Raw genomic sequence first — 72089 nt, 5'->3', positions numbered from 1 at the left:
AGCATATTCGGATTTAACAATTATGGCAGCAACCATTATAAACCAACCCGAAACCACAGAAACTATAGTTGGTTCTTCATAGATTAGAGATCAAAAATCTTGTATTAAGCCTTTGTTAAGTCTAATCGAAGAATTCTTTACAGATCAAACTTCACAAAAGGATTTTGTCTAACTTCTTAGAGTACACGACAGTAAAACAGCAACCCTAGCTCTGATACCAACTGTAGTGACCACCCTTCTTACTACTACTACTCTCTAAGAGTGACCATTACTTATCTACTAACTCTACTTAACCGATTTATTAAAAATCTCTAGGAAAACCCTACCGAAAAATTTCGGCAGAATCCCCACTGTACCGGTGACCAAATCAATAATACAAGCAGTGTATACTCAACCACAGGCGGCTGGAACATATAATCACTCAACCACGCAGTATAATAACTCAATAAGAAAAATGAAACTACTCTAGCAATAGTAAACAGATAATACTCCAACAATAAAACATAACAAAGTGCGGAATAGACTCAATTACAATCTCAACTTCTTCATAGCATTAAGGAGAAAAGAAAAGGAAACTCTAATCAGGTAAGTTTTAACAACTCCATAGCAAACTCTTGATCTCTCCATAGTCCAGCCATCACACACCTTCATCACCACCACCTTGTCGCCTTCCTTGCTAAATCTTTTCCTTTCCTTTATCTGCAGTAGGAGGAAGTGCAGTCTATAAGCATAAAGCTTAGTGAGCGCTATCTACTCACAAAAACTCGATATGCATGTATACAAATAAAAACATGCTAAAACTGAATGCTAACATGTAAAGCTACTCATGCTCATAAATAGCAAAGAAATCAACTAACATAAAAGCTAACATGTATAACTACTCATGCTCATAAATAGCAAAGACAGCATACTAACTGATCTACTAAACATGTATAGCTAATCATGCTCATAAACTAATAAAGAAAGCAAACTAACTGAAATGCTAACATATAAAGCTAAACATGCTCATCAACTAGCAAATAAATAACATGTAAGAAACTAAACATGTAAAAGCTGCTAGTATAAAAGAAAGCTAAACTTGCTGATCTTTAAAACAAAGTGAAACTTACTTCATTTACTCTAAATTTATTCTTTTATTTCACTTGTTTAAAATTTATACTTTAATACTTGAAAATAATAATCAACTTCTCTTGGGCCCGGCATTGTACCACTTAGCGCGCATTCTTAATAAGAATCGAGGTAGCTAATCCCGAAACTACTAAGATACTTCTAGGCCTTGTGCCTAGGGGCAACTTGGAGCCCATCCCTTGGACCTTGTGTCCGGTACATGCTCTTTAAAAGTAAAATACTTTTTATCTTTAGATACTTCTTATAATAAAATGCCTTGGCATTTATTTAAGCACCTTGTGTGCCAAAATCCCTAAAGTCTTGACTTTAGGATCTACTTAAGGACTTGGCCTTTTCTTTCTTTTCTTTAACTTTCTTATACTTGTTAATACTTCTAAAAGAATACTTCTTTTAAAAGAAACTGAAATGTTTACGCAAATTCTAACTTTGAAATGCTTAAACCAAAAATCTGCATACTATGCTAATAAAATTCTGCAATATTAATGCTCAACAGAAATCTGCACTAATACTTAATAAAAATCTGCACACTAATGATTAATAAAATCTGCACACTAATGCATAATAAAAATCTGCACACTAATGCTTAATAAAATTCTGCATATTAAGCTTAATAAAAATCTGTTCTAAGATTGAGGTTCTGCATGCAATACTTATCAAAATCTGCAAGCAGTACTTATGAAAATCTGCTTATTAAAATCTGCATACTATACTTATAAAAATCTGCACATGCTCACATTACAGCAATTAAAAAAAAACTGCTCGTGCTTATAAAATAAACAAGAAAACTAAATTTTCAATGCTACTAAACAGGGCTGATCATGTTTATTAAATAGCAAGAAAGCTAATACTATGTTCCTAGATTTAGGGCTGTTCGTGCCCACTAAATAGCACAATTCAAGCTAAAACATGCTGGAATTCAAAAGCTTATGTAAAACTTGTTACATTTCTTCAAAACTAACACGTGATATACTAAACACATGCTAAATCCATTTAAATCCCTTCTCCTCTTCTTAATCAAACTCACGGCAGAAGAAGGGAAATTAACCCAAGCTAAGGCAGCAAAAAGGGAAATTAACCAGCAAAGTAGCATTTTACAGCAAAGAGGTAAAGTCTAAACAACATGCTAAACCCATTCAAATTCCTTCTCCTCTTCTTTAACAAACTCATGATAGCAAAGGTAGATTAACCAAGCTAGGGCAGTAAAAAGGAAATTAACCAACAAAAGAGAATTATCATTGATAACCTAGATTCGAATCTGTTCTTCATGCTTACTGCCTAGCAAATGAAAGTTAAAAGATCTACTCCTGTATATCTATATAAACTAAAATTTGCATATCATACAAGATTAAACTAAATCTAAAACTTGTTGGAATATTTAGGCACTTAATTGGTTTACAAAGTACAGATCTTAATCTTATCTGACTTGTGGTATACTTTGTAGACCTATACGTGGTTTACAAATCTGCACTTTGTAAATGGGTTTACAAATAAAACAACACACAGATTGTTATTATTTATTGCCCATCAGATTTTAAATATTCTGTATTGTATTTTGTTCCAAAAGTCTGCCCCGTTTCATACTCCCTGCCCAGTACAAAACTTCAAAACTAAAGGCTAACTGAAAACCGAACAAACCCATCAAGGTAGCAAGGACGTCTAAATTGAAATCCTAACTAATAGGGGCTGTTCTAAGCTCTAGTAAAGCTGTTCGTGGTTACAAAAATGCAAATAAAACTGATCATGCTTAATTATTAGCAAAGGGAAAACCGAAATGCTCAATATAACAACCGACGAATCTAGGGCTGTTCCTGCTCGGCGAGAAAGCAAAGAAGAACAACGAAATCGCGGAACTACTCCTACTGCAGGTGAGTAGCAACTCACCTTGGGTTCTTGAACTTACAACCGAAGAGATAGGGCTGCTAGGGTTCGGAGAAGTTGTTTTCCTCAACGATCTCTTGGTATCTACTTGTTCTTCTCGACGAGGGGATCACGAAGGTGTGGAGATCTCGTCGGAAGAAGTCCTCGCCGGCCGCCGAAGACAAGCCCTAGATTCGGCTCTGTTTCCGCCTGAAAGAGTCGGCGCCGTCGCGAGAGAGAAGAGGAGTTTAGGTTTTTGTCCGAAAATCACTAAAGTCCTCTCTTTATAACCTAGGTAATTTGTTCTCTGTTAACCCTTAAATATTGTCCGTTCTCTCCTTAAATAACAATAGCCGCTGGCACAGTTGGTTAGCTGCGTTCTGCTTAATACGCGGCTCGCGGGTTCGAGTCTCAGCTGCAACTATTTTTCTTCCTATTTATTCTCTATTCATTTACTACTGCTTAGATATTATTCGCTCCATATAAGGTTAACAAAAATCGTGTAGCTCAGTTGGTTGGTTGGGCCGATTACAGCTTGGGCCCGAGAAGCTGGGTTCGAATCCTAGCTCTTGCACTTTGTTTTTTTTTTTTTTTTTTTTTAAACTTTCTCCACTCGGTAATAATACCAAACGGACTCAAAAAATTGCATAAAAATACTCTAAAAATTTCTAAAAATCTCTAGAATATTTTAAAAGTATTTTCAAATATTTTTAAAGATATTTAGAATTCAAAATAGGGAAAATTGGGTCGTTACAATATACCATTAGTGCGAGGTAGTTGGTGTGCTTCGATTTGTCGCTATTCGATTCCTCCACAGATATATTCGTTTCAAGTCGCCTTGAGGGCTTTCTTCTTCTTGAGATTCGGGCAGTCATTCTTGTAATGCCCTTCTTGTTGCATCCAAATCACATGACGTTTGTCTTGTTGTTATTGGGAGTCGACTTGATCCTATGTAGATCCCTTTTGGTGAAGTCTTTCTTTCTCCTAGTAAACATCTTTCTTATCAGGTCCACTAGGTGCTTTCATCGTTTGAGTCTGGTTAGACTCATCTCCTAGTTCTGGTTTAGGTCTGGATTTTTCTTTTGAAGATCTTGCAACAAGAGCAATATCTTTCTTGGGTTTTGCATTAGTCTATTCGTGTAGCTCTAATTCACAGAAAAGTTTATCTAAATTTAATTTATATAGATTCCTCGAGATTTTGTAGGCATCCACAATGGATGCCTATAGTGTTGGGTTTTTCGGGCCGCGAAAACCGCGTTTTCGCGTCGCGGAAACCCCGAAAGCCCCAAAGCCAACGGATCCGTACAAAGAAAAATTTTGAAAACTACGAATACGAGTTTTTACCGAGATCTACTCCTAGATCTACATGAAAAAGGGTTATACCTTTGAAGCGAAGCCCTTCGCGTTCCCGCTCGTCCAAACGGTGCCGGATCTCAAGAGTATCAAAATAGATACTCCTCTAGAAGTATCCACACGAACTAATTAGGTGGAGAAGACCTAAGCGAAGGTGTGCTAGCACCTTGATAGGTCACGGCAAGAGAGGAGAAGAGGGAGAGGGAGAGCTTGAGAGGAAGAAGAGAGAGTGAATGCACACATGAATGAAAAATTCATTCCACTCCACACAATAGTGGCCGGCCACATTCAAAAGAATGTAACTCCCATTTTGCATTAAGTGCAATTAATGTGTAGCCATTAAAGTGAAGAATTGTAACCTCCATGAGGTGGAATCTCACTTAATTAATCATGATGATGTGGAGCATCATCATTGGTTCACATCTTGCCAACTCACTAATGATGTGGCAAAAAGTCAAGTCAAACTTGACTCTTTCTCTTCCTCTCAAGTCAAGTTAAACTTGACTTAATCTCTCTCATGGTTGATCTAATCCAACCATTTAATTCAAGCCAATTTAATATAATGAATCTAATTCATTTAATTAAATTGATTCAATGAGTCATAATCTAAATTAGACTCACATGAACACATGAATCAACTTGAGTCCAACTCAAGTTAGCCCAATTAGGATTACTCTTAATCCAATTTGATTCATCAAATGAATCTAATGCTCTTGGTTCATCATATGAACCTAATCTCCATCTAATTGTCCTTAGTGTGTGACCCTATAGGTTCTTGTAACGTTGGCAATGCCCCTAAACCCATTTAGGAGCATAAGTAATGAGCGGTATCTAGCAACACATCATTACTACCCAATGTTACAAGAATGTTGAGATCCAACATCACCTTGTGACTACTAATTGTGACTCCTCACAATATATGGCAAGTGTCCTTCTATCCTAGACATCTAGATTAATCAATGTGAGGCATAGACCGTGTCATCCTCTGATCAAACTAAATCTTGAACTCCAAGTAGACTCACTAAATCAAATGAGCTCAATATCTCATATTGACTCATTTGGGCATGGTCATGCACTTCGTGGTCTCACTCTATCAAGAATACCGATGTCTCTCCCGTCATATAGGAGGGATAGATCCCATCTACATCACTCACATCCCTATACATAATTCGTTACATACCCAGTAATCGCCTTTATAGTCCATCCAGTTACGGGTGACGTTTGACGAAACCAAAGTACATAACTCCTTATGTAGGGAACCATGGTGACTTCAGGTCTAAGGACTAGTAGTCATACTAATAGCCACATGAGAAAGTATATGACACTCATATAACGATCCATGATACATTCTCATGGCGGGTCATTCAGTATACATTCTCTAATGCATACCCATGTGTCAACTTGATATCTCTATATCCATGACTTGTGAGATCAAGTCATCGAGTTGACCTACATACTAGTCTTATTACATTAACATTGTCCCTGAATGTTAATACTCGACTAGGAATGATTAAGAGTAGTGTTCCCTATATCATCTCACTATCGGTTCAACTAACCGATTGATATAGGTGAGAACCGTCTACTCAAGGACGTTATTATACTTAGTTTATTTGGCACCAATATAAGTAAGTATAATAACCAAAAACTAAATGCCTTTATTTATATAGAATATGATACAACAAGTCCATAATACAATCACCAAATGATTGGCTCTAGGGCTCTAGCTAACAATCTCCCACTAGCACTAGTGTCAATCAGTGTAGGCTCTAAGGCCAAATGACCTAGTGTGACCATCATGCTTCCTCTGTGCCAAAGCCTTGGTCAAGGGATCTGCGATGTTAGCCTCTGTAGGTACTCTGCAAATCTTCACATCTCCTCTCTCGATGATCTCTCGAATGAGATGGAAGCGCCGTAGTATGTGTTTGGTCCGCTGGTGTGAGCGAGGTTCCTTCGCCTGTTCTATAGCTCCATTGTTGTCACAATAGAGCTCAATAGGGTCAGCAATGCTAGGAACCACCCCAAGTTCAGTGATGAACTTGCGAATCTAAACTACCTCCTTTGCTGCCTCTGATGCAGCAATATACTCGGCCTCTGTCGTAGAATCAGCTACTGTGTCCTGCTTCGAACTCTTCCAGCTCACAGCACCACCATTAATGCAAAATACGAACCCCGACTGCAATCTATAGTCATCCTGGTTGGTCTGGAAGCTAGCATCACTGTAACCCTTTACAGCTAGCTCATCATTGCCTCCATATATCAAGAAATATTCTTTAGTCCTTCTTAAGTACTTAAGAATATTCTTCACCGCTATCCAGTGACTTTCACCTGGATCTGACTGATATCTGCTCGTCATGCTCAAAGCATACGAGACATCAGGACGAGTACATAACATGGCGTACATGATAGACCCTATGGCTGAGGCATAAGGGATTTGATCCATGCGGTCTCTCTCCTCTCTAGAAGAGGGACCTTGAGTCTTCGAAAGACTCACGCCATGTGACATCGGCAGAAATCCCTTCTTGGAGTTCTGCATGGCAAACCGAAGGAGTACCTTGTTAATATATGTACTCTGACTTAGGCCAAGCAATCTCTTAGATCTATCTCTATAGATCTGTATCCCTAGAAAGCGGGATGCCTCATCTAAGTCCTTCATTGAGAAGCAACTCCCTAGCCATGTCTTGACAGATTGAAGCAAAGGGATGTCCTTCCCAATGAGTAGTATGTCATCCACATACAATATGAGTAAGACAACTATGTCCCCTACAACCTTCTTGTAGACACAAGGTTCATCTTCGTTCTTGATGAAATCAAACTGTTTGATTGCATCATCGAATCGAAGATTCCAGCTCCGAGAAGCTTGCTTTAGTTCATAAATGTACCTATGCAGCTTGCATACTCTGCTAGTATGTTGTGGATCTACAAAACCCTCAGGTTGTGTCATGTACACATCCTCAAGTAGGTTTCCATTCAGAAACGCGATTTTGACATCCATCTGCCATATCTCATAGTCATGGTAGGCTGCAATAGCAAGCATGATCCGAATGGACTTAAACATCGCTACTGGAGAAAAGGTTTCATCATAGTCAATACCATGAATCTGATTGAAACCTTTAGCTACCAAGCGACCCTTATAGATAAGTCCATCCATGTCAGTCTTTCTCTTAAAGACCCACTTACACCCAATGGGTTTTACCCCTTCAGGTGGATCAACCAAAGTCCATACTTGGTTGGTGTACATGGATTCCATTTCGGATCTCATGGCCTCTAGCCATTTCTTGGAATCTGGTCTCATCACAACTTCCTGATAGGTGGTAGGCTCATCCTCTATGAGCACAACGTCATCATGGTCAGACAAGAGAAATGAATATCTCTCAGGCTGACGACGTACCCTATCAGACCTGCGAAGAGGTATGTCTACTTGAACTGGTTGTTGTTCCTCAACTCCTTGTGGAACAACATCATCCACAACACTTTATGGTTCCAGTTCAACTTCCATCGAGGCATCAGTGCTATTGTTCACATCTTGACTTCTTCAAGATCGAACGTGCTCCCACTAGTTTTTCTAGAAACAAAGTCTCTTTCTAGAAAGACCCCAGTCTTTGCCACAACTATCTTGTGCTGACTAGGAATGTAGAAGTAATATCCCTTAGTTTCCTTGGGATATCCAATAAAGTAGCACTTGTTGGATTTGTGTCCTAACTTGTCTGAGACTTGATGTCGAACGTAAGCCTCACAGCCCCAAATCCTCATGAAAGACACCTGGGCATCTCTCCCAATCCATATCCTATATGGTGTCTTTATCACGGCCTTGGATGGAACTCGGTTGAGTATAAAAGCTACCGTGTCTAGAGCATAGCCCCAAAGGTATGTCGAAAGATCTGTGTGACTCATCATAGATCGTACCATATCTAATAAGGTACGATTCCTCCTTTCGGATACACCATTCCACTGTGGTGTTTCAGGAGGAGTGAGTTGGGATAGAATCCCACACTCAGCTAGATAGTCACGGAACTCGTGGCTAAGGTATTCTCCACCTCGATCAGATCGAAGTATCTTAATACTCTTGCCAAGCTGGTTCTGTACTTCATTCTTCAATTCTTTGAACTTTTCAAAGGATTCTGACTTATGTGTCATCAAGTACACATAACCATATCTACTGAAGTCATCAGTAAATGTGATGAAGTACCTATAACCGCCTCTAGCAGCGACATTGAAAGGGTCACATACATCACTAAGTATAAGTCCTAACAAATCAGTCGCTCTTTCGCTGTGCCTACTAAAAGGAGTCTTGGTCATCTTGCCTAGTAGGCATGACTCGCACATCTCATAAGATTCAAAATCAAATGAGTCCAGCAAACCATCCTTATGGAGCTGGGATAAGCGCTTGTCATTTATATGACCTAAGCGACAGTGCCAGAGGTAGGTTTGGTTCATGTCATTTGACTTGAACCTCTTGGTATTTATGTTATAGATAGGGTTCTCAAGGTCTAGAATATAGAGTCCGTTTATCAGAGGTGCACTACAATAGAACATATCGTTTAAATAGACGGAACGACATTTGTTCTTTATTGTAAACGAAAATCCTTTCTTGTCCAAACAAGAAACTGAAATTATCTTCTTAGTCAAGGCAGACACATAACAACAATCATCTAATTCTAGTACAAGCCCAGAGGGTAGAGATAGATAGTAAGTTCCTATAGCAATAGCAGCAACCCGTGCTCCATTGCCTACTCGTAGGTCTACCTCACCCTTCGTCAATGCCCTGCTATTTCTCAGCGCTTGTACATTAGTACAAATGTGCGAAGCACATCCGGTATCTAATACCCACGATGAAGAAATAGAGAGGTTGACTTCTATAACATGTATACCTAAAGTAGAAATCTTATTTCTCTTCTTCTTAAGATCTTCCAGGTATTCTTTGGAGTTCCTCTTCCAGTGCCTTGCTTGTCCTTGATATAGGTGACAAAGATGTTCTACCATATCGTAAGCACCTATCAACTCATGTTGCTTCTGAAGCTCAGTGTTCATGGTCGCGAGCATAAGACAGGACACATCTAATGCGTCATCTTGATGCTTCTTGTAAGCATCTCGGTCTGTTCGCGTGGCAGTGGCAGGAGGAGCCTCCGGAATGGGCTGCTCCAGAACGTACAGTTTACGTTCTTGGGTGAGAACTATTCTCAGATTCCTGTACCAGTCCAGGAAATTTGCTCCGTTGAGCTTGTCCTTCTTAAGGACAGAACGCAGAGAGAAGATGTTTGTGTTTGACGTCATGACAATTCTACAACAGAAAAATACAGAAAATAAATATCATATTCTTTTTAAATCATTTAATTAGGTCTTTAACTAAATGATGCTCCCACTGAATTCTATAATTCATGTGGGACAAGATCCACATCATACTAACCCTTGAGTTAGCTTTGGCTAATACGCCCAAGATTTAGTATGATCGGTAGGTAACGATTTACCAATTACATCTCTATGAAACTCTTGTTTATAGGATCATTATCGGCAGTTATATTAAAACTTGAGTTAGCTTTGGCTAATACGCCCAAGAATTAATATAAATGTGATTTATGTCCTATCTTTCCAACCGTTGGAAGAATACCTATAGTTGTACTCGATCCAACCGAGTTAACTAGTTACTCAATCTAATTGAGTTGTACTCACCCATGCGTTGATAGGCGGGACCAAGATTGTCCCTCCGTACCCTACCAAGATAATATGTGTTGCTCTGCTTTGGCAGATTCAACAACACATGTGATCGAGGTAGTGATAGGTATCACGGCACGGTAGGCATTAGAGTTGACGTGATTTAGATCTAATCTAAACGTCGATGTTGTATCATATACACGATATAGATCTAATCTAATCGATAGGGTGCATCTTGTACATGATGTAGATCTAATCTAATCGTAAGGGTGCAACTTGTGCACGATTTAGATCTAATCTTAATCGTTAGGCACTAATTAATTACTTAATTAAACATGCATCACATACACAAGTAATTAACTAAATTTTGTGATTATGTCATGGCCCTACTACGATCTTCTCAAGACAATGAGAAGATCGGATGGTCAACCTAAGGTCAACAGCTTCTCAAGCTCCTTCCTTTGACCACCTCGTGTTGCTCGCGCCCTTCTCGTAACTCCGTCTCGAGTGGACCTTCCACCGCTTCAAAATTTACATTACATTTTGAAACTCGAGTTACATTTGAGTCTAAATCTAATTTACAACAAGAATAAAAGAAAGGCATGACGCGCAGGTCACGAAAAATAAAATAAAATACAACACGCACATCACATCACGACACGTAGGCCGTATTATGAATTACAACACAAATTATCCAATCAAATTGGGTCTTTGGGCCATGACTATCAAAAAAAATAATATATAATTCAAAATTATATATTTCTATAATTATCTGTAATTTTTCTATAATTTTTACAATTTTTATGAGTACAATTTCCCGGCGGTTCCGTTTAGCGGTTTTCGGGCGCAATCGCGGAACGAATCCCCTTGCGGGGCCAGGGGCAGCGCCCCTACCCACGATCTAACCATCGCGAGGGTTCCATTGTGATCTAACAGCGCCTTATCCCGCTGTCCCAAAAAGTTTTGGGGCGAAACTTGGTCGTTTTGGAAAATTCTTCTCGGTAGTCGAAGCCTACAAGTGTCGAAACACTTGTGCTTCGCTTCTACGAGAAAAATACCCATAAAAACTATAAAAATCCTAAATTTACAGAATATTACAAAACTGAAAAGTTTTCATAAAACATAAAATAAACTCGTATTCGTCTTTTCACGTGGCTCTGATACCACTGTTGGGTTTTTCGGGCCGCGAAAACCGCGTTTTTACGTCGCGGAAACCCCGAAAGCCCCAAAGCCAATAGATCTGTGCAAAGAAAAATTTTGAAAACTATGAATACGAGTTTTTACCGAGATCTACTCCTAGATCTACATGAAAAAGGGTTATACCTTTGAAGCGAAGCCCTTCGCGTTCCCGCTCGTCCAAACGGTGCCGGATCTCAAGAGTATCAAAATAGATACTCCTCTAGAAGTATCCACACGAACTAATTAGGTGGAGAAGACCTAAGCGAAGGTGTGCTAGCACCTTGATAGGTCACGGCAAGAGAGGAGAAGAGGGAGAGGGAGAGCTTGAGAGGAAGAAGAGAGAGTGAATGCACACATGAATGAAAAATTCATTCCACTCCACACAATAGTGGCCGGCCACATTCAAAAGAATGCAACTCCCATTTTGCATTAAGTGCAATTAATGTGTAGCCATTAAAGTGAAGAATTATAACCTCCATGAGGTGGAATCTCACTTAATTAATCATGATGATGTGGAGCATCATCATTGGTTCACATCTTGCCAACTCACTAATGATGTGGCAAAAAGTCAAGTCAAACTTGACTCTTTCTCTTCCTCTCAAGTCAAGTCAAACTTGACTTAATCTCTCTCATGGTTGATCTAATCCAACCATTTAATTCAAGCCAATTTAATATAATGAATCTAATTCATTTAATTAAATTGATTCAATGAGTCATAATCTAAATTAGACTCATTGAACACATGAATCAACTTGAGTCCAACTCAAGTTAGCCCAATTAGGATTACTCTTAATCCAATTTGATTCATCAAATGAATCTAATGCTCTTGGTTCATCATATGAACATAATCTCCATTTAATTGTTCTTAGTGTGTGACCCTATAGGTTCTTGTAACATTGGCAATGCCCCTAAACCCATTTAGGAGCATAAGTAATGAGCGGTATCTAGCAACACATCATTACTACCCAATGTTACAAGAATGTTGAGATCCAACATCACCTTGTGACTACTAATTGTGACTCCTCACAATATATGACAAGTGTCCTTCTATCCTAGACATCTAGATTGATCAATGTGAGGCATAGACCGTGTCATCCTCTGATCAAACTAAATCTTGAACTCCAAGTAGACTCACTAAATCAAATGAGCTCAATATCTCATATTGACTCATTTGGGCATGGCCATGCACTTCGTGGTCTCACTCTATCAAGAATACCGATGTCTCTCCCGTCATATAGGAGGGATAGATCCCATCTACATCACTCACATCCCTCTACATAATTCGTTACATACCCAGTAATCGCCTTTATAGTCCACCCAGTTACGGGTGACGTTTGACGAAACCAAAGTACATAACTCCTTATGTAGGGAACCATGATGACTTCAGGTCTAAGGACTAGTAGTCATACTAATAGCCACATGAGAAAGTATATGACACTCATATAACGATCCATGATACATTCTCATGGCGGGTCATTCAGTATACATTCTCTAATGCATACCCATGTGTCAACTTGATATCTCTATATCCATGACTTGTGAGATCAAGTCATCGAGTTGACCTACATGCTAGTCTTATTGCATTAACATTGTCCCTGAATGTTAATACTCGACTAGGAATGATTAAGAGTAGTGCTCCCTATATCATCTCACTATCGGTTCAACTAACCGATTGATATAGGTGAAAACCGTCTACTCAAGGACGTTATTATACTTAGTTTATCTGGCACCAATACAAGTAAGTATAATAACCAAAAACCAAATGCCTTTATTTATATAGAATATGATACAACAAGTCCATAATACAATCATCAAATGATTGGCTCTAGGGCTCTAGCTAACATATAGTGCATTTTTAGGAAATGAATTTAGATCATACCTTATTAGATCTCGGTTCTCCATCTAATGGCCGATTGTGTGGAGCCCGTTGAGGATGCCCTTTATCCTCGCATGCTATCTACAGATTCTCCTTCCTGCATTTTGATGTTAAATAATCTATTTAAAAATAGTTCCCTTTTAGTTATCTTTACGTCGTTGGTTCCCTCTTGTAGTTCTATGAACTTGTCCCATATCTCCTTTGCGTTTTTGTGTCGGCCGATGAGTTTTAGTTCTTCTTTTGTTAGTCTGCACTGGATTGTGTTGAGGGCCTTGAAGTCAATATGGGTCTTCTTCTTCATCTCCGAATTCTAATTTTTCAGTCAATTGGAATTTCGGTGTTATGGTCGACTGACGCCTTGTATCCTTTGGTGACGTTGAGCCACTGATCGAAGTTGGTCTTCAGGTATACTTTCATTCATTTCTTCCTGTAGGGGAAGTCATCTCCTTTGAAGAGAGCAAGACGATCATTGAAATAGAGAACTATGAGGAGGTACCAACACTTGGTCTTAGATTAGTAGAGTTTGAAAAAAAAAATCAAAGAACTCAAGTGGTGTTATACCTACTTCGAGTTAAAATCGAACGAGAAATAATTATCCAAAGAGGTAAGTTTTACCAATTCAGATAAGATATGAAAGACTGAAAAAAATGATTCCCTCAGTTTAATTGGTGGTTTGCCCTAATTCAGAGCTGAACCTACTCTGATACCACTTGTTAGATTGAGACGCACGTAAGAGGGGGGTGGTGGATCGCGTGCTTTTCAAAAAAATTTCTTTTAATTCTTTTTTAAAAAACAAAGTATGTGCAGCGGAAAAGAAAGAAACAAAATAGCACAAGAACACAAGCGATTTTACTTGGTTTGAAGCATTCGACGACTCCTACTCCAAGATCCAGATCCCACGGATCTATCGATGGATAATTCACTAAAAATCTCTTCTAAAACTGCTAGAAGAAGGGATCAAGTACAAAAGAGTCGGAGAAGTGTAACATGCTACACTTCCCATTTGCAGAAATTAATAACAGAAAATAACTTTTGTTACCCTGTTTGTAGTCGGTCCACTTGAGTTTGATGTTTGGGTAGCTTTCCAACGTTGATGAGGCATAGCAGAGTCGTAGCATGGCAGCAGCAGGAAGCTGGAGCAATCGAAACCTTAATCGAACATGTAGAAACTCGTATAGAAGTTCTATATTGAAGTTTGGTTGAGCACTTCTTTTATAAGTCGTGGAAGGCACCTTCCATAGGGCTGAAGGTGCCTCCAGCATGTAAAATATGATCCCAACAAGTGCTAATCCTTATCTCCGAAGAAGTCAGATTCTATCCATTGAAAGACGCCTTCTATAATACCAAAGACACCTTCCATGAACATTACAAAGGCACCTTCCAATACTTGAAGGTGCCTCAGGCATTGTTCACCCGATACCTTTTTTGCTCCTTTCGCTCTTCAAGTTAGGTTAGTTCAACATGATAATATCTAACCTGCAAAATAAGTTTTAGTACAATCATAATAAAGAGTATCGATTAGTTCCTATCCTTTCGAGATTAGGAACTAGTCAAGGTCTCAATTTAGGGATAAAAAATGGATCTAAACTGAATCGACGCCTACTGTCTCCTCAATTGGGACGCATCCTCACTTAGTCACTATCCTCCAATGACTTACCTTCACTTACCCTTTACAGTCTATCGACTAGCCTCTCGACCTATTAGGTCTTCATGCCAATTGTCAGGTCCACATACCCAACTAGACTTCGTTCAACTGTCAAGCCCCGCAAATCCAGCTGGACTTCCTGCCAGATATCAGGTCAGCCTTTTGACCTATCTGGCTTCGTACCAACCATCGGGTCCTCAGACCTAGTTGAGTTTCATCCTGATGTCAGGTCCTCTAGATACGTCAATATATGCACGCTCGGTAAATGCATTAGATCATAATAACACTCTAACATTAATCCCCTTATCATTCATCACAACCCGAGTTAGATTATTAGTGCAAATTGCACCAACATGACCGTTCAGAGTCACTTCTTCTAGCTTGGAGTTTTCACATAGTCATCACCAAAGTCACCTATCCAGCACGTCATCTCCACCAATTTCAGACAGGATCATTAGTCATATTGAATGTTTGAAATAAGGGTAAAAATTAAAAGGGCGCCTATCATTTGTAAATTCATTATATGGATGCCTCATTTTCAATTAAAGTCAGACAAATGATCCATTTAACACAAACTGCCCAAAATACTCTTACGTTATAAGCTAGTAATTAGATGCTACAATTGTAGAAGCTAGCCACTAACTTCTACAACCTATAAAAGCTAACAACTAGCTTCTACAATAATGACTCTATATTTTGATTTTGCTTCTCCGAGTGATAACCTAATTAAAATAACATTTCAACGAGTAAAATAAATAATGAAGACTCCATGATACTCACTACATTTCAAATAAATATTATTTGATCATGATCAACCATGTAGAAGTTAATATGTAGTTACTATAACGTGTAAAAGCTAGTTACTAGATTCTACAACGACAACTTTATATCATTTTAATTTTGCTTGTCTGAGTGATAATCTAATTAAAATAATATTTAAATAAGTAAAATAAACGTGTAGACTTCATAACACTTATTATATTTTAAATAAACATAATTTAATTACGATCGAATGTGTAAAAACTACATGCTAACTTTTACAATATGTAGCAACTATCTACTAACTTTTACAGGTTATAACTTTTATACGTTGTAAAATCTATTTGGTAGATTTTACAATAATGCTGAACTCACGAGTATTTTTAGGATAAAATCATAAGAGGATGTCTATTTGACTTTTTTTTTTGGAAAAGAACAGTGCTAATATGATGTTTATCTTACTTTGGGATGTCCCTTTAATTTTTTGCACTTGAAATAGTTTCCTCCTAGTCCAATTATGCATCATACAAACTAAAAATAATATCCCAAACACGATAAGTTTGTATTATTCTTTCGATATTGTCTCTTTGAGTAACTACACATGTCCTGAACTTGAAGCATTAAACATCGTCAACAGATCTAGGTCTCGATCTAGATTTGTAATATTGTTGAAATTTTCATCCCACGTGATTATCACTTGCTACTCTCTCAGTGATGTATTAGTTGCTTTTGTTTCCACCTATATAATTATGAACCACTTTTGTTGATATCTAATGATTAGTCATTGTCTTTGTCAAGTATGATGCGCCACGACTCTTTTATAGAAGAAAATATGAACATGCTAAATTACGATAAAGAGAATCTAGAGGGGACCTCGACTAAATTAACCTTTGAACAAAAAAAATCTTTTGATACTTACCAAATCTAAACCCTAAATCCTAAAACATCCATGTGTAACTTATCATGACTACTCATGACAACTTGAACTCCAATGCCACTTGACTATTGGCTTGTAGTTAGAAATATTATTGGAGAAGGAATTTATCCATCTATCTGAGCAAGGGCGGAACCAAGTTATGGCTTACCTGGACTGTAGCCCGGAGGTCGCCGCCGACGAATCTCGAATTTACAGTGAAAAACAAATGAAAAATATGAGAGAAAGAGGAATTAGCCTGGGACGACGACGTCAAAATCGGTGGTCATTGCTCACAACTTGGAATCAGCCCGGGTAGATCACCTGGGCTGGCTCCGCCATTGTATTTGAGGGTGGTGGAGATAAACCAACTTGATGAGAAATCAACCCATGTTGAACTAGACACCTATATCATGACCTCGAGATTAAAAGAAAGATGACTTTCAAGGTAGATACAAGGATCACATACCTTTTGAAACCTCTTGAAGAAAAGTGTCAATTGATTGAAATTTCAACTTAAACTCATTCGATTGAAGGCATCCATTCAATCATACACCCTAATTTGGTTCGCCCATGTCAAAGGCCAAATAAATGGACTCATAGAAATCAAACCACATTTTGAAGAAAGCATCCACTCTTCCTACCTATGACACCTCGTTCATTCATTCAATCTACTCTCACTTGATCATTGATGTCCATTGAATTGGATCTAAATTGGATTATTTGTAAATCTCAAATATTAATTGATATGGAGAATACTAGAAGGCTCCAGGTATACCAAGAAGGTCAATCCATTCTAAGAGGGAGGTCAAAGTTCTTCGATTGGTTAACCCAAAATGAGAGGATTCGTCATTCAACTCAGTTAACTCCAGAGGAGAAGCTTTTTCGTCTAATTCAACTAACCTGAGACAAGTGGCCCCGTCGACCGAGCACTCTTGTTCATTTCTGCTTGGCCCTTCCATCTGGATACTCCTCATTTTCGCTTGGCCCCGCCGATCGGACACTCCCGCTCATTTCTGCTCAGTCTTGTCGATCCAACGCTCCTCCACTTAACATGTCAAGCTTTTCGGCTCAACTATCTCAATATCATATGGGCTAACAGAAAACGTGGAACAACACTTGAGTTGTCAGTGCACGTGGAATGCTATGGTTGATATAGCGTGATTACTCCACACGATCTTCTATCGTACAAGACGAGAGTGATATCACTATGATTTTAGTAAAGAATTTTACAATGAATATTTTTTCGTCAAAAATAGGTCATCATAAAATTTTGCGATGAAAAAATAAAAATTAGCTGTGAAATTTGTAGAGAAAATTATTTTCAGCGATGAAAATAATTTTCATTACAAATTTGTAACAAAAAAGATTTCATCGGTGATTTATGTCAAAAATTGTTTTCCTCACTGATTTGTGACGAAAAAGATTTTCGTCACAAATTATTGACAAAGTTTGCAACTAAATTTATATGCGTTGCAAAAATTTTCACAAACTTGACATCTGAAATAGCCAGGAAATCACGACAATATCGCAATTTGCACCTTCCTGCCAAGAGTTTAGAGTCTGATGCAAGTACGTGCTAAAACATATTTCATAAATATGCACATCAAAAAACATAAATAGTAATAATAAAAATCTAATTATTATATCACACACCACAGGCATACATGATACAACTTACCAGACATGATCATGAAATAAACTTTACAAAATTAAATTTATACTAGGAATACTTTATAGATGATGCGAAGTAGAGAGGAATCAACCAAGCGACACTCTCAGATTCTCACCTCTATTTGTATCTACGCCAAGCTTTTGTCAAAACGGCTTTCAAAGCTTGAGTCGAGTCTTCACTTCGGTACTAGCCAAAGTGGGGAGACAGAACGATTCGGGAGAGGGATCATGGTCCGATTTATACCTAACGGCAATTGCAACAAGACAACACAAATCAACCGGCGACTACAACCCTTGTAGCCCCTAGAACTACAAACTCGCTAGCCAACAGTGAGTTCGGCAACACCTCAGTTTCGGCAGCAACTATCGCTGGCCGGAACAGTGAAGCCGGTACCGAAACAGTGTTTCCAGCAGTGGCTGAAAACAGCAACTTCCTCCCTTTCCGGGGATGGTCCAGCAGCTTCCAAAGCTGCTGGAAGATGCTCGGTCGGCTGTGGCCGGCAGCTGGAGCTCCGGGACTAGCGGCAGCTAGGAGGCGGCGGTGCTTTTGGTGGGCGGCAACAACGATTGCTGGAGCAGCCCCTTGGCACTTCTTCTGTCCACCGGCAACCAGGAAGCACAGCATCTTTGTGGGGTGCTGTCCGGAAGCAAGGAGGGTCGCCGGAGGTTAGCCGACGGCTGGGTGCTGGCCGGCAGTGGCTGGAAGCGGCTCAAGAAGGTGCAGCACCTTCTTTGGACGGAGACAGCAAGAAGATCCAGCCAATGAAAGGGCAAGCTTCACAAGGAGAAAGCCCGAGGAACAAGCTCCGGCCAAGAAAATGGCCGGCCAAGAAATATGGCCGGCTGTCCTTCCTTGATGGGCGGCGGCAGCAAGAATTTATCGGCCCTGAGGAAAGGAAAGGGAAAACCTTTTTCCCTTTTGTTTTTCCCGCTCGTTTTTTGGAACGAGAAGCCAGAACAAATAAAAAGGAAACGGAAAATAAGAAGAAGGAAACAAGTAAAAGAAAAAAAGTAATTTAAAATTAAATTTAATTCTAAAATTAAATTTATTTCCATTTCCATCTCTATCTGATGTAAATCTTCCATCCGATTTGGATAAATCCAAACACATGTCCACTGACCCGCAATCCATACCATTTATTTTATGTTTAGTTTAAAATCAAATCTTGGTTCAATAGTCAAACCGTTTGGTTCAATAATCAAATCTTGTTAATTTAAATTAAATCAATTTGATTTATAATTAAATCAAAGAGGATTCATCTGGTCTATGTGGTCCATTTGTGCTTTTATTCTACTAATATTTTCATTTTTACCCTTTATCTGGTCAATTAGTCTCAATTTTTCTCGATTTGAAAATTCAATTCTTAAACTTGTTTTAAGTCTTTCAGATATACTTATTGTACGTGTGACCTAATAGGTTCCTAATTACGTTGGTTGTCCATAAATAATTATTAATTATGAATCGATAATTAGTGACACATAGTAATACATCGTGATTCCTAATTGATCAGAAAATTAAACGGTTGATTCCAGAACCACTTCTAAACTTTTCAGCAGCTACAGTAAATTGTGTCTCCTTCCTTTCACTCGTTTTATACCCACTTAGTTGATGACATGATCTATGTGTCAATCCCTAGTAGAATGACTACATCATCCCTAACTCAAGTAATATTTCTTCGTCTTGATTGAAATTACTTGTACATGTGTCCAATAGTACAATATTTTTAACATATGATATTTTAACTAAAGACTTTGAGTAACAATCATGACAAGTGGTCATAGGATATACATCTCCTTATAAGGAGTGATAAATCCTTTGTTGGTTATTCAAAAACCTTCGAACACTTTCGACTTATACCTAATCATCTCGGGTTCATACCTCCACGGAGATATTTGCTTAAAATGTTAATGTATAAGTCTCCATGATCAAGGTAACTTGAATATCTCAAGTCGAAGGAAACTCACACTTAAACTGCAATAAAAGTTTCATTGACATATCCATATATATAGAGAATCATATGAAGTCTTACAACATGTCACTCCAATGAACTATTTACCATATATAACTAGTATCCACGTTTAAATCTCGACATCACAATGTTTCTAGCTAGTGAGGAACAACTGTTTAGATAAATCAAAGAGATGTTCAAACTCATCAATTCAACAACTAGAAATTATTTCAATATATTCATAATTGTACACACATAGAGATGTTCATTAGTTATCATCTAATAATAAATTCTCTCATGTTATGAATCGTATTACGAATATTTAATAAATGAATTTAAGATCTCATCATACACATATGAAATATACACTTAAATAACAAATATTTATTTATCTAATAAATAGTACATTCTATAAAACAATTGTCTTATAGCACATCTCAGATATAACACCAAGAACTCAAGACCTTGAAAGATAGGGCATCATGGCAGAGTTGAACCGTGGCGGCTCCCTTTCATCTCCGTCGATGCGACTGTCGCGGACCAACAACCAAGCCATAGGCTGAAAATCGCGTTCGTGGTGATAGAGATGGTCACGACCACGTCTCGCAATTCCGCGCACCTCAGGTGCCGGCTGCCACGTAGGATAGCTGGCAATCGATTTCCATGGTCGAAGAGCACCGACGATCGCGTTAGGAGGCTGGCGATCGGTGGTTGTGTCCGGCAACTGTAGTGTCGCGGCATGTGAGACGTGCGGCGAAAGGAAGAAACGGTGTGCGCAGTGAAATGAGAAAAGGTATGATTTATTTAAATAAAAAAGAACATGAAAAAAATAGGTTACGTTTTTTTCTTTTTTCTCTGTGTGGTATAATTAAATGAAATCCTATTTCAATTAATTCGAGAGTTCAAGTTGGAATTAAACATTTTATATTAATGTTTTAATTAATTGGACTTGGGCTTAATTAAAATTGAGTTATATTGTCCAAAGGGTGGAATTAATCAAATAAACTGTAGTTTGATCAATAGGTCTAAATCTGTATTAATGTACTTAGGTTACTCAAAAACAACAGTATATCAAAATTAGATCCATTCTAATAAAGATAAGGGGCTAAGTTAATACTTATTATCAGGATTTTCAATCATCAAGTCTAGTGTGTCAGTCAACTAAAGATTCTCAAATAAAGAAAATTCATTTTTCCTATTTGCTTATGGATTTTGTGTGCTAATTCTATGCATATATGTGAATTGAATTGAACTGATTTTATTACTAGTTTGTCAATTTTATACTGACATTATTATTTTCAATTCTAGATATTGAGGATGATATACATGATGACTCATCGCAATGTGTGATGGAATCAATTGAGGGAGGTGATTAAGGAGATAGAGTATGGCCCAGTTTACAGATTCTAATGACATATTGAATGACACGATCGATTGTTCTGGAAACTTGAATATGAAGAGTTTTCAATCCTAGATAACTATAGGATTTGGATATTAATTCGATCATTGTCGGGGTATCCCAAGGTGATAGCACATGTTTGGGGGCGCTATGAAGGGTGCATCTCATATTTAGTGTTGTGTGTGGAGATACTTCACCATGAAGATCCTAAAAATTCTGAGGAGGATTCAGAATAGAATCTTAAAGACTCTGAGGAGGATCCAGGAGAGGATTCGAATGTGAATTAAATGGATAATCCTAAACCGATCTACTTAATATTGCCCTAATCGAGTCCAGGATGAACAGGATAGTATTGCCCAATGCACTAGTATTTTTCCTAGTAGGAGTAGTGCTAACTTATCTATTTTATTAGAGTTATGTTGTTATTACTGTCGTTAAGTATGAACATTATTACTCTATCTAGTTTTTGAAATATTATGTTATGTGTTAACAAATAAGAAAAGGAATATTATATGTTAACAATTTTAAAAGAATGATTAGTTCATTTAAATAATGAATTCATTTAATGATTTGTTCACTTAATAATTAGTTTATTTGATGGAATATGTGTAATATAATTGATCAATGTTGGTTAGATTAGATTGTACGAATGATGAGTGGAAATGAAGTTGTAAACCAACTTAAATTAATATTGAGTCAATCATAAATTATATACATGTGAAACCCACTGAATTACTGAATAATATGTTTATTTATATTAGATCGTGGCTACAAAGAACTGTTAGAGCAATCAGTGTGACTCTAGGTTTTGATATTTAGGCAAAGGTTTAAGTTAAGTTATTATTGTATTTGATATGCACTTGTGAGTGTGTAGGATGCAGGTACAACAAGGTAAAGTCAAAGTGTGATCTTGGCAAAGGCAAAGTCCAAGTGTGGAAGCTTGACGGTGTAAGTCCAAGTGTGTAGTCTTAACAACGTAAATTCAAATGTGACTTGGCAAGGATGAAGTCTTGGAGGTAAGGAAACTCTTGGCAAAGGAAGACCCGACAACAAGGACAAGGTCGAAGGAAGCTTTTGAAGGCAATGTGTGAAGGATGGGGAAGCATCCGAGGGAGGCAATACTAATGGAAAAGGGTAGAAGGCAAGGCCAAGGTTGTGCGGGGAGGATGAGTGCATGAGTGATTGTACTCCGGGGGTACAACCCTAAGTTAGGGTTTACAAATCGACTAGTATATGTCTCAGTCGACTAGTGGTTGAGAACCAGTGACTCGGAAGGATGCAAAATTTGTGGTTTATAGTTGTAGAGTTACCAGTCGACTGCTAAAGTTACTAGATGACTGGTCCAGTCGACTGCTAAAGTTAGCAGACGACTGGTTCAGTCGACTGCTAAAGTTAGTAGTTGACTGCAAAGAAAGACCCGACAATAAGGACAAGGTCGAAGGAAGCTTTTGAAGGCAATGTGTGAAGGATGGGGAAGCATTCGAGGGATGCAAGACTAATGAAAAAGGGTAGAAGGCAAGGCCAAGGTTGTACGGGGAGGACGAGTGCATGAGTGATTATACTCCGGGGTACAACGCTAAGTTAGGGTTTACAAATTGACTGGTATATGTCTCAATCGACTGGTGGTTGAGAACCAGTGACTCGGAAGGATGCAAAATTTATGGTTTGCAGTTGTAGAGTTATCAGTCGACTGCTAAAGTTACTAGATGACTGGTCTAGTCGACTGCTAAAATTAGTAGACGACTGGTCCAGTCGACTGCTAAAGTTAGCAGTTGACTACAAAGAAAGACCCTACAACAAGGACAAGGTCGAAGGAAGCTCTTAAAGGCAAGGTGTGAAGGATGAGGAAGCATCCGAGGGATGCAAGACTGATGGAGGAGGGTAGAAGGTAAGGTCAAAGTCGTACGGGGAGGACAAGTGCATGAGTGATTGTACTCCGTAGGTAAAACCCTAAGTTAGGGTTTATAAGTCAATTGATATATGTCTCAGTCGACTGGTGGTTGAGAACAAACAACTTGGAAGGATGCAAAATTTATGGTTTGTAGTTGCAGAGTTACCAGTCGACTGCTAAAGTTACCAGCCGACTAGTCCAATCGACTGTTAAAGTTAGCAGTTGACTACAAAGGCAGACTCGACAACAAGGACAAGGTCGAAGGAAGTTCTTGAAGGTAAGATGTGAAGGATAAGGAATCATCTGAGGGATGCAAGACTGATAGAGGAGGGTAGAAGGCAAGACCAAGGTTGTGCGGGGGAGGACGAGTGCATGAGTGATTATACTCGGGGGTAAAATCCTAAGTTAGGGATTACAAGTCGACTGGTATATGTCTCAGCCAACTGGTGATTGAGAACCAGCAACTCAGAAGGATGCAGAATTTGTGGTTTGTAGTTGTAGAGTTACCAGTCGACTGGTCCAGTCTACTGCTAAAGTTAGTAGTGGGCTGATAGTGAACAAAATACTTATGTTCGTTTAGCCCATGAAGACCAGTGGACTGGTAAATATGACAGTCGACTAGTATCGAGCTGTTGGGGTGTATCAGTCAATTTTACATAGAGGTCAGTCAATTGATGACTTTACCAGTCGATTGGTAGCAGGAAAATAGCTTGGATGTTTTCCCCTAAGCTCTAAATAATGGAATTTGAGATGGTTGGCTTGGGTGACAAAATTAAAGGTGGTTAACCCCTAATTAGAGTCTCCAAGCTCTCATGATCCAAATGTGTGTGATCAAGTTTGTGGCAAGCTTTCTCCATCGAGAAGGAGTCGTTCACTAGCCGCAGTTTGCCTGGGATTGATCCACCGAAGGATCACAAGGATCATCCATCTTACGAGCATATCATGGAGTAGGAACATCATTTCTGAACCATGTTAAACGAAACGTGTTAGGGTTTGTTTGTGTTCTTCTTGTCTTTATTGTTTCTAGGGTTAGCTATCTACTTGTTGTTTTGTATTTTGCTGCACTAACAAGTATAGGAAAGTGATAGAAGTGGGTGACTATCTATTTACCCCAGCCGGTGATCAAGGTCCCAACAAGAACATCATAAGTAAACTAAATAAAGGAGAGAAATTATATGAGGATTACTATAAAATATAACATCTCAAGATATAATATGTTCTTGAGAAACAAGAAGTTGTAGAGGTCATAAATCACTTTATAGAAGAATCTACTAATGGTTCTATAGCACAACATTGGCGTGATCTTGATGCCTATAAGGCATGGAAGAAAAAGAACTCCATTGCTAAGGGGGATATTGATTAGTTCAATGATGGACGATCTAGTATTTGAATATGAGTCATTACCATTAGCTCATGTCATCTAGGTTGCCTTGAGAGAAAAGTATAGTGGAGTTAGTTTAAGCAAGTTTCATCAGCTGACAATCAAGTTTGATAGCTACAAAAAGCACCTGAATATTACCATGAACTAACATCTGAGGGAAATAACAAATATGATTCAGGATTTAAAGGTTGTCGGTCATGAGTTGACTGATGAACAATAGGTTCAGATAGTTATTCGTTTCTTTTTTATTCTTGGAAATTGATGAGACAAAATTTATCTTAAATTTTATATTTTACGTAAAAAAATCTTTGCATCAGCTGCCCTATCCATTCCCTAAATTTAGATTTCATGAATAGTACTTCTTTAAATTTAGGGAATGAAATTCATTCCCTAAATATTAAAATATCATTTAATTAGGGAGAGAGAGAAAATAAAATGAATGAATTGGATAATGAAAAGTAGATATTATATAGGGAAAGAGAACAAATAATTTAAAAAAAAAAGATATGATAAATTATAGGGAAGTTAATGTATTGTGTAGTGAAAAATGGATATCCAAATTTAATAATGTAGTTCTTCTACTCTAAATTTTAAATTTTAGAAAGGGAATCTAATGTGGATGCTCTAAGGGTTATGTCTTTATTGGTGAACAATAAAATGAAACCATCTCTGAAATAAAGTCAAGAGATGTTACTTTTCTCGAAACTGAGTTCCCAGCAAGAGGTGAAGTTGATAAGACCATTACTTTATTTGCAATAGAGAAGGAGGATAATGTTCCCTTATCAATGGGTGAGGTATTACGAGAGATGTCTGAGTCTAGTCAACCTAGTGGGAGTGATTTGCCAATGAATGATTTAGTTTCTCAATAGTCTAACCTTCAAAGAAGTAGTCATCAGATTATTCCTCGTAGAAGGTTTGATATTGAGAATGAGACATTAATCATTCTCCCAGTTGACGATGAGAAACCTAAAACGGCTGAGGAAACTTTGAGATGCTCATTTAGAGAAGAATGAAAAGTTGCATTGGATGAGGAAATAGAGTTTATTAGAAAGAATTGAGTTTGAGATTTAGTCGATCTTCCTTCGGGCCGAAGGGCTATTAGGAATAAGTGGATTATCAAAATCAAAAGAAAAATAGATGGATCGATTAATCGATACAAAGCTTGACTAATTACAAAAGCATATACTCAAATGGAGGGTATTATTTTTGAAGAGACATTCTCCCTAGTTGTGAAGTTTATGTCAATACGTGTACATCAGATGGTGTAAAATCGACTTTCTTTAATAGAAATCTTGACGAGGAAATCTATATGGCACTACCATAAGATTATATTGCTGAATGATAAGAGAATAGAGTATGCAGATTTAAAAAATTTATATATGGGCTAAAGCAAGCATCAAGACAATGTAACATAAGATTTAAGAAGTTATTTTTTCTTATGATTTTAAAATGATCAATGAGGATCATTATGTTTACCTAAGAAAGGAAAAGGGAAAGTTTGTTATCTTATCATTATATATTGATAATATGCTAATGGCTGGAAGTGATATAAAATGTGTGATAGAAGTGAAATTATAGCTTTCATCACAATTAGGAGTAAAGATCATTAGATATCGATCAAAAAGACTCTTCGATTTGTCTCAAGAGGCTTATATCACTAAGATGCTACAACACTTCAATATGTCAAATTGTAATATTAAACAAACACATGTAGCGAGAGGTACTATTCCAAGTAAAAGTATGAATCCCAAGACTGCTGAAGAAATAGCTGAAATGAAAAAAATTACATGTCAGTGTCATTAGTAGTTTAATGTACACTATGTTATGTACTCATCCTGATAGAAACTATGTTGTTGGTTTAGTTAATCATTTCCAATCAAACCCAGGATCGAGATACTAGAAAGCGATGGTGAAAGAGAATATTTAGATAGTTCAAAGGGACAACATATTATTGTCTCTATTTCCAAGGATCATATATGAGGCTGAAGGACTACATAGGTGTAGATTGAGCGGGAGACCTTGATAATAGAAAATTCATATCTGGTTATACCTTCTTGCTAAATAGTGGTGTCATCTCATAGAACAGTAAGAAACAGGCTTGTGTAGAGCTGTCAATAATGGAAGTTGAGTATGTGTCTTGTGCAGTGTCTATGCAAGAAGCTATCTGGTTGAGAAAGTTTTGAAGCATCTGAAAATTACTGAGCATAATGGGAGTCCTATTACAGTGTTCTGTGACAATCAAATTGCTATAACTTTTTCTAAGGATCACAAATATCACAGTAAGGGAAAACACATAGAAATTAAGTATAATTTTCTAAGGGATATGTTAGGATACTTTGGGAGCTAGAGGGGGAGGGGGTTAGCTACAATCGCTTCGTCGATGATGATTTACAACAGAAACTCAGAGTAATGCTAATACCCTTGATTTTACTTGGTATCCACTTCCTTGAGGTGACTAATCCAAGGGTCTATAAATTACACACACTCCACTATAAAAAACAATTATTCTTAGAAATAATCTATAGGTGGAAAAATCTCGTACAAACTCAAATGCAAGAAATACAAACAAGAACCACAACCTAGGTTACAAAGAAATTAAAAATGATTTACAACATGAATCTTTGGTTAGCTTGCTTTCTTTTTACTTGGAATAACCTCTTGGTAGTGAAAAATGCAGCATCACTTGTTCTCCTAAACACCCAAGAACCAGTGATGAATAGTGGAGAAGAAGTTCATTTGAATCCTTGTGAACGACTTTATATCTGCGGATTAGGACTCTCAATCGATTAGTCTTATCCCCAATTAATTGCCACATCAGATCCAAGCAAATTCAGCCATCCAAACCTTGTAATAGCTCTTTTCTACTTCTCCCAATCAATTACGAGGCTTCAATCGATCACTTGATCGATTCAAAAATCCACTGTTCGCTCGTGAACTTCTCTAAATCGAACACCAATCGATTCACTATTTGTTGCAAACTTCTTCTCCTAATCGATTACCTAATCTATTGAGTGACTTTAATTGATCACTTGATTGATTTAGAAGCCACTTTTTGTCACGATAAACCTCCCAATCAATCAACTAATTGATTCGATTGGCCTTAGTTCGATTATCCAATCGATTAACGCGCCTTCTATACTGTGCTTCATGAGCTAGTTGATTACCTAATCAATTGACCCCCCCCCCCAATTAATTACCTAATTGATTAGTAAATAGTAAAAAGTGTAGAGCTCTAAATGAGCTTCGTTTCACATCTAAGATCACCTCATTCTGATATCCAAGTCAAAAGTTATGACCTTTGGAAGTTTGCTATGTCGGAACTTCCTCGTTTATGCCAACTCCTTGTTGGATTTACGGTCATCAAGTGTTCAATCAACCTTTGACCCATTTGAACTTTCTCTTTTCCAACTTTCCATTGGACTTTTGATCACCAAGTGGGTGCTCCTTGATCCACTTGGATTTCTTCTTGTCTAACCGCAATTAGGGTTTTCCCTTTGCCAACGAAACATGTGGTCCTCCTTGACCCACTTAGACTTTCCTTTACCTAACTGTAGTTAGGACTTTTCCCTTGCTTAACCCTCGAGTTAGGACTTTACCTTATCTAACCTCTAATTAAGACTTTATCCTTGCCTAACCTCCAGTTAGGACTTTCTCAGTCAAGTATTTGGTCCTCCCTGACCTACTTGACTTCTCTCACACATATTGTCAAGTATCTGGTTAACCTTAACCTACTTGACCTCTTCTCACATATTGTGCCAAAACTCAAACTCGAATCTATATGAACTTAGTCAACCTTGACCTAAGGATGATTACACCAACAATCTCCTAACAGGATATTATTGATAAGAAAAAGATAATTCTTGAGTATATCTCTACACATGTTATGCTTGCAAATTCTTTTACTAAGTCATTTACTAAAGGGTCATTTTAAGAACATGTGAAGTCTTTAGGACTTCGTAAAATGTAACACATAGTAAATATATGAAAATATCATGATGTATTCAGTGTATATGTTGTTATTACATTTTGGATAAAAGTCTCGATGAGCATGTTGTGTAAGTACCCCGTGATAGTTTTGATGTGGTCAACCAAGTTAAGTTAGGTCATGTTGTATTTGATCCTTGTGTCTAAGTGTACAGGAGGTTAGGAAAACAAGAAGTCGAGTGGAAGATGCAGTTAGCGAGAAGTATGACACGGGAAAGGAGTTGACGGGCTCGATGCATCCGAAGGACAAGGTGCTGTGGAAGAGTACACTGACGGACGAGAAGAACACGAGCGATGGTCGGAGGGATGAGAAGTTGGGTAGGAAGGCTGCTCTGGGAGAAGGTCAGAGTTGAGTTCGGGTCAGCTCAACTCCAGTTAGCCGGAGCTTCACCCATGCGAAGAGATCAGCTTATGGAAAGTTGATGTACCTTATGGAAGGTGCCTTCCATGGCTTGGAATGCACCTTCAATGAATAGTGCGAAGGCATCTTCCAACCATAGAAGGCACCTTCCCTAACCGTTACCTAATGATAATATTTTATTCTCGGGAGGATAAAGTTTGTCCAATGGAAGACACCTTGGATCCCTTTGATGGCGCCTTCAAATTATGGAAAATACTTTCTAGGGGTTATAAAAAATCCATTGAACCTAATAAATTTACAACAACTCTTGTATTCATTTCCTAGCATATTTTTAAGCGTTCAACGAGTGTAAGAAGCTTCTCTGCCTACACGAAGGAGATTTTTTTAGTGCTTTCTTTTCCCTTGGATTAACAACTACCTAGGTTGTAACCAAGTAATTCCTTAGCCTCTTTTATTTTATTAGTTGTTCAATTCTATTTAATTTAATTGTGCTATTAATCTGAGTTGAAAGATCGAGAAGGGTTTAGCTTTATTTAATATAGACAATTCACTCCCTCTTACCAGCTCCGCTGCACCAACAAGTGGTATCAGAGGTAGAACGTCTCAGAAGGACTAACCGTCGAATGAAGTACCGAGATGATGGCTAGACCGAGTATCTACCCGTCGAAGTTCGAGGGAGAATTTACAATATGGAAGAAATGCATGGAAATATTCTCTAAACAAACTTTGAATTGCCTTTAATAATCAAATATGGTTTTGTACCTCCCAATAACCCATAAGGAAGTGAAAAAGTGGAATACCAATGGACCAAGAAGAAGCAACCAGACTTCGTAGCAAATGGATGAGCCGAATTTCATCTGATGAGCGTTCTACCTTCATAGAAAATCAGTAGAATCAACGCCTATGAATCAAGAAAAGAACTTTGGGAGAAATTCCTAGAGTTACATGAAGGTACATCCGAAGCCAAACTTGTTAAACGAGATCTACTCTGGAACCAACTGACCAACCTCTAGTTGAAAGAAGGAGAGCTAGTAGCACAACTACACGCCAAGCTGAAGGAGTTAATCATCGGACTTACGAATCCGAAAATAGGTAACTAACCGAGATTCTTTAAGGTATGCGTTAAATGCTTTCCCTAGGACATAAGATTGGGCATCTATAGTAGACTCCTATTATATTTCAAAAGATCTATAGGTAATTACTTTAGAGAATTTATTTTCTACTTTATAACTTCATGAATCTAAATGTGTAGAATTGAAAAAGGAGCCCAATCAGAATGTTACCCTGAAAGAAAGAATGGATGATCCAAACTCCAAAGCATCAATCAACGAAGACGAAGTGACCCTAATGATAAGAAAATTTAGTAAGTTTATTAAATCTAATAAATTTTATAAGACGCGAGCTAAGAAGCAATCTCAGAGCAAGCGGAAGATCTGCTGCTACAACTGCAATGAAGAATGATACATCAAGGATGATTGCCCAAAACTTAAGATGAAGGAGAAGAAGAAAGAGTCAATCAAATCAAGACACAGAAACTTAAAAGCAACATGCGATGAGTCATCATCGGAATTAGAAGTTAAAGAATACACTGGACTATCCCTATTGGCAAACCACCAAGGAGAAGATGAAAACAACTCAGAGATGAGCATTGATGAAGGGGGAGGATCCTCAAAAGTTGCGATGAAGGAGGAGTATCAGAACACGAGGTAAGTGAGATACATGCACTATCTCCCAAGTAATCTTTTGAGTTTATTAAGATGTTATCTAAAAATATAATACAACTAGAAAAATAAAATGCTAGGATAAAATTAAACTTAATAAATTTATGCCCATTAGATATGTTTAATAATTTTAAAAAAAAATTAAAAATTAAAAATTAAAAATTAAAAGTATAAATAGAAAAATTTTAAAATGACTAGGGGTGGGCATCGGCCGGTTTGGTCCGGTTTTACCCTACTACGGTTTTATTTTTTCGGTTTCGGTTTTAAAGATTTTTGATCCAAAACCAAACCATTTTATTACGGTTCGGTTCGGTTTTTATGTAATACGGTCCGGTTTATACGGTCGGTTATATACGGTTTATACAATGAATTAAATTGATTTTGTACTACTACAAATATTAGTTTAGAGACAAAGAAAAAGTATCAATTTATTAAAATAATTATGAATTTAAAGTAATACTAAAATTTTGTTATCCGGTAACAATAAGTAAATATAAATATATAATTTGATTATGCTATTATATTATAAATAATTATAAATTAATCCAATTGTATGATCAAATATCTATAAAAATAATGTTTTAAGTATAATACGGTCGGTTCGATTTTTTCGATTTTTTGGGAGTCAAAACCGGAAACCGAACCGAATAACCGAATTTTAAAAAACTTAAACCGAAACCGGCCGAAACACCGAAAAAACCGAACAAAAAAAACCGAAATTTTTCGGTTCGGTCGGTTTTTCCGGTTTGAACCGAATTATGTCCACCCCTAAAAATGACCATGCATGTTCCAATGATTTTCAAAAATTAAAATTTATAAAGTATGGTCAAATTAATTGGTACATTAGAAATCACCATGGATAGATCAGGAAATTCCTTAGAAATTATATACCACTAATTTTTTTAGTAAATTCAATAGGTACGAACCTATATTGGATTCCAAAATCTTTTTTAGATTATTTTTTTAATGTTAAGACAATTGTTTGAGTAATTTTTTTGTTGTTATATTCTTTGCTCAAAGTCTTATCTATGCATTAATTTACTTAATTTAGTCATTTTTATAAAATTATTATTTCGTTAGTCTTCCGATCATAATCTTTTCTAAAAAAAAATTTGTGCAAAATGAAAATATGATCTACAAACAGGATTTTTTTTTGAAATTTTTTGGCCGTTGATTTATTTTCTATACAATTATTAATGAAAATTGTATTTTGGAATTTAAAATTATTTCATAGATTTAGTTTTTTTGAAAATTTTATTATTCTGTGATAAAATATAATACTCTCTATCAAAGAAAATATTTTTGTAATTTTCTGACCGATAAATTATTTTCTATGAATTTATTAACAAAAAAATAGTATCTTGAAAATTAAAAATAATTTTTTGACTTATCTTTGAAATCTTTTATTTTTCTAGAATAAAACATGAGATCTTCTATAATAAAAAAATTTTTCAATATTTTTGAAATTTTATCTGATTTATTACGAATTATTTTTTTTAAAAGTTAAGTTTTAATATTAAAAATTTAGGAAAATAGAAATCCGGGAACTTTGATTTTTTTTTTTAGTATTATACAATCTTTTTGTCATATTCAAGAAAAATTAACAAAATTTTTAGAGTTAAAAAAATATTTTTTTGATTTATTTTATAAAAATGAGTTACTTTAGTAAAATAAATCATTTTATTAGATTGCATAATATCTTTGTGTGAAAATTTTTCTACTGATCTAACTTATTCTATTTAAATCATCAAAAAAATTTAAGATTTTTTTAGACTGAAATTAAAAATAGACTATGTTTGAAAATTATTTCTAAAAACTATTAGCATACTAGTCATATTTGTAATGTACCCTTTTTCCAAATTTGTTTAACTATTTGTCAGATTTGTCCCTAGTTTTTTATGTGATCAAAATGAGAGAAATATGTATAAGTTAAAGGGAAGTAAGGACATTTTTACCTTTTTATGAATTTTACAATTTTGTTAACTTGCTTAATTCTTTGCATTGTAATATCTTATTCTAATTGCATTTACATAATTATGTTATTATTTTGTTTAACCCTAACTTTAACTTGAGTTAATGCATATCAAAAAAGGGGAGATTATAAGTACCCATGGTAGTTTTGATGTTGTCAACCAAGTTAAGTTAGGTCCTGTTATATTTAATACTTGTGTTTAAGTGTCTAGGAGCTTAGGAACACAAGAAGTCAAGCGGAAGACACGGCTAGCGAGAAGGATGACACAAGAAATGAGTCGACGGGCTCGGTGCATCTGAAGGACTAGGTGCTGCAGAAGAGTACATCAACGTATGAGAAGGATGCGCGCGACGGTCTGAGGGACGTGAAGTCGGGTAAGAAGGCTACTCGAGGAGAATGTCAGAGTTGGATTCAGGTGAACTCAACACCAGTTAGCTAGAGCATCATCTACGTGAAGAGATCAACTTATGGGGAGTTGATCTGCCTTATCGAACGCGTGTTAATGGCTTGGAAGGCGCCTTCGATGAATAGTGTGAAGACACCTTCCAGCCATAAAAGGCATCTTCCCTAGCCGTTAGCCAAGGATAATGTTTTATCCTCGAGGTTGGGGGGGGGGGGGGGGGGATAAAGTTTATCCAATGGAAGACGCCTTCAAACTGCGGATAACATTTTTCATGGGTTATAAAAATACCCCTAGATCTAGGAAATTTACAACAACTCTTATATTCATTTCCTAGTATATTTTGAGGCGTTCAACGAGTGTAAGAGAGTTCTCCGCCTACACGAAGAAGTTTTTTTAATACTTTCTTTTGCGTTGGATTAACAACTACCTAGGTTCTAACCAAGTAATTCTTAGCCTATTTTATTTTATTAGTTGTTCAATTCTATTTAATTTAATTGTGCTATTAATATGAGTTGAAAGATTGAGAAGGGTTTAGCTTTATTTAGTATAGGCAATTCACCCCCTCTTGTCGACCTTGTTATACTAACATGCTGGCAGGTTGAGATTGGTCCACTTATATAGATAATCATCTCTATTTGTTAAGTATAAATAGAGGTAAAATCATTATTTATGGGACAACTTATATAGCTATGAATAGAGACATGCCCATAAGTTCGGGTCACCTTGATAATTGTGTCAAGATGAGATAATTTATGTATGATCAGAGTAAATGAACCCACCATTTACTAAATATGCTAAAATTCATATTGGAATTCGTAAGTTGAATTCAGGATTAGATATTAGGTATGTCTAAATCAAAATATGTATGATGTTAAATTTTGAAAAAAAAAAACATGCATTCTTTTTTATAAAGAGAAAAACATAGTAGCATGTGATTCATATCACATGTGTTATGGAGATAGTAAGGGTAGTCGGAAAATAGATCTCTATTTCTCTACTATATGAGACCCTTGAGATTATAAGTTAATTCCAACCTTAGCCTAAATGACTATTTAGCTATTTACTCAAAGTTTTAATCGGCGTCTATTACTTCAGCATGTATCCTATTATCTATTGATGATTTGATCTATAGAGCATAATTAGGAAAGTAATTGATTAGAATGAATAGATTATAGCTAAAAGGAAATATTAAATTTATTTACATCTTTGGCATTTATTTACTGGTTGATTAATTATATTTTTGTTGAGTACTTAAAATGTGATTATAAATAATTATATTGATTGGAGATGTTGAACATGCTCTCGATATAATAATCATTATGAGAGATTAAAAATATTTATATTGATGTAAATGATTTAATATAGGGAAAAAGCAAGTTATTGATGTATCTAATTCATTTGATAAATCATCTAAGTGTAACAACTTTCTTAGAAATAATTGCTCAGTGTATTTGCTGTCACACAAACTATTTTACCTCAAGTATAAATTGAATAGTCTTGCATAGTCTTTGTAATTAAATGATATTTATGGATTGACTTGGACGAGTGGGAGATGTTGGAGTTAAGAATGTGAAAGGGTTCCTCTTCCCCTTTATCATCCTCTTTAATTAGCGACGTTACCGTCACTTGCCTTTTATATAAAAGGTGTCCAAGGCAAATAGTGCAACAGGTGTGTGTGTGTGTGTGTGCGCGTGCGTGCAATCAAAAGAGAACATCAAGATCAACGAAAGGGATTTGATTCGTGGAACCTTGAAGAGCTTTTCGATCCATTTCGTGATCGCTCTTTCTATGGCAATTGCTTCTTTGGTTTCTTATCCAAGTGCATAACACTATAAGTCTTTTGTTTTGAACAAATTTCTTACTGTCAACACTTGTTCCATCTCATAGTAGAGGAAGAAGTGGTTAGTAGGGTCTGCTATTTTGATGAAGCTGGAAAGGTGTCTTAGGCGAATGCCTTTGAAGTTGGGAATCTAGTTGATTGGCATATCGAGGTATTCGTTTGTCAAGAAGACTTGATATGCAAAGGAATGGGATTCCCATCTCCTCCACCACCTCTGGTGCTATCAAGAAGTTGGCGACGACGCAGACAATGGGCGACAGGACCGAATCCTGCTTCAGTCGTAGCAAGAGTCACCCTAAATGTGCTACGCAAGTGTGCTTAATGGATTAGCATAGCACCTCATTGTTGGGAGCATCAATGAAGTTGAGGGAGTAGCCATTAGGAATGGTCTCGAAGTAGAGGAGGTCAGATTCGGGCGGGAAAGCTCAGGAGGTCCAGAGGATCCGTTGGCGACCAAAGCTAGTGTTGACAAAGGTGATGAAGAAGCCTTGGAGGTGGAGGAGGTTGGTGGTTGAGATGGTCGGGGGTGGGGAGGGAGACGACGACGACGTGAGGGTAGATCGATGACAAGGCATGAGGGCGATCAAGGTGCGTATTTATCGACAAAGGAGGGACGATCGGTGAAAAGCACTATGAAGCAGTAAATTTTGGGGTAAAACTTTGCAACGAATCTAGAATTCATCACAAAATTTAGCGACGAACACTCGATTCGTCGCAAAATTTTCAACTGGGAATTTTAATTTTCAACCTGACTTTTGAAAATATGAATTATTTGGATCTTTGAAAATCCAAACAATTTGGATTTTCGAGTGTCACCCTTACGTTCAGAATCAAGAATTAATTATTTGGGTAAGATTCGTCAGACCCATGCAATAGTACAATAATGCAAGGTGACGCTAGAGAATCCTAGCAACAAACTACTGTAACGGACTTCCCTATGAAAAAATTTAATTTAATTTAATTTAATATTATACTTATCTTAGTAAAAAAAAACTAAGAAAAGTATATTTTTTAATATTGTCGGCCTAAAATATTTATAAAAGCTTCTTTGATCATAGTGTTGTCAATTCTAAGATGTGGGACTAAAGAGAACTATATTTTTTTATATAAAGCAACCAGAGAAAATTAATGATGAGAAAAATTCATAATAGTATACCGCAGCTGAGTCTCGAATTCTAATCACTGATTGTTTCGCTTGTGGAATTACTAATAAACCTTGAAATTATTTTTAGTGTGAATAGAAAAAATGATATTAACGTAAATTTATTTTAGGCTTCACCAAAGTTAGTTAGCAGTAAAGGGGAAAGATTTTTAATAAAATAGTAAGATGTTAAAAAAATAAAGAAACTTATTCTATAAGGCACATTCATAATCTGCATGAAGGAAAGACAAGGTAACACAACAGCTAAAATATCCATAATACCAGCAAGTCACAAGTGTATCAAAATAAATATCTAGTTCTAAAAGTTACTCGTCATCGTCATCATCTGGAGCATGAAAGTAATCAAACATTCTACGTTGTTCCTTCTCAAAAGCATCAGCTCGATCTTTCATCTCTTAACAAAAATCTGTAGTTGTCCTTGGAGAGAGTTGTACTGATCAATCATCTTGGTTACTAAGGAGTCGAATAGTCTAAAAATGTCATCTTAAAGATGACTAAAGAAATCACTAGTTGGTGGAGGAGGTGTGTAGGAGCTGTCTTGAGCATCATCGATAAAAGGTGTCAATGCAAATCCTAGATCAAAAGGCGGCTGATGTTGTTCCTCGACTGCAATCAGCTCATCCTCAACTATGGCTTCCTCGTTTGCAGGTGGGAAGTATTATGGATTAGTCCTAATTCTAGCCAAAGACTGTCTAATCCCAACTAGATCAAAATCAGACAGCTTGGTTAATTCACCTCGATGAACTCCTACTCCTAGAAAAGCAATGTATGCAGTGAGAACATGGCACTGGATCATGTGAACTTTATTCGAGGTGTTGTATCCTGAATAGTAGATAATAGATCTAAACACCCAGTAACCTAAGTCAAGATCAAGTCGGTGTCTCAGTGCGTACATCAGAAAAAGATGCACTGGACGCAAAACTCCCTGACCTCTAGATGACAGAGGATGGATGCAAGACACAACCATCTTATAAAGTGTATTGTCATGTGGACTTAGTGGCACAGATGACATCTTTTTGGGAGCAACCCCTCAAAGAAGTCAGTATATATAAGATCAAGAGTCAGATGAGCGAAAGAGGTGGGTAGTCTGTCAAGAAGAGAAGTACAGAAAAGATGCGGTTAGCAGAAGGGCCAATTCGCAAAAATCTAAAAAACATATCAATGTTAAACATCATAACCAGTGTTGCTACTTTAGTCTTATAGTGATGGGAATCAATTTTACATAAAATTCAGAACACAGAATAGGATTATATGCATGTCGACAAAAGATAATACTATCAAGTTGAAAATGTTGGGTAATGTCGATGACATCTGGACAATATGTTTGATAGAATGGAAGGTCAAGACAATGAGTTCCTATCACTTTAAATTTTTTATTTGGAAATGATTGACGTAGATCTTCAGCTGAGAATCTAGGGTTTGGCTGAGATTTAAGGAGCTAGCCTCCCTTTGTGCAATTGTATGACTCTTTTCACTATTATTAAAGAATGGAATAAATAAATCATAAATAGAAACATAAAGAAAGTTTGGATAGATATTGCCAAGGCATGATCACATTCTGAGGAGAGATGCAGACCGAGGATTATGGGAAGCGGAGGGAATTAAAGAGAGGAAGAGGAAGAGAGATTTAGGATGAGAAGTAATCTGCCCTAGTCCTGATTATATCGACCTCGATCGGTTGACGGATAAAGAGTTTGGTCGACCGATCCCTTAAAAACACAGATTTATCGACCACCAATCAGAAGAAAGTGGTTGATGTTTGGTCGACCGAACTAGGTTTACAGTTGATCGATAAATTGATCATAGGTAGATATTTGCACAACAGATGAGGTTGAATTAAAGTAATCAGTCAACTGAACCAATTGTTCGGTCAACCGACTAATTGAAGTTAGATTCAATTGTCAGGGATGAACTTAGGTTTTTGGTCGACCGAACCAGGTTTTCAGTCGACCAAATATTTGATTATGTTTCAATAAACGCCATGTTTGGTCGACCGAACAGGTCGTTCGACCGACGAAATCCCAGTTTAATTGATCAACGATTTAATTTAGATTGATTTAGTTTTAGTTTAAATTAAGTTTTAATTAATTTTAGATTAAGTTTTTATTATTTTAAATTAAGTTTTTAGTTTTAAAATATTTTTAATAATTTTAAGTTAAGCTTTAATTTAATTTTAGGTTAAATTTTAAGTTAATAATTTTAATTTAAGTTTTAAGTTAATAATTTTTTAAGTTAAGTTTAAATTAATTTTAGATTAAGTTTTAATTAATAATTTTAAGTTAAGTTTTAATTTTAATTTTGGATTTAAATTAAATTTAAGTTATTTAATTTTTCTTTAAAATTAGGTTTAATTTATTTAAAAAATTATTTATTAATTTTGAAATAAGTTTTAAATTAAGTTTTAATTAATAATTAAGTTTTAAGTTTTTAAATTAAGTTTTAAATAAGTTTTAAATTAATTTTAAAATAAGTTTTAAATTAATTTTGAATTAAGTTTTAAATTAAGTTTTAAATAATTAAGTTTTAAATAATTAAGTTTTTAAATTTAGTTTTAAAATAATTAAGTTTTTTTAATTAAGTTTTAAAAGAATTAAGTTTTAAAAGAATTAAGTTTTTAAATTAAGTTTTAAAAGAATTAAAATTTTAAATTAAGTTTTAAAATAATTAAGTTTTTTAAATTAAGTTTTAAAATAATTAATTTTTAAATAATTAATTAAGAAAAGGTTGTTCAACTCATGTTAGATTCAAACTTAGCTTTGGGTTAATCAAGCAAGGTTCCTAAGGATAAGTTTTCAGTCAGTGGCAAGACATATGACCTTCTTGTGTATCAACGGTGGATCACTTTGTGAATATTTTTCAAAATAGTCCTACTTAAAAAACTTGATTTTAGGTGTTGGTCTAACTAGCCCATATTTGACTAGGGTAGCTTCGGTCAGATCCACTAAGTCTTGTGCACCAGATAAAATACACAAGATTCAACCTTTACATGCCTTCAACAAAGTTTTCTTAATGTACTATCATCCCAATCTATTCCGATGCTATGTTATTAGGGTTTGGTAAACCTTTTCAACTAACCATTCTAAGCTAAACATAAAAATAAATCTAATCCTATGCATGCATATTTGACTAATCAAATTGGTTGAAAAATCTTTCTATTTTCTCCCCTTGAGTCATAGCTTAGATATGGTCTGTCTAAATAATGAATTTGACTCTTTGAGATCAAATATTGGTTTAGTTTGATTGGTTTAGTTAAGCATTTTTTAGGAACCCATGTTTGGACTTGATTTCTAATGTTTTGACAAATTAACGACAGATATGGTTTATTTGTGTTGTTTTGGTTGTAGTTGAGTCCCAATTTATTATACACAACTCGTTACGATCCAAATACCATATTTAGACACTTGGATCCCGGTTTGAACTTTTCCAACATTTTCTTGAGTCGCTCGACTTGACCTTTCAAGTTGAATTTTTTTTCTTCGAGTTTTACAACTTGAGTTGAAGTTCCTACTTAAACTTGGTTAGTCGAGTTACTCAAGTTAACTTGCTCCTTAAGGTGGTCAATTTTCTTAAGTAGTAAATTATTTTATTTTTCAGATTTTGTTAATTTTTTAAACAAATATCTATTTTAAGTAATTTGACTTGGAATAAAAGGTTACCATATCAGGGCCTTCGGAAACAAATATGGATTCGTGGCTTCTATCAGACTTAGTGCCAGTCTCAAACTCGTACTCTTCCTTGGAGTGCTTTGGTTCTTCCGCATTAGACTTCTCAAAAGATGACTTGTCCCATGTCGCTTGGAGTGCCTTTTTCCTTCTTGCTGATTTTGGTTTTTCCTCCTTCTGGTTTGGGTATTCGTGTTTGAAATGTCCCTTCTTGTTACATCCATAACATATCATTTCTGATTTGTTTTATGTCTGGTTGATTGGCGTTTCTGTTGAAGTAATCTAGTGACCCTAGGTTTTGATGTTTGGGCAAAGATTTAAATTAGGTTTATTATTGTATTTGACATGCATTGTGAGTGTTCAGGATATAGGTACAACAAGGAAAGTCCAAGTGTGATCTTCGCAAAAGAGGAAAGTCCAAGGATGAGTCTTGGCGGTGTAAGTCCAAGCATGTAGTCTTGGCAACGTAAGTCCAAGTGTGACTCGGCAATGGATGAAGTTCCGGAGGTGCAACCTCTTGGCAAAGGAAGACCCGATAACAATGACAAGGTTGATGAAAACTCTAGAAGGTAAGACGTGAAGGATGGGGAGGCATCCAAGGGACGCAAGACTGATGGAGGAGGCTAGAAGGCTAGGTTTAGGTTGTGTGGGCGAGGATGAGTGTTGAGTGAATGTACTCGGGGGTTAAATCCTAGGATTAGGGTTTCACTGTAGTGGTACTGTAGTATTACTGAGAAGTACTGTAGTGTTACTGTAGTAGTACTGTAACAGTCAACTGGTATTTTCATCAGTCAACTGGTAGCCGACCGTTAGCTTGTAACGGTCAAATTTCACTTAGGATCAGTCGACTGGTGGCGGGAAAAATAGTAGGTGTTTTCCTCCCGAGCTCTGTTTAATAGAGCTCAAGGTGCTTGTCCAAGGTTGACGAAATTAGTAGTGGTTACCTAATTAGAGTCTCCAAGTACCCAAGTGATCTAGTGTGCTTGTATGAGATTGTGGCGAGGTTTCTCCGCCCACAAAGAGTTATGCGAGCTAGCCAGAAGTTCTCTGGGGAATCGTCCACCGACGGATCGGGATCGTCCACCTTACGGACAGCCATAGAGTAGAAGCTTTATCTCCGAACCACGTTAAATAAACATGTTAGGTTTACTTTCTATTGTTAGTATTTATTTTTGTATTTCACTGTGCGTACTAATCATTGTAGGAAGTGACATTTTGAGTGAGACGCTATCCCCCCCCTCTAGCGGACGTCAAGGTCCCAACATTTTCTTGGTGCTCCCTTTGAACTTCTTCCTTGTTAATAGTTTTCAAACCATGTTGACTAGCTCTTCTTCATTGGTTGAGTCTGAGTTAGACTCACTTTCTGATTCATTCTTGATTTTGGTCTTGATTTCTTTGCTTGATCTTGCATATAGGGCAATACCTTTCTTGACTTGACTCAAGTTAGACTATTCGTGTAATTCTAATTCATAAAAAAGTTCATCTAATTTAAGAATAGAAAGATCCCTTGAAACTTTGTATGTATCTATTGTTGATGCCCACAAAGTATTTCTCGAGAAGGCAATTAGTGCGTACCTTATTATGTCATGATTTTCTAGGTTGTGTCCGATCAGATGTAGGCCATTGATAATATTTTTTAGTCGTGTGTGCAGTTATGTGGCCGTCTCTCTGGAAAGTATTTTAATATTAAATAAATTATTTAATAGTAAATATCTCTTATTTACTTTAGATTCATCAGGTCCTTCGTGTAGCTTTACCAGATGATCCCACAGTTCTTTTGTGTTTTAGTAGGGTCCAACTCGATTCAGTTCTTCCATGGTTAGCCCGCTTTTGATGGTGTTGATTGCCTTGTAATTTAGTTGTGTCTTCTTGATCATCGGGGGAGTCTAGTTTTCTGGTTCTATCGGCTTTCCATCTACCATTGGAGGGGTGTATCCTTTGAGTATGGTAAACAAAAGCTCGATGTCGGACTTGAGGTAGCACTCCATTCTGTTTTTCCAATAGCTAAAGTTCTTCCCTTTGAATAGTGGAGGGCGGACGGTATTGTACCCTTCTTGGTAAGAGTTCGACATTCTTGCAATCAAAGAAGAAGAAGAATATTTTCAAGACTCTCGTTTTGAGATTAGTAGTGTGGTATAAATAAATAAGTGAAAGAAAAATCTCTTTAAGGAAAAAAGAAAAAGTTTGAAAATTTACTCGAAAAATGGTTAAGTAACTTTAGAGCTATCAAACTCTGGTACTAATTGAAAGATCGAAAGATGCGGTAGAGGGGGGGGGGGGAGTGAATATCACATTTTAAAACTTTCATTTTGTATCAACTTGTAGAACAAATATTAAAGCGGCAGCGAAAAACAATACAAGTGACTCAAGTGGTTACTTGGTTCGAAGCCTATGTCGATTCCTACTCTAAGACTCGTGATCCTTGATCAAACCGTTGGAAAAATCACTATAATTTTTCTTTCAGAAATATTTGGAAAAAAGTTATTCGTACAATGAAAAATATAAGATAGTAACAACCTACTATCTTACATGAGATTAAAGCAAGCTAAATAAAATTATACTGAAACGAATAAGAAGCAATGAAGATCATCGACGCTTTGTTGCTTGAAGTTGAGTAGCAGAACAGCACGAATGAAAGCTTTAGCACTGAGTGAACTGGAATTTGAATAAATGCCTGCCTCGGATCTCGAGCTCCCCTTTTATAAGCTATGCTTGATCGACTAATAAACCCTTCAATCGACTGATATGTTCGGGCAACTGAACCCTCTTTCAGTCGACCGAATAGTGCGCTTTCCTTCTTCGTCGAGATTCAATCTTCGTGTAATAATGAGCCTTTAGTTGCATTTAATGTTCAGCTAACCAATCCCTGGGTTCGGTTGACCAATCAGGTTAGCTTCCAAGTTTTATTCTAATCAATCTAATCTGTGCCACGTCAACTTGGTTTGGTCGACCGATCAGTTAACCTACCAACTTTTCTATTGAACATATCTTTGCTTGATATCATGCTAGTTCGGTCGAATGATCCTTATGTTCAGTCGACCAATTAGGCCGAATCTACAAAACAAAGTTAAGACAAATATTCCTGCTAAGATTTTCTCGGTTGAGTATACATTCTATATACTCAGTTAACTTGTTAGATCACAACATGACTTAACTTGAACCTTTGATAATATTAAAACTCAAGTTCAATTCTAGTGCACCTTGCACTAATAATTATAAATTTTTTTTAGCTTTTCCTCATTCTTGTAAATATATAATTCCTTATAAATTATCTATTTTTCCTTCACTTTCTCATGTACTTTCTCATTCCACTACCAAGATTTCTTACCTAGTGGTATATGTCCCTTTGACTCACTGAGTACACTCTTAGTTACTATTTTCAACTTTGATATCATCTTATCCCATATTGTATTAGAATCACTATATATTTCACCTAATACTTGTACTCCTACGTTCTCCTTGAATATATTTTGTTTCCCATCCTTTAACTTTCACCACTTAATTCTAGAAGTCGTATATATTTTCTTTCTATTGATATTATGCTTGAGGCGTATATCCAACACTACTAACCTATGTTGGGTAGTTAAGTTTTCTCCAGTGATGACTTTGTAATCTTTTCAAATCTTTCTATCATTCTTCCTAACTATAAGAAAATCAATTTACAATTTATTATTTCCACTTTTGAACATGACTAAGTGTTCTCTTTTCTTAAAAAACGTATTAGCTAATATAAGATTATATACTATTGCAAAATCTAATATAGTTTTCCCTTCCTCATTTCTCATTCCAAGCCCATAACCCTCATGTACTCTCTCATATTTCTCATTTTTCACTCCGACATGCTCATTTAGATCATCTCCTATTAAAATCATTTCATTTGGCAGAGTGTTTTATAATATTTCATCCAAATTGTCCCAAAATCTTGATTTGATAGCTTTATCTAATCTTATTTACAGTGAATATACACTAATTATGTTCATAGTTTCTTTTGCCACTATTATCTTAAGGGATATAATTCTATTCTCTTTTTTAACTACTCCTACAACCTCATTCTTTAACGAACTATGTACAATAATACCTACTTCATTTCTTGCTTTACTCTTTCCTGTGTATCATAATTAACTTAAAACGAGAGTTTTCTTTCAGTTATGCCTTCTCACTTACCTATTTTGTCTATTGTACATACAAAATACTAATTCTTCTTCTAATCATCGTATCTACTACTTCTATTGATTTACCAGTAAGGGTTTCTATGTTCCATGTTCTAAATCTTAGATTATTAGTTTTCTATTATATTTGTTCTTATCCAACCTCTAGTGTGAGAACTCTTGTTTATTTAACACTACACCCAAGTTCTCATGGGGATGTAGCGGTCCTTGTCGATACATTACAGTTGGACCCTACAACGTAAACTCTTGTATATTTAGCACTACACCGAGTTAGGGAGAAATAGCGGTCCTTACCAAGTTGTTACAGTTGAACCCTACAATACGTTCCTTCATAAAAATAACCTAATATTAACATAATAATTTAATAAATTAGTTTATTGAATATTTATTATAATTTTAACATTAGTTAATAACCTAATATAATTCTTCTATTTTATCCAGATTTATAATCGGTCATGACTAAATTATCAAGGACGAAGCTCTAAATAATAAAACACAGAGAAATAGTCCATGAAAATAATATGTCTTTTAATCCTCTTTTAGATTCTTCAGTGATTATAAATAATAATCTGTATTATTATTCATTTTGTCCCTTCGGGTCGGTGTGAAGATTAAAATATGGGATGTTGTTATATGAGATTTTGAGGTCGAAACTTAGACCGAACATAACCTCCCTCATCTGTTAATCATTTGTAAAGATGTTGGGATGAGTGAATCATCTTTTTTATCACATGAGTAATTATAAATGAATGCCACGTGTGGAAATTCAATTCCTCATCGACCCATTTAAGCATTAGGCCGCGGATCTAACGAAGAACCCTTTAGTCCAGCAGGAGCGTTGGATATTCGCAACGGTCATGAGCCGCCCTGACAGGGAGACTACGTCAGACGCGATCCGCCCACCAACGAATCTAATCTAATGCGTTCCACTTCGTGCGAGCTAATTATAGGCCTATTTGAATGCTGCTCCCTTCTCCCTCTTCTTCAGCAGAACGCCGACAAAGATCCAATTTTCTGGTCATGGCGGCGGCGAAGATCTGCTTCCAGGTACGCTTCTCGTGTTCTCTTCCCTTTCTTTTTTGGTCGCTCGTGGGATGACCTTTCGCTTTGGCGCTGCAGCGGCCGCTCGATTCGCTCCGCCGCAAGCTGAAAAAGCCCCTGTTCAAGGGAGACGCCAGGGTGCGCCGCGGCGGCGGCGCTGGGTGGTGGTGGAGGTCCGCCCTCCTCTTCTGGAAGCAGAGCCACCAGGGCAGCAGGGAGTCCAGCGTGCGGTGGCGCTCCCGTACCGCGCAGTTGTGGCCCGTGTACACCACTGAGAGCAGCAGCGGAACCAGGCGGCCGAGGGCGGCGATGCTGCTAGCTGCAGCGGAGGTCGGAGCGGCGGCCGCGGCAGGGGTGGCCTATCAGAGACTTAGGGACGCCGGTGGTGATCACCGGGCGGCAGCTGCGGCGCCCATCTACATCGTCACCTGAATGAATCAAAGATCCTTCCTTCTTCCCCTTCTCTGGAATTATCAAAAAGATTACTTTTTTTTTTCCTTTTCGCGTTCGTATATCTCTCGAATCCAGCGATCGATTGCTGAAGCCAAAGACGAACAGGTGACGGCGTGGACCGGGGAACAGGTGGCTTTTGCTGAAACGAAGCTCTAGGCGTGGATGCTTTCATGTTTCTTGATGAATTTCTAAATGGTTACTAATTGAGTGTCGAAATGGGATAAAGTGCGAACTAATTGAGTGATACGGCGGCGTGTGCTGTGAGTGACCCAAAAGTAACGTGGGTTAATAACCAAGTTGACTTGACAGTCTAAATTTAAATGACGTAAGGGTGCGTTTGGTTCGGGGTTATTCTTGATAACCTTGGTTATCCGTCCAAGGTTATCAACAAAAACCTTGTTTGGTTTAGGTATTCGATGATTCCCAAGTAATGTTCCATGACCGACACGTCAGCAAAAGGGTCATGCAGCCCGGAATCGGAAAACCTCAGAAAACTAAGGTTTTTCTTGATTCCGGGGTTAACGAATTTTTTTTACCAAAAATACCCTCCGATAAGAAAAAACATGAAAAAAAGAGAAAAAATGTAAAAAAATATTAAAAAATGTAAAAAAATATTAAAAAATGTTTTAAAAAATTTAAAAATTTATTTTTTAAAAAAAATAAATAATTTTTTAAACAAATAAATAATTTAAAAAATTAAAAAAATAAAAAAAAATTAAAAAATTAAATTTTTTTTTTAAAAAAAAATTATAAAAATTTAAAAATAAAATAAATAAATAAAAATTAAAATTAAAAAAATGTAAAAAATATAAAATATAAATATAAATAATATAAAAATATAAAAACATTAAAAAATAAAAAAACACATAAAAAAGTAAAAAAATATACAAGAAAAAGAAAAGTAAAAAAACATTAGAAAAAAAATAAATAAATAATAATAATAATAATATTATTATTATTATGTATAGTTAGTTTTGTAACTGAGGGTAATACGGTAAAATATTAAAGTAGGGTATTCATTAAAACCTTCAAACAAACAAGTTTTTGTTGCATTACCTAAGTTGAACCAAACAACATTTGGTTATGTTTTATTCCCTATAACCTTGGTTATGTGATTACCTGGTAATCACATAACCAAGGTTATACATGATGACTTGAACCAAACGCACCCTAAGAGTTAAAGAGCATGATTTCTAACAAAAGCTCAACTGATTTTAGGGTCAGTCGGATTTTCAGAATTCAATTTCTTACTTTTGTTTTTTTTTATTAACATATTTTTAATATAAACTTGATTGGTTCTAAAGCCGGTCGAATTGTTAAAGCTTAACTTTTTATTTTTAATGGATAAAACTCTCAAAATTAATCCGACCGACCTTAAAGTCGGTCGAACTTCGGGACTAAGTGTCCATTTTTCATAGGTATAATTTACAATATAAATTTGATTGGTCCTAGAGCCGGTCAAATTTCTGGGGCTCAACTTCCCACTTCTAATAGGCAAGACTTTCAACATAATTAACTTGATCGGCCTTAGAATTAGTTGGACCTCCGGGATTGAGTTCTCCACTTCTTATGTACATGACTTCCAACATAAACTCGATCGTCCCTAGAACCATCGGACCTCTGGAATTCAGTTCCCACTTCTCATGGGCATGACTCCTAACATAAATCTGATCAATCCCAAAGTCAGTCGGGCATTCGGGGCTCGATAAGTTTCCCACTCTTCATGGGCAAGGCTTCCAGCAAAAACTTAATCAGCCCAAAAATTGGTTGGACCTACAAAACTTAGTTCCTCACTTCTTATAGGCAAGACTCCTAGCATAAACCCGATCAACCTCAGAGTCGGTCAGACTTTTAGGGCTTAACTTCCCACTTCTAATGGGCAAGGCTCCAAACATAAACTCAGTCGGCCTTAAAGTTGGTCGGACCTCCGGGGCTCAGTTCCACACTTCTCATGGACATGACTCCCAATATAAATTCGTACGGCCATAGAGTCGGTCAGACCTCCGGAGCTCAACTTTCTACTTCTATTGGGCAAGACTGTCAACATAAACTCGATCGGCTCTAAAGTCGGTCAGATCTTTGGGACTCAGTTCCCCACTCTTCATGGGCAAGATTTAAAGCATAAACCCGATCAGCCTTAAAATCAGTCGAACTTATGAGGCTCAGTTTCTCACTTCTTATGAAAAAAGCTTCCGGCATAAACCCGATCGACTTAGAGCCTATTGGACCTACGGGGCTCAGTTCCCTACTTTTCATGGGCAAGGTTCTCAGCATAAACCCGATCGGCCTCAGAGTCGGTCGAATCTATGGGGTCTAGCGCTTCACTTCTCATGAGCAAGACTTCAACATAAACCCGATCGGCCCCAGAGCCGGTCAAACCTACAGGGCTTAGCTCCCCACTTATGATGGGTACAGATCCCACTATAAACCTGATCGACTCCAAGCCGATCGGACTTCCTGTAGGAGACAACATTGCTAGAGTATCATAAAAAGAATAATAGTTATTCACCTAAGAATATTCCTCTACTCTTGACAAATGCCCGCAACAAAACCTTCCTCTACTTAGGGGAAGGTTGTCATATATCCTCAATTACCCGACATATTTTGATACCAGATATTCTCTGACACCTCATTATGGTGGAGGTTATAAAAGGCGGTATAAAAAAGGGTCCTCTCTGTTGCCTAGAGATATGTGTACGTACACACATCCACATTATTGTTCTACTATTCATCTTCTTCTCCATTTCGCTTGGCTACTCTCTAACTTGAGCGTCAAAGTGCATGCGCCAAGTATCCTTCCCTCATTCTCGCTCTAATATTTTCGTTAACTCTACCTGTAATGTACATAGGTTCACAACTCCTAACTCTAAATTCGTAACTCCCAGTTCAAAGTTTTTTCTCTATCAATATTCCTATCATCTCACCGAGATTGTCCATTTATTTAGCTTCAGGATGAGATCATAGAGCTTTAAAATTTGAATTTTGAGCCAAATTTTTCATTAGCTTCCATCAAGATCACAAATACGCCAATTTTTGGACCGGACACCTAAGCTTTTTAAATATTTAAATCACGCCCTCTTTTTGTCTTTTAAAGATAACTTATCATTTTTAAAACATTCTTAAATTTCCACCCTCCTTCGTTTTCAATTGAATGTTTTAATAATTAGTTTAAACACAAATTTAATCATACGAACTAGATATATAGTTTTTTTCATATTAATTGTATAATATCATTATTTTTTAAATTGATATCAAGTATTCTGCATACGTCTATTAATTTTGAAAGTCATTAATCTGATCTATAAATTTTTTTTTATTAGTCATTAGAATAAATTAAAAAATATTCACGTCAATCCACTAAGTCAGCGTTCTTCTAACAGCTACACATTAAGGAAATTTTAATTTATCAAACTTAAGAGTCCATCTTTAATGCTTTAAAAACTGAATACACATCTAAAAATGTCAAGATGTGTCGTGTCAGATTGGATTGGATTAGATCGGATTGAGTTTTTTTTTTAAATTTAATCCGAATTTGATCTGAATCTGAGTTCAGTCCTTAAATCTAAACCCAAACCCAATCAATCGAACCTGACTCGTATAATCCAAAAATTTAATTCAAAACGACTTTTTTTTTCACTATTTTTTTTATAATTCTTCACTTTGATCCCAAGACTCCATGATTATCATAAAAAATAATATTAATATACATAAAAATATGTTAGTTTTTAAAATAAAATTTGATTTAACCCTAAAAAATAGATTAAACCTTATATTTAGGTCAACTTGAACCTGATCCGACTCAATCCGAAAATTTTTAACCTTTCAATCTAAACCCAACTTGAACCTGAAAATATCTAACCCGAACCTAATTTTTTTCAAATCAATTAAAATTCAGATTCATTTTTGACACTCCTATCACTGCAACACTACTTCATTACCCAAATCTATCTTTACATGTTTTGGACGTACAAGATATGTTTAAATTAATTAATAAGCATGTCTTAAACGTATTAGGAGGGTAATTTAATTTATTTATTTATTTTGCTTGAGAAAATAGAAAATATTCTAAAAGGTTTTATAACAATATTCCGAAAAGAACGGCTATTGCTAGCTTTGACAAGGGAATGAATATAGAGGGGAAGTATGTTTATTATTTAGCTATCTGATCGTGATACAGAAAGTTAGAGTGTCTGGATTTGCCTGATGTGCTAAATGTGAAGTTAGACCGTTTATTTTTATTTGATGGACGAAATATGAAATCGAACCGTTGAGATATCTAATTAAAAAAAAAAACAGACAAGTTAGAGTGGGGAGAGCTGGGCTGCCTGGGCATATAGATAGATAGGGCCCACAATAAATAGAAAGAGTATGATAATTGATATACTTATAATAATATACCATTAATGGAGACATGTGGGCCGGGATCGGGTCTCGGTGGGTCGGGCCAAAAAGCAGGGGCTAACGGATGTTATTGGGCTTGAAGCTGAATGACTCGTAGCATTAGCAATGAGGGTTATGAGAAAAAGAAGTGAAGTTTCGAAAGAAGGCCAAATGAAATAATTGTGGTCAATAATGACGAGCGTTAATACTCATTAATAATAAAGTGTTATTGAAAGGGGAGATCGCAAAACTGTTATTAAACAGACGGATAAGAGCATTTCTAATGTAAGATTAAGATTTTTTTCAAAAAGTTTGTCAAACAAATAAAAAAGCTTAAATCATTGTGGGCATGAAGTTGGAGATTATAAAAGGTAATAAGTAATCCAAAGGAAGATCTTTCTTATCGGCCATAAGTAAGGTTGTCTTGTCCGGTTCAATTGTACATCTATATACTTATTTAATCTATTGAAACTCATCCTTTCCGTATCTAAAGTCCAGCCCAATTTCTAATTCATCAATCCGCCCATTTTATCAACATTCTCGTTTATTCATCTCAAAATCGGCGCTAACTTTGTCCATGATAATTTTCTTATTAAGATACTGAGGGAGTGCTTAATCTTCCCTCGGATGGGTTTAGTGACTAGCGCATGAGATGTTATCACAATGAAGTCTGGGGTTTAAATTTTAAATATCTTCCTTATGTGCTAATCACTATTCCAAAGACTAGTAGCTACCCGTAATTTACCTCCTCCGTATTGACCTTGGGATGGGTTGGCGGGGGCGAGCATATTCACCTTTTTACCACAGAGAGAGTGCTTAACCACTCGGTATACACATCAATTTATTTCTAAAATTTAAAATAAATCATCCAGTTTATTAAATTTAAAAAATTAGTTTTCACTATATATTATATCAACTATCCTAAAATTTCTATTATCTTTATTATTTTCTTTTCTCTATTTTTTATTATTTTTCACTCCTTATATAATATTTACTGGGAATGAAATGATTATGAATATGAATTTGATAGTAAAATAGAATGAAAAATAAAAATAAAATCTACTTAGTTATATATAACTAAGATTGATTTATTCTCATGAATCTGTACCCCATATTTAAATATTATTTTTTACTAGCAATCTTACTTTTCATTACCCAATTCATTTTTTTTATTTTTCTCTTCCAAATTAAATAATATTTTAATATTTAACAAATAAATTTTATTTATTAAATTTAGAGAAGTATTATTAATAAAATCTAAATTCAAAAGTAAATAAGACAGTTAATATAAAATTTTTTTATATAAAATATAAAATTTAAAATAAATTTTATATTTGGGAAAGCTGAGTCAGAATACCAAATCCCGACGATCCAAATTTGATAGAATCAACAAGTTAAATTAATATTTTTGTAGAATATAATCAAAAAGTGTACAGATAAAAGGTCAGCCTGTGCAGTTGAATGAACAACAACCTGTGCAGTTGAATCACTCAAACATTTTGTCACAAGTAATTTCAACAAAACCTGAAAATGGATTGGAAGATTGCTACAATAAACCTTTGTCAAATTACATTAAATGAGAAAAGGTCAGCATTTGGTGAGGAAACTAGCAATCCTGGCATGCATCAACAGTTTGACAAAGTCTTCTCAGAAAAAAAAAATGTCCCATATCTTACCAAGTTTGCTTCAGCAATTGCAAATGTGACACGCATTGTATTAATAGCAAACAAAATAACAATTAATGGAGCAAAACGAGTGAAGTCCATAAACTAAAACAATCAAGTCTAGTTACAACAGTGACCATAAGGGGCCACACAATACAATAATCTTCTGACAAAATAGATATCGTGCAACAATTGTATGAGAAAAATCTAAACCTTTTGTATGCGTTTGTGCCTGTGGTCTGTTCCAATTGTCAAACGGGCAATTGGGTGCGAGGTCACTGAAAGAATCAAGGAAATGGCAGCTGGAAGTGGTAGCTACTGAAGCAAGAAAAGGAGAGATGCAACGAGGAGAAGGAAGCCCAAAGCGGTGAAGGTTCCAGGACGGCGACTCCTGAATGCCCAACTGGTAGGAAACATGTCCGGCATTGAGCACTCCTCCCCGTTGAAGTAGACCTTTGAAGGGTAACCGTCCCCAGCTAGGATTTCGATGCCCGGTGTTGACTTCTTCGTGAATGATATCACAGACTGTTGCTTTCCCGGCACTCTGGGGTCGCTGTCGCTGTTGCCGTTCGTTTCTCCGTTCAGATAGTTGAGTCCGGGATTGCCCACGATGAAGATGGTGTCGTCGTCCATCTTGGTCCCGTTGAAGGAGTACAACTGCTCGTAACCTGGATATGCCTTGTCCAATTTGGCGGCCATGAACCAGTCTGCGAACTGGTCCTCGCCCCAGTTGAACAGCGTCACCCTGGCCGACCACCCCTTCTGGAAGTTGGTAAGGACGTGCCAGTTGATGCTGAGGCCGCAGTTGTCGGCGCAGGGCAAGGGGGAGGGAACGTTGTAGTGCTTGATCTGCGCCCAGGCGAGGGCTTTTTCCGTCCGGTTATCGAATGGCACCAGGAGGGATTCGGGCGGGAGGAGCATCCCCGGGGCGGAGACGTTGCAGGTCTGGGCGCGGTTACTGGCGGAGCACCCGCAGGCGCAGGTTTTGCAGGGGACGACGGAGTCGTTGTAGAAGGCGGAGAAGGAGACGCAGCACTTGGGACTGGCGCTCTTGGGCCGGGTGATGTTGCAGACCACCTGCCAACTGGCGAGCGCGAGGCTCTCCGAGTCGATGCCGCTCGGATCGGGGAACTGAGCAGAGCTGACACGAATTGGCTGACCGCACTGGTAGTTGGGGTTGAGACCGGAGCCGGAGATGTTCCAGTTGACCGGAGGGAAGAGGACGGAGCGGTTGACATCGGGTGGCATCTTTTGCACCTGGATCTGGAAGGCCGAGACGGACTGCTCAGGGTCCATCTCTGGTGGAAGAAGGGTCCCGTTGCGGCAGCAGTGAGGGATGCGGCCAAGATCGGTGTCGTTGTAACGCCACGGCGATAGGTCAGAGATGGTGGGTTTCTGCTTGCAGCTGAGCACCTTGGTGAAGTCAAAGTTCTGGTAGTATTGCCCCTGCTTGCCGAAGATGCAACCGGAAGCGTCAACGACGGTAGGGTACGCGCCCTTCATGGAGAGGATGAACTCGTCGCGAGCCCACTCCCATGAGAGCTCCCAGTTGTCGAGGCGGCCGAGGGGGTTATGGTTTTCGATGGTGACGAGGGCGAGGTAGCTGTCACCGTAGGACTGCAGCACATCGTAGGTGATGGTCAGGTCCCCGGATTGGCGCTCTAGGAAGCCGGTGGCGTTCACTGGCTTGGGAACATAATTAGGGTCCGGGCGGCAGCACCTCTGGACGGAGCCGGAGTCATTGAAGCCGGGCAGCTGCGCGCAAATGTAAGAGGGGTCATCAATATCGAGAAACTCCGGCAGAGGCACTGCCGGGGACGGAGAGCCAAAGAGGGTCCCGACGAAGGAAATCTTAGTTTGGATCTGCGACAGATCGTTGGCCGTCTCGATCGGGGTCTTCAGATCGGCGTTGGGGTAGCCGGAGAAGGCAGTAACATTAGCATCGAGAGTGGTGTTGTAGGGTAGAACGGAGCTAGAAGCGTTGGCGAGAACTCCGCCGTCGACGGAAACGAGGAGCTCGCGGTGACGGAACGGGACGAGGAGCGTCCAGGCGACGAGGTCAGCGGTGCCGTGGTTGAGGACGGTGGCGGTGGCGCGGAAGGAGTAGGGCTGGTCCGCTGGGTTGCTTGTGAAGGGGTGGATCCTCTCCCGCTGCTCGAGGACGTAAGAGAGGAATATCCCATTGCATAAGGACTCCGGCGACGGAGCAGGGGCAGGAGCAGGGGTGAGAGCGGCCGGCGGCATGGCTTGCTGCGACCAAGAGCTCTCAACGGAAAGCAAGAAAACCAGCAGAAGTACCAAAATCGGAGGCCGAGAACGCGAGCAATCCATCGTGAGCTCGATCACACAAACACAGATCAATGCAGAAAGCAGAAAGCAGAAGCGCGTTCCGAACGAGTTTGGTCACTGAGGAAGAAGTAGAAGAAAGCAGAAGGAGAGAGAGGGCGCTGTGGATTTGGGGAAAGGGCGACCGGGGAGGTTAGTCGAGGCGTAATTTTAGGAGAGAGAGAGGGCGCTTTTGGACTATTTCAAAGCTCGAAACGGCGATGAGGCATTGCGTGTTAGTGAACGCCGTGAGATATCTTCTTGACATCTATTACATAATTTTGGAGAGAGAAAATTGCACTTTGCACCAGAACTTGTTATTATTTGCCACTTCGACCTCAGAGTTAAAAAAAAAAACTTAGATTCTATTTATTTCAAAATAGAATGTGGATTTGGGGAAAGGGCGAACAGGGAGCTTAATAGAAGTGTATTTTAGGAGAGAGAGGCTTTTGGATTACCGGTGCTGAGGTATTGGTGTGTGTTGATAGGGGTTGTAATCGAGTCGAGTCGAGTCGAATTATTGGATGTTTAAATTTGATTCGTTTATAATCAAGCTGAGTTCAAGCTTTATTTAACAAATATATTTATGACTCACGAACTTATTCGAACTTTTATCAAGCCTAAACGAGTTTAATAAATATAAATTATAAATTTAAATATTCATTAAAAACTAAATTATATATTTTAAAAATATAATATTCTTGTTAAAATTTATAATTTTATTTTAATAAATAAATTTAATATATTTATCTATATTTTTCATAAATAAAATATAAAATCTATAAATTTAATATCAAAATTATTATTTTTTTATTTAAAATTTGATTTATGAACTTAACGAACATATTCATAAGTTAACCAGTCGAATATTGTGAAACTTGAGTTTGGTTTATTTATCTTAACGAGTCTAATTAAACGAGCTCAAATGAATTTTTATCGAATCGAGAATAGCTCACGAGCAACTTGACTTATTTACACCCTTATGTATTGACATCTTTTACCGAATTTTGGAAAGAAAAAATTATACTTTGCACTAGAATTTGTTATTATTTTCCACTTCGACCTCGGAATTAAAAATATTTACATTCTATTTATTTTTATACTAAAAAGTGGAAACCACGCTTTAGTATATTTTTAAAATAAATTAATTCAACTTAATTAAAAATATATTATATTAAAACAACTAGTTAAGTTGTCAAAATTTCATTAAAATCATTTAAAATTATCAAGTGGTGCTACATTATAATTATAGTAATCAAATAATAATTATTAAACGTATTATAACCACCATTAAATTTCTATTATATTTGTAATAGCCAAATAATAATGGTTACAATAGTTATAGTAGCTATTGAGAGACTATATCATTTAACTATAATTTGAATTTTTTAAGAGTAATTTTGATCAAATTTTATGCAATATTAAATAATTTAACAAATATTTTTAATAAAAAAATCAAAAGGGCGCCTTAAATTAATAGAAATAGTATATTAGCTCTCTTAACAAAAAAAAAAAAAAGAAGTTAAATAAGCATCCCTCTTATAATTTTATTTCAAAAATATCATTAAATTCAACGTTATTGTAAAAATTAGTCGGTGATTGCTACATGCTGTGAAAGTACATGTTAACTTCTACACATTTGATCATTATTAAATTATATTTATTTAAAATGTAATGAGTATTATGGAGTATTCAACATTTGATTTGTTCAGTAAAATATTATTTTAATCAGGTTATCACTCAAAAAACTAAAATCAAAATCATAAAAAATCACTGTTGTAAAAACTAACAACTAACTTTTACATGTTATAGAATATAACAATTAGTTTCTGCATGTTGTAGAAGCTACACGTTAACTTCTACACAGTCGATCATGATTAAATAATATTTATTTGAAATATAATAAATATCAATCTTTTATTTGCTCATTGAAATATTGTTTTAATCTAGTATATCATTTAAATAAACAAAAGCAAAATGATATAAAGTTATTAATGAGAAGTTAGCATCTAGCTTTTAGATGCCCGAATGATCCTATAATATATTATAGAAGTTAGCAACTCATTTTGGTAAAAGGTGATAACATTCATCCCATGCGAATCGGTTCATTCTCAAGTTATATGAAAAGAGATAATTAATGATGACTACTAGTTCAAGCAATATCAATGCACGAGGGAGGACAAGAACCCGGCTATTAGTCCAGAATTAACCCTTAGACCTCATGTTGGGTACATCCCATGCACTAGGCAACTGTCCACTCCGAGTGGATTGCATCTACACGTTATAGAAGCTAGACGTAGATAATAACATTTAGCTTCAACAAATGAAAAAGATAGTAATTAGTTTTTATACGAACGATCAAATAATGTAAAATGATTTTGGATAGGTCGCTTTAAATGGGAGGTCCATATAACTTATTTCAAGGCCATATGATGAAGACGTAAATGATGGATATCCATTTAATTTTTTTATATGAAAGTATTTTTTTAATGTAATATTGAATTAAAAATAATTTATTTAAATATGTTACAGTCATTATTGTATAATTGTTATAATCGCATTTGAATAAGAGTATTTTTAAACTGAAAGATGACTTTGATTTCTAATAGGAAGAGCGTCAAGTAGCGTTCTTTTGGATTTTTGTTTTTGTCCATTCCAATTTTTAATAGTCTATACGTAAAATGTAATTGATTGGACGTTAAGGGGGAAAATGAAAATCTTTAATGCGAAACTTTACGTACTAATTCAAACACAAGCACATGCGCTCGGAGAGATGAAGGAAACAGAATAGCCGTTGGTGGTGGGCAGCTGGCACGCTGCATGGCAGGTTGGCCTGGGTCTTGTGTGGGCCCCTGATCCTAATCCGCCGCGTTGCCCGATTCAAACTACGCGTGGCTGCTGTTTTATTTGTCTGTCCCTTCTATGTAATTTATATATTTCTATTGGCGGATGAGAATGGAATCGGGTACAGATGGGGCGGACGGCTTCCTTCCTTAAAACTTTAATTTTTCTCACAAAATATTTGATATTTTTATTTGAAAAAATAAAGATAATAAAGAACCTATTTTAAAATATAGAGATATAAAAAAAAAATATATGAATAGTAGTTGTATTAAATATCTATGAAATGATATATATGAATTTGAGAAATATACAACTTCGAAACAAAATTTTAAAAAAATTATATGAATATTACATGTACTAAGGTTATGTTTGGTTGGATGTAATGTAATCTAACTTGTAATGTAATTAAATTTATAATATAATGTGATCTCGTCCGGAAACTGAGTCGGATGAAGGCATACCTTGTTGTGCTAAAAGTTGACGGAGAGTCGTTGAGATGCTGAATCAGCGAGGTACCCCATGGACAGGCGCACACGAGCGATTGTACGGAAAGAAAGGATCCAAATGATGGTGATGTTGCTCTGCACACACTCAGACGAGTCACACGGTCGTTAGAGACCAGAAACCAGGGAAAAAGTCCCCGGGTCAGGCCCTCCGACGCTCAAGTCAGGTACTTTTTCTCCAGAAATCACAGAGAAAGCACAAAAAGTAAAAGACTGGTAAGAAATGACGAGTGAGCGTACCTGCGTAAGGGACAAAGCATCCCTTTTTATACTGCAACTGCGGCTTCTGTAACCTGGCGAATGTCAGAGAATGTTGGGTGTCAGGCTCTGGCGGTGGTCGTCGCGTGGCTTTCTCTTATAGGCTGGCGGAGGAACCAAGAGGAATATGAGCCTCCCTCCGTTAGAATATTCCTCGACATGTGATGATTATTCTCTGACAGGTAGTTACGATTCCTTGCATGCTTATTTGTCATGTAGTGTCCGGCCTCCTGACTCACCTTCGTCTGCATCATTCGATGTACATCTCGACGACCTGCTGATTCCCGACCACCTCTGCTTATTGCTATCCAAGGCAAGTACGTTTCGACCTGCACGCTGGGTCTATTTCTCGACCCGCATCTGCTTATTGCTGTCCAGGGCATGTACGATCCGACCTACACGTTGGGTCTAATTCCCGACCCGCATATGCTTATTACTATCTAGGGTATGAACGTTCCGACCTGCACGTTGGATCGGCTTCCCGACCCGCATCTGTCCGCTGTTATCCATGGTATGAACGTCCCGACCTACACGCTGGGTCTGTCCGCCGACCCATGTGTCTGCTTTTATCCACTGCATGAGCGTCCCGACCTGCACGCTGGGTCTGCCCGCCGACCCACATGTGTCTGCTTTTATCCACTGCATGAGCGTCCCGACCTGTACGCTGGGTCTGCCCGCCGACCCACATGTGCCTGCTTTTATCCACTGCATGAGCGTTCCGACCTGCACGCTGGGTCTGTCCGCCGATGTGTTTGCTTTTATCTACTGCATGAGCGTCCTGACCTGTACGCTGGGTCTGTCCGCCGACCCACATGTGTCTGCTCTTATCCACTGCATGAGCGTTCCGACCTGCACGCTGGGTCTGTCCGCCGACCCACATGTGTCTGCTTTTATCCACTGCATGAATATTGATACGGTGTATGAATGTGGGGTCTGCGAGATGATCTGGCAAGGAGTCAAAGCCACAGGAGGGTCAAAAGTCACGCCAGCCTGGAGGGTAGAAGTCTAGCCCTCGTGGCTAGTCAAAAGTTACACCAGCCTGGAGGTCAAAGGTCTAGCCTCCGTGGCAATGCCATCGTGGAAGTCAAGAATCAGAATTACAAGGAGGTCACGATTTCGACACACGTGGCTAAAGTCAAAGCTTCAGTTGAGGAACTAGTCAAAGGATATTTACGAGGTGGGCCGGATCTGACCTTGAAGGGAATCGAAAGTAGACCCGACTCACAGGATCAAGGTCAATTGAGGATCGGATCCGTGGGTCAGATATAACCAGGGATTGGGTGCGACTAGGGGGCCAACTTATGGATTATATGGGTATACCAAATAAAACTTCCGATGGACAGGTGCAGGTCAGGGAACCGACTCAGCGTACAGGTCGGGACGCTCATGCAGTGGATAAAAGCAGACACATGTGGGTCGGCGGACAGACCCAGCGTGCAGGTCGAGACGCTCATGCAGTGGATAAAAGCAGACACATGGGTCGGCGGACAGACCCAGCGTGCAGGTCGGGACGTTCATACCATGGATAGCAACGGACAGATGCGGGTCGGGAAGCCGATCCAACGTGCAGGTCGGAATGTTCATACCCTGGATAGCAATAAGCAGATGCGGGTCGGGAATTAGACCCAACGTGCAGGTCGGATCGTACATGCCCTGGACAGCAATAAGCAGATGCGGGTCGAGAATTAGACCCAGCGTGCAGGTCGAAACGTACTTGCCTTGGATAGCAATAAGCAGAGGTGGTCGGGAATCAGCAGGTCGTCGAGATGTACATCGAATGATGCAGACGAAGGTGAGTTAGGAGGCCGGACACTACATGACAAATAAGCATGCAAGGAATCATAACCACCTGTCAGAGAATAATCATCACATGTCGGGGAATATTCTAACGGAGGGAGACTCATATTCCTCTTGGTTCCTCCGCCAGCCTATAAGAGAAAGCCACGTGGCGACCACCGCCAGACAGAGCCTGACACCCAACATTCCCTGACATTCGCCAGGTTCCAAAAGCCGCAGTTGCAGTATAAAAAGGGATGCTTTGTCCCTTACGCAGGTACGCTCACTCGTCATTTCTTACCAGTCTTTTACTTTTTGTGCTTTCTCTGTGATTTCTGGGGAAAAAGTACCTGACTTAAGCGTCGGAGGGCCTGACCCGGGGACTTTTTCCCTGGTTTCTGGTCTCTAACGACCGTGTGACTCATCTGAGTGTGTGCAGAGCAACATCACCATCATTCAGATCCTTTCTTGCCGTACAATCGCTAGTGTGCGCCTGTCCACGGGGTACCTCGCTGATTCAGCATCTCAACGACTCTCCGTCAACTTTTAGCACAACAAGACCCGCCTTCATCCGACTCAGCTTCCGGACGGGATCATAATGTAATGTAATCTTGATTACATTACTATGTTTGGTAATGTAATGTCTGTAATCTTTGATTACAAGGGTCATTACATTCTTTTGTTTGGTGTCCATTATTTTTTATAAGCAATGTAATTCGTATTATTATAAAATAACAAAAATATTCTGCGACCTCTACCGACGACCGCTGCACCTCTACTGGAGTTTGTGGCAATCGCCGGCCATCGCTGGCCGCCGACGACGGCGAAAACCGCCGACGGGGGGCTGCGGCCGAAGGTGGTGGTCGACGGGTGATGGTGGAGGCGGCCGGCAGCGATGGCAGCATGAGGTGGCCGACAGTGGCCGCTGGAGGTGACCGGCGACGGTGGTGGGCTATGGGCGGCGAGCACTGGCAGGCAACGGTGGGTGGAAGGCGGCAGCCGGCGGGCAACGACGGTGGGCGGCGACGGCTAACGGCGATCGACGACGGCGGTGGGCGACGACGGTCGACAGTGGTGGGTGGCGGCGATCGACGACGGCGGCGGGCGACGACGACCGACGGTGGTGGGCGGCGATGGCCGACAGCCGTGGGCGGCGACGGGTGATGGCGGTGGGCGGCGGCCGGAGTGGACTAGAGGTATATTTGACATTTAAATTTTGGTTAAACGGTGACCTCGTAATGTAATCGGACTACATAGTATTTGCTTTGTAATCCAGATTACAAAACTTCACTACCTTTTGTAATCCAAATTATATTACATTAAAAGTTTAAAATTAAATCAAACAAAATAATCAGTTTTGTAATACAATCCTGATTACATTATAAGGCAGATTACACTCTACCAAACGTAGCCTAAATGTCTACGGAAAGATAGATATGAATTTGAGAAACATCCTCTACCTCGACTTTGAAAACAAAATTGATTTCGAATTTATGATAAAAACAGATCACATAAGTTGCTATTAAATAGTGAGTCTTCATCAGCTAATCTTTACCTCGATATTATCTTCTAAAAATTTTAAACAAACTTCCCACTACTTAGATGGTCAGTCATATGCCCAATCATTTTGGAACCTTGTCCCTAAGTTATCTCATGATAGGACAACAGAAGAACATATAATCATTTGACTTCACATCTTGTTGGAATAGGGAACACTGCTTGTGACGTTTAAACGTCAATCTATCCATTGTCCGCAATCGTCGATGACCAAGCATCCAATAGCAAAGTCGGTGCTTGGGTAACAAGCCAACTTTCCATACAATTGGTGCTTGAGAGATAGTCACTGTCGTGATTGGAAAAATTGGTAGGCATTAGTTGTGTCATTCTTTTCTGCTACAAACCATTCCAAAAGCTTTATGTTGGCCTCCTCCTTCTCGCTGCACAATTTGGTCACAAATGTAGACCAACTTCTTGAGCAAAGGGGAGATCGACGCTTTGCATTGTCACTGCTAAAAATCTACACTCCTGAAGTAATGTTGATGCATCCAATGAATCCATAGAGAATCCTTCTTAGTTTGGATGTTCCATAATGTGCGACACAGTAAAGCATTGTTTCATGCATGCAAGTTCCAAATGTCATAGCCTCCTTCATCTTTAGATAAGCAAATAATTTCCCATGAGATTGACGGATGCTTGGTGGACCAAACAAAAGACTAACAAATTCTAGAGAGCTTGTCAATCACCCCACTTGGAATGGGAAGAATAGATAACCAATAGCATTCAAGGCCTTGTAGCACTAATCAAACTAGCTCCAAGCGTCCCGCATAAGATAAAATGTGTTTCGGTCAAAAGATAATCTTCTTAGTTACCGCATCAAGAAAATATCCGTAATTTGCAATCCAAAGCTTCGACGCAACTAAAGGAACACCAAGGTACCTAAAGAAGAAGGTACCCTCTTGAAAACCCGTAATTTGTAGAAGCTCACCCTTTGTTCTTTCATCGACACTCACCATATACATATTGGACTTCAACGGGTTAGCTTGAAACCCCGCTTTGTCCCCAAATTCCTTCAAACAATCGGCGATCATAGAGATGGTGGATGCATCTATTGAATCGTAAGAGAACGAGAAGAAAGGGGGGGGGGGGGGGGGGGTTAATCTCGTAGCTTTAAAAACTTTTGTTTTTCTTTCATAAAAACTTAGAGTACATAGTGGAATAAAGTGTTTATTTTTCATTTAGTTCGGAGACTTTGACAACTCCTATTCTAAGGCCTATGATCGTCGATTACTTTTGTTGATCAATCCACTAAATGATCAAATGATATTACAATAAGTACAATATGCAAGTATTATACCAATAACAAATAAATACAAGATAAAGTGTAGATTGTCGGAAGCCTCCCAACGTTGTAGTAATCACAGCTTGCATGAGCAATAAATGAGCGTAGAAGAAAATCAGAAGGTGAAAGTTATTTTTGGCTTGGAGCTCGAGGGCATCTTTTATAGGCCTCATTCCGTCGATTAATAAAGGGTTCTGCCGACTGAACCTATCTATCATCTAATCCTTTTATTTGTCAATGGATCCTCTGTTCCTTCCTTGTTTGCGGTGATCCGATCAGTTCAATTATAGAAATCTCGTTGTTCCATCGATGGATCAAGATCTTTCCATCGACTGAACCTTGGTTTCCCTTTTTGCTTAGATCTGATCCGCCCAATCCCTGAGATCATGTTGTTCCATTCACTGATCAGACTTTATTCGTCGACTGAACCTTGCTTTCCCTATTTGCTCATATCTGATCCACCCAATCCTTGAGATCACATTGTTTTGTCGACTGATCAGATTTTATCCATCAACTGAATAATTTTTTTCTTTTTATGCTCTGATTCAAATTTCACTGTTCTGATATTTCATCGATTCATCGACTGAACACATTTGTTCCGTCGATGGAATCTTATTTTATGCAAAACAACATTAGTAACATAAACAATAATTACCCTGTAAAATAGAGTTAAAACATAAACATATAGAGCAAGATTAATGCAAATATAGTATGCATGAATGAGACAATAATGACTATGTTGATCTCAACTTAGAAATCTCCTTTGGTCTCTTCAGTTAGATCAATACCTAAGGTTTGTCCCTACTGGGATATTACCTCACTATACTACCACCAGTAGCTTACCTCAACTCACCAATCAAACATTGGGTCCTCTAGACCTGTTGGGATTTAACCGCTCAATATTGGATCAGCTGCTAGGGCTTCCACTTGACTCGATATCGGATCCTCCAAACCTATTGAGTCCACTTGCTAGATGTCAGGTCCATTTAACCCATCTGGACTTCTTATCTGGTTCCACAATCTGCTGAGACTTCACTTGCCTAGTATCATGTCCAACTGACTTATTAGGACTTTCCAAGTTGAGCTTCTTGCACACTTGATCAATTTATTATATAAAAATAAGACTTAACTTGAACCTTTGACAATATCAAAATATAGGTTCCATTATAGTGTGCTCCATGCACCAACAATATCTGCCCTTGCAAACATCAAAAGATCATCGACATATGCTAAATGGGTGACTTAGATTGCTTCACACATAGGATGGAAGTGCAAATCCTATTGATCTGATGCTACCTTCAATTGTCGTGAGAATATCTCAAGACAAAGCTTGAATAACAAAAGAGAAAGTGGGTCACCTTGCTACAAGCCAAGCTGCCTACTAAAGAAGTCATATAAGCCGCCATTAAGTCTAATAGAGTATGCTAATGTAGAAACGCATTCATGAATCCAATCATAGAATTATTGGGGAAAACCATAACCAACAAGAGTTGTCATAAGAAAACCCCAATCCACAATATCAAAAGTCTTCGTCAAGTCCACCTTGATCATGCATCGAGGAGAAATCTGTCTGTGTGTACATTTCTAAAGTAACTCTTGAGCTAGATGATTGTTCTCACCTATGGAATGACCTTGGAGAAAAGATGCTTGTGCCGGATCCAATAAACAATCCATGACTCCCGCTAGACACCCCGTTAGTGTTGGGATCCTTCGTACGGCTAGAGAGGGGGGTGTGAATAGCCGACCCCAAATCGATCGCGTTTCTTCCTACAATTCGTTAGCGCAGCGGAAAAACAAACAAGGAAACGAAAACAAGAAGATCAAACCTCAACGCGTCGATGTAACGAGGTTCGGAGATGATACTCCTACTCCTCGGCGTGTCCGTAAGGTGGACGAAGCCTCTCAATCCGTCGGTGGATGAGTCCCCGGAGAACCGGCTAATAATATACTCCTTGTGGGTGGAGAAACCTCACCACAATCTTTTGCAACAGCAAACAAAGGAGTACAACAATAGAGACAACAAACAAGAACAATAGAAATTGTAAAACACTTGCTTGCCTCTTGTTGTCGACTGGAACCTTGATGAAGCAGCAGCTTCTCAGATCCAACAGCTAGAACACCAGCAGGAAACTCACGCAGAGCTTCAGCAGCGATGAGAGCTCAGCAAAGCTCACACACGAGCTGGACTTCGAGTTTCATGGGAACGTCCAGGGCAAGGAGTGGCGCGTCCAGACCAACGTCTACGGCAACGGCAGAACCAGCCGCGGCCGCGAGGAGCGCTACTTCCTCCCCTTCGACCCCACCGCCGGCTTCCACCGCTACTCGATCGTCTGGACCGATCGGAACATCATGTAAGCCGAGAGGGGATGTGTTCGGCGAGCCAATTCAATTCGATCGACTAATTGGGAATTGATCGATCTCCGTACGTGTCGTCGTTGATGGTCAGATTTTACGTCGACGACGTCCCGATCAGGGAGGTCCGGCGGTCGGAGGCCACAATGATAGATAGACACCGATCGGTCGGTGACCGATCCGAGCTTGGTTTTGCCCAAACCAAGTCCCAAGACTTCCAAACCAATATCCGTCAACCTTGACCTATTGGTTCATCATGCTTAGCATCCGGTCACCCTTGACCTGCTAAGACTCCCCACCAAGTGTCCGTCAATCCCTTTGACCTACTTGGACTTTCCAACACCGTAAGTCCGATCATCCCCGATCCATCCGGATTTTCCAACACCGGAAGTCCGATCATCCCCGATCCATCCGGATTTTCCAACACCGTAAGTCCGATCATCCCCGATCCATCCGGATTTTCCCTGCTCGGTTTCACTCACCAGGACTTTCCAACCGCCTAACATCCCGCTTAGGACTTTTCCACCTGCTTCACTCACTGGACTTTCCACACCGCCTAACATCCCACTTAGGACTTTCTCATTGCCTAACATCCCGCTTAGGACTTTTCCACCGGCTTTACTCACCGGACTTTCCACACCCTAACATCCCGCTTAGGACTTTTCCTCGTGCCAAGCTCCTTGCTTGGACTTCTCCGCCAAGTCTCCATACTTGGACTTTTCCCAAGTCTCCATACTTGGACTTTTCCAGTGCCAAGTCTCCATACTTGGACTTTTCGCGTGCCAAGCTCCCTGCTTGGACTTTTCCAGTGCCAAGTCTCCATACTTGGACTTTTTCCCGAATCAGGTCAACCAGGTCAACCTTGACCTACGGTTGCACCAATAATCTCCCAAACATCTATTCTTGTCCCATATCAAGAATAGAATTCTCTCACGAGTGTCAAACATCAACATGCAACTTAACTAGGTCAACCTTGACCTAAGGTTGCACCGACAATCTTCCCAAGTCAAACATCAAAATACAACTCGAGTCAAGTCACCTCGAGTCGGGTCAACCAGGTCAACCTTGACCTAAGGTTGCACCAACAATCTCCCCCTTTTTGATGTTTGACAAAACTCATAATCAAGTTAGGTTAACCCGATAACCTAACTTAGGTTTCCCAACCATCTTCCAATGTCCATGTTCTTTCCTTGAACATTCTCTGGACATTCTCCCCTTAGGTTAACCCGATAACCTAACTTGGGTTCTCCAATAATTCTCCCCCTTTTTGACACACATCAAAAAGAATTCCAATGTTCTACCTTGAACATTCCTTGACATTCTTCCCCTAGCTTAGGTTAACCCGATAACCTAACTTGGGTTCTCCAATAATTCTCCAATGAACACTCTCCCCTTTTTGACACACATCAAAAAGAAAAAGGAGAGTATCAAGGTCAAGAGTTTCTTCCTAATGAAAGTCCCATACCTTTCATTGAAACTCTTAATTTCCCTCTTGATACTAAACTCAACAATCAACTTAGTGATAACCCCATATCACTAATCCTCAAGAGTCTTAAGGAGTAAAAACTCCTCCTAAAAGTCAACTCCCCCTTGACAATTAGGTAAAACTCCCCCTAAAGGTCAACTCCCCCTTGACCATTGCACCAACAATATCTTGGAGAGTTTCAAACCCTTAGAAACCTAAACCACAAACTGTCACAGCTGGAATTTCAGATATACAGTTGAAATTCAGCTTTTGGCATGCCCTGATCGGTCACCAGACCGATCAGGATCCCATTGGATCGGTCCCCAGACCGATCCACATTCACTGGGATCGGACTGCCTCACTGCCTCTTACTGGATCGGTCTCCGGACCGATCCACACTTCCCTGGATCGGTCCAGTGACCGATCCACTCCTTTCTGGATCGGTCCAGTGACCGATCCAAGATCCCTTATCAGAATTCCTGAATTTTTTACCCGAAATTCAGAAACCCATAAACAATTCTAGAAAATTTCAAAAATTATGAAACTTTTAGGATACACTCCTCATAACATATACTATCAAAGAAAAATAGTTTTCTATGAAAATAACTTCCATTTTTCAATCTTGATACAAAGTTCAAAAACTTTGAAATAGTTCAAGTTTAACTCAACTTTGTATCACAATGTTCAATGATGAATGCTATCACTAGGAAAGCTTCATCAAGGTTTTTCAAATCAATTTTAAAATACTTTTAAAACCATTTGAATTTAGGACCATAATCTTAGGGCTAGATGTACATGACTTGTACACAAGCTTTCCCTATGATCCTCCTTTCTTGAATTAGGCTCATCTAGGTACAAGGACTATGCACCTTGATCCTAACTCATGATCCTAATATCTCACACACATCTAAGATGTATCAAACCACATTCAAGTCAATTTGATGTGAGATATGGGTTTAGGTATCTTAGACTAAGGTCTCATGCATTTTCTAAACACAAATTTGATCTCAATATCAAAATGTGTTTTTCATCCTTAAATCAATTCAATTGATTATTAATGCAAGAGATGATGACATGGCATAAAGTTTGAGACTAAACTAACACATGACATATAGATAACCTAATCATTATCATGACATTTCAAATGATAATTAAATTAAATATGATGTCATGGCATGACATATGGCAACCAATCATGGCAAGTTAGCACAAATAAAATATCTAAATTCCCTATCTAAGTATCCTTAATCACTTAGCTAACTTAAATTCTAATCCTAGATTGCCCAAAGTGCTCCAAGAAAATGTCAAAACCCAAATTGGCATTTCTTGATCTCTTGTTTGATTTATACCATTTAAAATTTTACAAGAGTAGCACTTCTAAATTAAGGCCCGGATTGCCTTGATTACCTAAGAGAATATCAAAATCCCAATTTGATATTTTTCTAGGTTTTTCCAAATTGTGCCAATTGAGATTAAAAATGAGATTTCCAATCTTTAGGCACATTTAACTCTTCAAAGGAGTAAATGATAATTCATTTCATTTTCAAAGGTTCACAAAACCTTGAAAATGCTCCTTGAGTGTCAATTTCCTCAAAGTTGGGTTAACTACCCTTCTTATTGGAGTTGACACTCTCTAACCCATTTATGGGGTAGAGAAGATGCTCCTAGGAACCCAATACCTATTAGAGCTCATTGGGTTCACTAAATATTCACTAGGGATAACTTCCCTAGCAACCCTCCTAATGACCCTCTTAGGCTTTAAAGCCTTGGTCATTTGGGTCTCATCAAGGTCAACTATAGGGGTGACTCCCCTTGTGACCTTGGTAATGGTCTTCCTAGCCTTAGGTTTTATTCCATAATCGAATGGAACATTATGATAAGTGGGCTTGACCAATTGGGACTTAGGTTTGTGACCTAAAACTTTCTTGTCCTTGGACATTGGTTTTTGACCCTTAAACCCTAGAGATGACTTCCCTATGTTTTTAAGAGCCTTTTCCAAATTATCAAGTCTTGACCTCAAGACTTGATTTTCTCTCTCTAATACCTCAAGTTTTAATTTGTCATTTTCTCTTGAGATATTCCTAGGCATGTGTCTAGTCTTCTTGGGATTTCTACCTAGGTTTTCCTTAACTTTAGAAGCGTTAATCCTAGGGTTGGTATTTCTAGTGTTATCCTTACCTAGGCTAACATGTTTAGCTCCTAAGCACATGTATTGGTTCCTAAAGTTAACATGCTTATCATTATTAACAATTGCAACAAAACTACTAGCATGAGTTTTATTAGAATTGCAATAATGAACCTTAGAGGTTACCTTAGGGTTTGCCTTAGCTCCCCCTATCGTTGTGCCCGGTCTCTTGCCCTTGTGAGGTTGCCTCCCCCTCGGACAATGGCTCCTATAGTGTCCCCTTTGCTTGCATTGGAAGCACACGATGTGCTCCTTGCCCTTGCGTTTTGGGACTCCGGCTTCCTTGACCTTTGGCGCCGGTGGAGTCTTTCTTACCCTCTTTGGACACTTACTCTTGTAATGTCCATGTTCCCTACACTCAAAGCATATTATATGTAACTTATTTGAAATTGAAATGCTTGAGTTACCTAGGTTTGGGGATGGGTGTGAGCTCTCTTCCTCATCCCTTCCGGAGGTAGATGTCTCTTCTTCTTGCTCCGAACTTGAACAAGAGGAACTCTCCTCCTCTTCTTCCTTGGATGTTGAGTAGCCCTCAACTCCCAATTCGCCCTCCATGATGTGAGCTACTTGGCTCACTTAGCTCCTCTTCATGGCTTGAATTTGAGCTCTCCTCATGGAACTTTGCCAAGTTGTTCCACAATTCCTTGGCATCGTTGTATCTACCTATCTTATGCAAGATATCACTAGGTAATGAAAATTCAAGAATTTTCGTTACCTCGTCGTTGATTGTGGATTGGTGGATTTGCTCTTTCGTCCACTCCTTCTTCTTGATAGGTTTTCCTTCCTCATCCATCGGTGGGGAAAACCCTTCTTGTACACAAAACCAATTTAACATATTAGTCCTAAGAAAATACATCATCCTTACCTTCCAATATGTGAAGTTGTCGTGAGACTCGTAGAAGGGTTGAATCGTGACATCTTCTCCATAGAGATCCATCTCTAGCCCGTGCTCCCCCGGGTGTTGATCCGTCGAAGAGCGGCCTCGCTCTGATACCACTTGTTGGGATCCTTCGTACGGCTAGAGAGGGGGGGTGTGAATAGCCGACCCCAAATCGATCGCGTTTCTTCCTACAATTCGTTAGCGCAGCGGAAAAACAAACAAGGAAACGAAAACAAGAAGATCAAACCTCAACGTCGATGTAACGAGGTTCGGAGATGATACTCCTACTCCTCGGCGTGTCCGTAAGGTGGACGAAGCCTCTCAATCCGTCGGTGGATGAGTCCCCGGAGAACCGGCTAATAATATACTCCTTGTGGGTGGAGAAACCTCACCACAATCTTTTGCAACAGCAAACAAAGGAGTACAACAATAGAGACAACAAACAAGAACAATAGAAATTGTAAAACACTTGCTTGCCTCTTGTTGTCGATCGAACCTTGATGAAGCACTTCTCGGATCCAGCCTAGAACACCCAGAAACTCACGCGAGCTTCGATGAGAGCTCAGAAAGCTCAAGAGCACACCAGCTGCTCAGTCAAGAGCGTAAGCTCAAGAAGAAAAGAAGAGTTCCCCTGTAGAAGCCCTTTATACCGCGAAGGAGAAGCGGTGAAGAAACTAGCCGTTGCGTCGAAACGGCTAGAACCCCGATCGGTCTACGGACCGATCAGACTGTCCGATCGGTCCCCGCATCGATCGGCACTGAAAGCCTCATGCGTACTCGATTGGTCGTGGACCGATCAGATACCGGATCGGTCCACGCATCGATCCCAACTCGGCCGTGCTTCCGCGACATCGTCTCCTGATCGGTCCCGCATCGATCAGATCGATCGTGGACCGATCACCGCTTTTCTTTCGCTGTCGATCGGTCACCGTATCGACAAGAATCAACAGAGCTTCGATATCCGATCGGTCACCGACCGATCGAGCAAACAGATCACCGATCGGTCCGTGACCGATCCAGAGCTTGGTTTTTGCCCAAACCAAGTCCCAAGACTTCCAAACCAATATCCGGTCAACCTTGACCTATTGGTTCATCATGCTTAGCATCTGGTCACTCCCTTGACCTGCTAAGACTCCCCACCAAGTGTCCGGTCAATCCCTTTGACCTACTTGGACTTTCCAACACCAGAAGTCCGATCATCCCTGATCCATCTGGATTTTCCAACACCAGAAGTCCGATCATCCCTGATCCATCTGGATTTTCCAACACCAGAAGTCCGATCATCCCTGATCCATCTGGATTTTCCCTTGCCTGGTTTCACTCACCAGGACTTTCCAACTGCCTAACATCCCAGTTAGGACTTTCCCACTGCCTGGCTTCACTCACCAGGACTTTCCACACTGCCTAACATCCCAGTTAGGACTTTCTCATTGCCTAACATCCCAGTTAGGACTTTTCCACTGCCTGGCTTTACTCACCAGGACTTTCCACACTGCCTAACATCCCAGTTAGGACTTTTCCTCGTGCCAAGCTCCTTGCTTGGACTTCTCCGTGCCAAGTCTCCATACTTGGACTTTTCCAGTGCCAAGTCTCCATACTTGGACTTTTCCCGTGCCAAGTCTCCATACTTGGACTTTTCGCGTGCCAAGCTCCCTGCTTGGACTTTTCCAGTGCCAAGTCTCCATACTTGGACTTTTTCCCGAATCAGGTCAACCAGGTCAACCTTGACCTACGGTTGCACCAATAATCTCCCAAACATCTATTCTTGTCCCATATCAAGAATAGAATTCTCTCACGAGTGTCAAACATCAACATGCAACTTAACTAGGTCAACCTTGACCTAAGGTTGCACCGACAATCTTCCCAAGTCAAACATCAAAATACAACTCGAGTCAAGTCACCTCGAGTCGGGTCAACCAGGTCAACCTTGACCTAAGGTTGCACCAACAGTTAGTACTTTGGAGATCACTTTATAGAAAATTATACAACAAGATATTGGTTGATAATCACTTACACGTACTAGATGCATGCTTGGATCTTGGAACCAAGGCTATCAACGTGTGGTTCAATTGTTTGAGCAGTTGCTTATGTAGAAAAAATTCATGCATTGCATTTATGACTTCGACACCCATTGTGTGCCAAGTGGAGGTGTAGATTTTGACATTGTATCCATCCAGACTTGGGGCTTTATGATTCCCAATGATAAAAATCGTAGCCAGTATTTCCTCAATAATGACCACCTAAACTAGTGCTACCCCTTGCGTACTAGACAATCTGTGACCTCGCAATCCCTCACTGTACAGAGGTAAAATATGCTCATTTATGCCCAATAGCTCCTATAAATGTTCCACAAACTCTGCTATAACCTTCCCAAGGCTAGTGGCCTACTCCTTGGATTGTTTGGTGATGGTTGCAATAGCATTCTACTTGTTATTACATTTCACCAAATTGTGAAAGAACTTGGAGTATCTATCACTGTTCTTGAGATAATTTCTCTTCATCCTTTATGGATAGAAACTCTTTTCCACCTCTGCAAGCATGGCGGCATGTTGTCTGAGTAATTCATAATTTGTTGGGGCCTCCCCCCTGAAAACACGGTATGTTGGGCCACTTCCAAAGCTTGTTTGGACCTCAAAGCTTGCTTCAAAATGTGATGGAAGTGAAACTTATCAAGATAACTCAGTCGGTCCTTGAGCCTTGTGAGCTTGGCCTTGAGCATGAATTGAGTAGTGACATAGACTGACTCCCCCCATGAATCGGTCCACCAACTCTCAGAAATCTCTATGCAAAGTCCACATGTTGTAGAATTTGAAAAGGTGTTGAAAGGTACAGTCCGAGTCAAGCATAAAGACATTACCACCATAATGGACCGATAAACAATCAAGGGCGATGAACTCCGCAAAGCTATCATAATCCTTCAAGAGCCAATGTGAATTAACTAAAGCACAATCAAGATTACAACAAACCATACCATTTGACAATGTCAAGCAGCATCTGATTGAATAAAGATCCGCTAGTCCATAAGCTTGAACAAAAAGCTCCAAATCATGTAGCTCGTAATTCATAATTGGTTGCCCTTCTTCTTTACCATGAATCGTCAATAGTGAGTTGAAATCTCCCATAAGAAGCCACGACTCTAATATGTCCTCTCTAAGTGTAGTGAGGTCACTCCATAAAGGTCGACTAGTGACAATCGT

General features: G+C 38.4%; 2 protein-coding genes across 2 annotated transcripts; one reads left to right on the top strand and one right to left on the bottom strand.

Moving 5' to 3' along the window:
• The first annotated feature begins 44763 nt into the window (after positions 1-44763).
• Positions 44764-45665, top strand: LOC122017392. Its single transcript, XM_042574997.1, has 2 exons — positions 44764-44974; positions 45047-45665. The coding sequence occupies exons 1-2, from the start codon at positions 44888-44890 to the stop codon at positions 45398-45400; spliced, it is 441 nt and encodes a 146-aa protein (XP_042430931.1). The 5' UTR covers positions 44764-44887; the 3' UTR covers positions 45401-45665.
• Positions 45666-51543: 5878 nt separating this feature from the next.
• Positions 51544-54023, bottom strand: LOC122016294 (COBRA-like protein 7). The gene has a single exon (XM_042573534.1). The coding sequence runs from the start codon at positions 53794-53796 to the stop codon at positions 51781-51783; it is 2016 nt and encodes a 671-aa protein (XP_042429468.1). The 5' UTR covers positions 53797-54023; the 3' UTR covers positions 51544-51780.
• Between the last annotated feature and the right edge of the window lie 18066 nt (positions 54024-72089).

Source organism: Zingiber officinale, chromosome 8B, assembly GCF_018446385.1.
Source record: "Zingiber officinale cultivar Zhangliang chromosome 8B, Zo_v1.1, whole genome shotgun sequence".
NCBI classification, from domain to species: domain Eukaryota; kingdom Viridiplantae; phylum Streptophyta; class Magnoliopsida; order Zingiberales; family Zingiberaceae; genus Zingiber; species Zingiber officinale.
Note: the sequence above shows the minus strand (reverse complement) of the source record. Positions and strands in the feature narration are given on the sequence as shown.

Coding starts and splice junctions, on each gene's coding strand:
- LOC122017392 (XM_042574997.1), top strand. CDS start 44,888: ATGCTGCTCCCTTCTCCCTCTTCTTCAGCAGAACGCCGACAAAGATCC. Junction 44,975..45,046: donor CGGCGAAGATCTGCTTCCAG/GTACGCTTCTCG, acceptor TTGGCGCTGCAG/CGGCCGCTCGATTCGCTCCG.
- LOC122016294 (XM_042573534.1), bottom strand. CDS start 53,796: ATGGATTGCTCGCGTTCTCGGCCTCCGATTTTGGTACTTCTGCTGGTT.